Genomic DNA, 71741 nt, shown 5'->3' on the forward strand with positions numbered 1-71741 from the left:
GTCATTGTCAATGAATATAAGTTGAGTAACAGTAGCTTTTTTTTTTTTTTCTTACTAATCAAAGTCGGTTGCTTTGGTTAGGCGAAATTCACGGATTTGTTGTTCCCCTCTTTATTATTTATGAAGACGACATAAAGCTGCATATCATCATCTACCAAGCTGTTAAGAGAGAAGTTTGTATCTGTGCGTATTTATATCAAATTAATCAAGAAAAATAGTTTTGAGATTGAAGGTGACGTTTGCCTAACAATGTTTTTTACACATAACATTATTGTATTTCTTTCTTGTGGAAATAGGAGAGGGGGAAGGCAATTCCACAAGGGATACGTCTCCTTTGATGACCCTTTCCACTTGGCTTTTTGTGCCTTATTTATTGACTTAGCTGCTCCAATCAGAGTGATCACTCCTTCTTGTTTTTCTCTTTTTAATACACATCAAAAACTTTGTATCTAACAACTTTATGTTTAAGATATGTACATACTTCTTTTCTGTATGTACGCATTTATATAAACAAAATAAACAAACCAATACGCATACACATTGATATACTATGCGTGTTTGATTTGTCAATATCTTCTCATTGATAAGACCATTAAATTTTGACTAACAAAGTGTGTGTATGACAGCCAAACAAACTCTGGCTAATTAAGTAATTGACACATTGGATAATATATGCACCTTAACAAATATACGAGAATTTCACTCACATACATACAATAGACAATTAGTTTCATTGATGCAAAACATGAGTTTTTTTTTTAAAAAAAATTTTAAAGGACCCAAAATTATTTGTTATATTATTATAAGCAATTGTCGAAAATAATAATGTATGGTAATAATAATAATAATGGAAAATTGACGCGGATGCGTTGGTTCAAACTTCAAACCCACTTCATGTTCATGGGCCCTTGCCACGTAAACCACAAAACTAAAATGCAATCTGTGTCAAGTAAACAACCATACATGCCACATGGGTAGCCCCGCTCACTCTTGTATTTCGCTCTCTTGCACATAAAAAATCAAGCGGTGTTAAGATAACAACTACCAATAATCCCATCATTTACACTTTACTTTAAAAGTTAAAAAGCAAAACCAATTACCGCACAACTCAGATATACAAAAACACACGCACATTTCATTCGTTATCTTCACTGCACGTGCATCCTTTTACATACCAAACACACCCCGTTTCGTTAGTTAAAAATTTAATGTACGTTCTTTTAAATCTGCAACCCTTGTGAATCAAATTTAAAATAAAAGCAATACGGTAATTACTTAGAGTTTGATTGGGATTGAGGTTCTACATTTGTTGTGAAAAAAAAATTATAATTATAAAATAAAAGTTAATAGTATATGGTAAATATAATTTTTTAATAATAATTTTGATAAAAATATTAAAAATATAATATATTTTTCATTATACAAGTGAAAAATTATATTAAAATATCTTTTAAATTACAGTATTTAGTGGTTGCCAAATATTTTAATATTATACATTTTAAATTACAACTGTCCAATCTTAATCTCAAACATACTCTTATACCCAAATACGGCGAGATTACAAGTCAAATAGAGGGTGAGCGAAGGCGTTTTCCGTTACTTTTGTATGAATCTTTTGCTAAATCAGAATGTGCGTGCGTTTTGTGAGGTCGTAATTAGCAATTAACAACTTTCTCACCGTCCAATAATGCTTCACATGACCACACGTCTTTACACAAGTGAGGGACACGTGTCCGGACGGCACTGGCGGAGAGGCCGCCTCGGTTGATGAGGGGGATGGGATTATTATAAGTGGTTAGTGCACGCCAGAATCTTTTTTGTATAGTGGGAGTTGCTTGCTTGGTTTTGAAGTTTGTTTTATTTATTAATAAATACATATAAATATACTGTGTTTGTGTATGTTTACATATTTTTATGTGTTCAATTATGATTTATTATTTCCTTTTTAAGTCGATAAAGATGATGTTTGCACGTGGCCATGTTTTATGTTTTCTCATTTTTCAGATCAACCTTTAAACTATTTTCAAAAGCCCCTTTTTTTTCTTCTTCCGAACCCTCCTTAAAAGGCAATTTTCCAACTTCCCCTAGATATATTTACTCATTAATTTTGTGTTCTAAAACCCGTAGAGTTTTTTTAATTATTCACAAATACATGAATATGATTTTTTAAAAAACAAAAAATATGAATGAAAAATAATAAAATAATAAAATTTAATCAGCTGATATATTATTCATTGAATGACTATTAGTATAAACTAATAAAATCACTAGGGGCAATTTAACTTATAAAATATCTTGATGTGCAATTTAACTTATAAAATATTTGGAGGCATATTAACATCAATGATAAGAATTTGCACACGGTTTTAAACTATAATTAGAAAGTAAAAATATTAGTAATTCAAGTTACAAAGAAACTCATTAGACATGTTTATAGTTTCTCAACTTTTATAACATGTCTCATATATTTCTAAATAAAATATGTACGGGTGAAATTGCATATACACACAATAAAATTATATAGCCCGCTACAACATACATTCAAATGATAGTTAAGTTGATTGGTCTTTTATATAGAATAAAAAGGTCAATAATCTAAATTCAAGATGATATATTTATTTTAAAAGTGGAAAAGAGTAAGGTACAATGTAACGATTGAACAAAATAATAAATAAATATACCATTCTTACCTTTTTAAATACAAAGTATAACCCTTTAAATTGTAGCAATCTAAGTTTAGAATGAATTGAAGAACCAACAACTTGTTAGTAAGTTGAACAACAAAAAATACAATATCAATGAGGAAAAAAGTATAAATAAGAAAAATATAAGGGGCACGATTGCAAAAGTCAACATTAGTCTAATTACTGAGAAAATGAAATGAGAACAAACACCCAATTCAAAGACAGTCCACTCAAATTACTCATCACTTCGTAAATCCCAAAACTTTACCAAGATATAATCACCTAATAGGAAAATGATTACCCACTTGGTTTGCACACATGAATAAATCAAGACCATTGATTCATTTCTTCTGTCCACAAAACCATCCAAAAATATCATTAGTATTTAATTCACACCCATCCACTATCGAATTAATGCTAACAATTAAAAGCAAAATATATAATTAACAAGCATATGAATCATCGTCATCATTATCATCTTCTATTAAATTATCAATTTAATGGAAGCAAAAGCCGGCACAGATGGACATTCTCCCATGTGTACTGCTCTTTTTATTTGTGGGCTTAATCGATATTACAGCCAAGTGTAGAGGCGGCCGTAAACAAAATAATAAACAAATACCGGGAAAAAAAAAAAACGAAAGTAAGGGGGTGTTTTTTTTTTTAAAAAAAATATTGACACGCTCCTCCAGTAAGAGCTGCCCACGTTCTCCGACACGTGGCACGCTTACCTAGAGCGATGTCTTTGCAAACGTTTGTACACGTGTGCGTGCGTGTCGTTGTTCAGATTGAACATCGAAGTTTTCTTTCGATCACGTGCGCCGCACGAGCCACTCATTGGTTCCTTTGGTCTCCTCGACGACGCCGTCAAGTCATACACGCAAATCAGAACACCATGATCTAAAACAGTTGTTACCTTTGCGACATCTCAAAACTACCAGTAAAAATACGTTCTAAAAAGTGGAATAACGCGTCCCGGATTTGAACGTGGTTAATCCGCCTGTCTATTCAGAGCACCGGAATATCACGTTTCTTAAAATGTCTAAATATATTTTAAAGAAATATACCTTGTTAGAAACGATCAATTTCGACGGTCAATATATCAGGATAAGAATGGTTGCAATTTGGACCGTATGATGTGAATTTGGGAGAGACGTAAAGAGAGAAAAGTCGGTGGGACCACTACCAGCTCGACGGTTTGGAATCACGTCCGCCGAGGGGCTGACCCGCACACAAACAAACTATTACAACTAAATTTTGCTTTCTTTTTCTCTTATAAGATTTTAAATAATTATTTATTTTATTCAATTATCTTTAGTTGTTTGGTAATTGGTGTGGGATCCGATTGAACGAAGATAGTGGTCACTTTCATTATCGGATTCTTTTGACATACACAATCCAATAAAAAAAAAAAATGCTATTAATCGGTCACTAAATCTTGCAAGAGATAAATTAAATAAATCCAAACGTGATTTTTATATTTGACCCCGTCATTTTTTTCTTTTTTCCTTGCTCTGTCCAGTTGGGCCGTTCTTAAAAACGCGGCGTCGTCACGTCAAAAAAAAAAAAAAATGTTGCTGCCCCTACGAAATGTCGTTTTGTTACAATGTGATAAGGGTCGTCTTATCACATAATCACGTTCGAAATCAAGGTCAATGATTATGATTATCAGATATGACCACGCTAATTTGTAACTTTCAATTTTTGATATATATATTTTTTTAAAATAGAGAAAGTAAAGGGAGGTGGGCGGGACGTTATGATTATATTCAAGGTGATAGGCAAGAAAGTTATGAGGAGACCCCATTGAAGCCTATATATTATAGTATGCATAATTAAAAGTTGGAATGATTAGTGAGAATCTGGGCACAGTGAAAGGTTTATTAAATTTGCGCTGTTGATTGACAATTGTGAGTATGCCAAACGCAGAGCCAATTGTGCCAGCCAATGTTTGGTTATTTCTTTTCATTTGTAAAAGAATTTTATAATTTGTGGTTGTAGTCCAAGATAAATTTCATTACAAATCAAGGGGAACCTGGTAGACTTAAATTTATCAGTTATTGACCGGTCAAAAAATAACTACATGTCTGGTAATTATAATTATCATCATAATTATTGCTTTGATAAGAGCTAATTATCAATCGACTTGACAAGTCGAGGTTTGGATAATCAGAATAAAAGCCAACTAGATTCAATTACATCCCCCTTCCCGCGACGTGCAGGAGTGAAAACCCCGTCACCAGTACGACAAATTGACTAGACGATACGCTAAATTGCACCATCTCAAACCAAAATTTCCTACAAAAGAGAAGACGTGGCGGTAACGGAGTGCTCCCTCCTCCCGCTGGCCTCTGTAGAACGAACGGAAGAGAGAGAGAGAGAGAGAGAGAGAGAGAGTTTTATTCCCATTTGCCGTCCAGACAGTCAACACGTGTCTGAACCGGCAGTAACCAGTTCCTGGTTTCCAAAACGGCAAAAAACGACCTTCTTTGTTTTCCTGTGGGACCCGCCGCCACCACCCGTAAAATTAAATTTATTTAAAAGATCCAAACAAAACAAAATACACACACATTACCATATCTATCCGTCTACACATTAATAATATATATATATATATATATAAAATAATATTTGTATTTTTTTTTCATAAAATGAAATAAAAGAATAAATAGAATTTAAAAATAAAGGTTTAAGAGAAGTAAAGGGGGGCCAGAAAAGATTTTGCTCTTGAAAGCCAAAAAAATAAAAATAAAAATAAACCAGCAAAGAAGCTGCGCTCTGATTTGCAGAGAGAATCCACAGAGAGAACGCGAAGAACAAAAACAGTTAATATTTGTTGCATGAATGAATGAATGAATGAATAAAACGAGAGAGAGAGAGAGTTAAAATTTTAAAATTCCAATCAAGTCCTCATTTAGTTCTTATCCAATCCAAATCCAAATCCAATACTCGTAAGTAGTCTCTTTTGCATTACTATTGATCCCTCCCTCTTTTGTTTTTAATTTTTTGTTAAAACGTTTTCTTCTGTTTCATTTCATTTCTTATATTTTTGTTTTTCTCTTTTCATTTTTTATTTATTTCGGAAATGAGAAATTAAAGGATAAGTTTTCGGTTACGGGTATCAAATTGGAATCAGATCTCAATTAATTGGATTTCTGTTCATTTAAATCTTGTATTTCGACTCCTAAATTTGGTAATTTCTTAGACCTTGCTTGCGGAATTTTTATTTCTTATGTTCTTCTAATTTGAGTACAAAGATCTGGAGTTTATATTTTTTCAATTAAATTTGCCAGTTTTATAGTTAATTGTCATTAGCTAATTCGGAAATTTGAGCTTTGCTTTGGAAGATTTGTTTTTGGCGTTCAATCTGGATCGTTGGTTTACTGGAATTCAGATCAGTTAACATTTGAGATAAAGCTCAAAGCTTAGCCTGTTTTTATTCTTTTCCATTTGCGTTTATGGATTTTATATCAGTGATAAACAATTGAAACAGAAAAAATTTCGTTTAATTTTCTTTGACTAGGGTGATTCTTCATTGTCTCAACTGCAATTTTCGGGGACTCGACTTTACTGAGCGGCAACACTGGAGCTGAGGTGAGTTGTGTTGTTGCTGTTGTTATTTTGCTTTGGTGGTAATTGAAAAGATATGTTGGAAGGTCGATGCTTGCTGACATCAAGGGAAATAACTAGCTTGTGCCATCCAGAATCCAAGTGGTCTTACATGACCTGTATGATAGACCTAAATGGCAAGCGACCATTAGAAATTGATGGCGATGATGATTGTCATCACCAACGTAACAAATCCTTAAAGCTATCCAATTCTCGTAAAACAGCAGGAACTTCGCGGGAGCAATCTGATGATGATCAGGGATCTGATGATAACTTACAGTCTGAAGATAATCACCAGGCTGATGATCATCAGCAATCAAATGCCGGGCATTCTTCGGATTTGGACTCACTTATTCAACCTATTGGTCGGGACAACTCCATTAGTTGTCTTATTCGTTGCTCGAGGTCTGACTATGGTTCTATTGCGTCTCTGAATCAGAGTTTTCGGTCCTTGATTAGGAGTGGAGAGTTGTATAGGCTGAGGCGGCTGAATGGTGTGATTGAGCATTGGGTTTATTTTTCTTGTCACTTGCTTGAGTGGGAGGCATTTGATCCTATTCGTCGCCGGTGGATGCATTTGCCTAGGATGACTTCTAACGAGTGCTTTATGTGTTCTGATAAGGAGTCCTTGGCTGTGGGCACTGAGCTTCTTGTGTTTGGTAGGGAGTTAACAGCCCATCATATCTCTCATGTTATATATAGATATAGTATTTTGACAAACTCATGGTCATCTGGGATGAGGATGAATGCTCCAAGGTGTTTGTTTGGCTCTGCTAGTCTAGGAGAGATAGCAATTTTGGCCGGTGGTTCTGATTTGGAAGGAAATATTTTAAGTTCCGCAGAGATGTATAATTCAGAGACTCAAACTTGGAAGGTACTGCCAAGCATGAAAAACCCAAGGAAGATGTGTTCTGGGGTATTCATGGATGGGAAATTTTATGTTATTGGAGGAATAGGAGGGAGTGATTCCAAGGTTCTTACATGCGGTGAGGAGTATGATTTGGAGACAGAAACGTGGACTGAAATTCCTAACATGTCTCCTGCACGGGGTGGTGCGGCCAGGGGGACTGAGATGCCTGCATCTGCTGAGGCACCTCCTCTTGTAGCAGTGGTAAATAATGAACTGTATGCAGCTGATTATGCTGACATGGAGGTGAGGAAGTATGACAAGGAGAGGAGATTGTGGTTTACAATAGGAAGATTGCCTGAAAGGGCAAACTCCATGAATGGTTGGGGTTTGGCGTTTAGAGCTTGTGGTGATCGGCTTATTGTCATTGGTGGACCGAAGGCTTCTGGTGAAGGTTTTATTGAGCTCAACTCATGGGTTCCCAGTGAAGGTCCTCCTCAGTGGAACTTGCTTGCCAGAAAGCAGTCGGCTAATTTTGTCTATAATTGTGCTGTGATGGGTTGCTGAAGAGCTGGATATTGGTGGCACCATGCAGACTGTACAAGATTTCTTTCCTTCAACACAGGATTAAAACAGCTAATGGGTACTATTATTCCCCTTCTTTCTTTTTCTATCTTTCCCCTTTTGGGTGGGGGGAGGATGGGGAAGAGTTTCTGATTTTACTCAAGATTCAATGAAATGTTTTATTGGAAGGAGATCTTGAGTTTTTATTTCTTTTTCCAAACTTAATTCAAAATTTCTTCCATTAAATTTGTGTCTTCCCCCATTTTTAGTCACATGAAAACTTCCAAAAAGTTGGCATCATGTAGCACAGGAATAGGTTAATAATTTGAAGTACCATCTCATTGGTAGGTTGTCATTAGAGATTGCAGAAGCTTTTTTTTCAAGAACACAGAACTAAGAACTAGTAGTATATGGGTTTCATGATCCTCAATTTTCATGCCATTGTCTTCAAGGGAGGAAATAAGTTGTAGGTTGTTGTCTTGGATGCTGGCATATGTACTGATTACATTTATCCTTGCAATTGATGGGCTATATATTATGAGCATTTTATTCTGGATCTGTTTTGTATCTTTTTGGAGCCTTCAATTGATTTAGATATTTAAATATTTTTTGTTCTTACTGATTAACAATGTGCCATTGCATTCTGAATTGATAATATCAATTTGCAATGTCGTTTGCTTATGAATGATACCTTGAATGATATATCATTTGTTATATATTATTACCCTCTATTGATATGACTTCTAGACTTCTATAGTTTATCTTTTTTTTTTTTTTATTAACTTTTTCTCCTCTTCTATTTTTGTCGAGTTACAATGTAAGGCCGCACCACATTCCTTAAATATTTGGATTTCTCATTTATTTCAGCTACAATGGGAAACTTTTATATTCTTTTTAGTTTGTGAAACTCATCATAGTAAAGATACATTTGTTTCTGCTATGTTGTAAGACTATGCTGGGTGTGTATTAGGGATCTATCTATTTATTTGAAGGACCATATCTTCCAGGATTTATCTAGATACATGCATCATGCATGGTGTATGTGGGATGGGTAGCTTCGCTTGCCAGGTGATCTGTCAGTGAAAGAGCCTGAGAAATAAGATTCAAATCTGATAGTGAGGTTTTTGATAATCTTTATGGTCATCATTAATTTTAGTCTAGACTTATCCATAAGGTAGCACCGGTCCTTGCCCTTTTAGGAGAAATCCATTCCTATGAGTTCGTGAAAATATCACTTGTTCCCCTGTTGAAATATTATCTAGATTTAGTATATTACAATCACCAAGTAAACTTCATATCTTACATGGCATTAGCATCATCGTGTCAAACTTCCGAAACATCTGAGCTTCCCCCCCTAACACCCCCCCCCCCCCCCCCCCCCCCCAAAACACCCCAAAAAAAAGTTCTTTGAAGTAGAAAAACTAGTGCGGAAACCTACAGGTAAATCCAATAACTGAAACTAAAATTGACAAAAGCATATGGATCTGAAATTTGATTGATCAGCTGGTGGTGCTGTGATTTAAGCAGCCTTAAGTTATTTAAATCATCAGGTTATCAGAAAGAAACCCAGCAACCAGTTGTTTTGGTAGCCATGCAAAACCCTGAAACCAACACTTGCTATTCGAGCTTGACTCAAATGATCTCCGTTTTATGTGAAACTTGATTTTTTACATTTTATTTTCAAGCATTCGTCTCCTGTTCTGGAGCATGCATATATTGTTATTAATAATAACGTTTGCTCATGATCTTTGTGTCCTATTTATTATATGGAGATGTCAACTAGTTGCTGGTTGGCTGAAATTATAAATGAAAATAATAAATAAATAACAAAAATCTGTTTTCAATCATGGGCAATTTTCCAGTATATCTTATTAAATATACTTCTGAGATGATATTTCACCGGCCTCCATAAAATTCTTGTTTCACCAAGGACTTTTCTTTGTTTCTTAACAGTTCAGTTAAAATGTATTAATTTTTCAGCTACAGGATAATTTAATGTTAACAATTTAGTTATTAGTGAAATTACAGATCAAAAGGCCAAAGCTGCCCATCGTTCTGCGTAAAGTAAGCCATTCAAATTCTTGGTTCTGGAGGGGTCAGATTTCGGACTAAATTAATAAATCTCAATGAGTTGGATTATTGGCAGGGCACCTTTCCGATAAAATCCTCTCAAAAACCCGTCTTTTCAATCCTTATTCAACACTGTAAGCATCGTATCTTTTCAGAAACAAAAATTAAAAACAAAAATAACAAAACAAAGCCCTGCATTGTGTGATCATCATCTTTATCGATCAAGACAATTTTCCTTCTGTAATTTTACACATTCTTCTGTATTTTTACACATTCTTGGCACTTATGTAAAATTACAAAAAAGAAAAAATATCTAGAATATATAGTACCGAGTTTTATGTTGCAAATTAATTGGCTATAGAAATTAAAAAGCAAGCAGGAATTCAAATTGGAAAATGATATTAATGGTATTAAAGTTTCATATGTAGCTTTTGAGCATTTTTATTTAGTTGCCCATCTTTGTTGGAGTCCTAGAGAAAGTAGGGTTCAAAAAATTAATTTAGATTTTGTTCAAATGTAAAAAATTGAATTTAGATAGTTTTTGTTCCAGTGGGTTTATTGAGACTAGAGAAACGGGGTTTACTGGAATTTAAAATGGATATTGTGATACAACCCCAATATTACAGTTAGACAAGCCCAACTCAGCTAGCTCTATCAATAGCGAGGAAAAGGCCCAGGCAAACTCAAGTGAGGCTATCCAAAACCGACCCCAAGATAACATCAAGCCGAGTCGCGTAAGGAAGCCTCCCAAATGGTTCAAGGATTACACACACTGAGCATATATGAGCAGAGGATTCGGTTTCTAACGGCTTTAGCTATTTAGAGAATAATTTTTTTGTTATAGAGAGAGGTTGTTATTTAGTTTTGACAGCCGTGAGCATATTCTTGCTGCTATAAGTATTTCCATGGTTGTATTTGATGGATATATAAAATTATGGACTCAGTTTCTTCTTCTTCTCTGAATTTTTCTCTCTATTCTCTCTTGCCATTCACTCGTTTCTTTAAAATTCTGGGAGCTTGCACTTGCTTGAAAAGTGTGGAAACCTTGCTGTTCGGTGTGCTCACCAGCGGCATAACATATTGTTAAAAGTAGTGTAATTTACAAATATTTTATTTGGTATTTCCAGAAGAGGGGTTTTGCGAGCAGTTCAAAGGGTTGCTAAATTCTTCCATTCAATCTCAATTTCATTGGTTCCGAAAAAAAAAAAATTATGAAATTGGATAAGGGGCTGAGTGGCCTTTAGATGTCTGCAAATGGACGCTTCAGTTCTTGTTGGGCTTTTCTGATTCTTTATCGTCCATGTACTTTCCTCAAGTAAAACTATTTATATATTTAGTTTTACTTTTCATTTTTCTAGTTTATCACTTATGTTTTATTTTGATTGGTGCAATAACTTAATTTCATAATCCAAGCAACTGATATGAATAAAGTGAAATAAAGACTAGTATCCCCATACAACAATTTAGTTCTCCTGAAGTTTTAAAAATCTTATAATATATATCTATTGGTAATTATTTACAATCGAGATGTGAAAAGATAAATCAAGTTAAAATGAATAATACCACCAAACAAAAATCAAATATAGAACAAAAAATTAAAACCTCTATAAAATTTGCTCGGAGAAGAAATCATACAAAGTCAGTAGTTAGATTTTATCAATATGATAATTTTATATCATTTATTAATTATGGTACGTTAAGTACCTGTTGAGATGGAAATAAGACCCTCGATAAAATTGTGGCAAGAATTTTAGAAATCTATAAGAGAAGATTTCACTCACCATTCATCTTTTCAAACCAACTTTTTCTCCTCTTTTCCTTATCCTATAAGTACGCAATCGTTGCTCCATCTTGTTTTTTCGAAAAAAAAAAAAGATTGAAAAAAAATCATAGAATCTTCCTTTTAGGCACATCGATTCTTTTTTATCCTTTCCCCTTTATTTTTTTTTCCAAATTTTTTATCCTTTCATTACGTATGACGGCAGAGTTTTTCATAATTATAAGTCCATATTAGCTGTAGAGTTTTCCATATGGTTAATTTCGTATTTTTAACTATTTTCAAATCACCTCTTTTACTTTTGAAAACTTCAATTTACCCCTTATTTTTTAAAAGAAGATAAAAAAAATTCATCAACCTACCTTATTTTTTTTCTTATTTTTTACTTAAATATAGGGAGAACAATTTGAAAATAATCAATTCAAGAGGGAGGTAATCTGAAATTTATTCTTTTCCATAATTATAAATCCATATATCAGTTGATCTCCATCGAAATCTACATAAATATGGTTATAGTTGTTGTATTTTCTATATTTATATGCTATGATATGGTTTCTTAAGCTACAAAGCTTATAAAGCTCGATTACGAAGTGATTTTGTGCCGTATACGACTGATTTACATAAAAAAAAAAAAAAAATGTCACTTTATCATTCAGAACAGTAAAATATGCTGACGATTGCTCTTACTTTTTGTTTTGGATTTTGTCATTGTGAAAAAAGGATGAAATTTATCTTGATATGTGCTTGGTGGAATGAAATTCGAAAATGGTTTACAAACAAAACAAAAGAATTCATTAAAGGATGATCAATCATGTTAAGACTTGTCTATCTCCCTTCAAGGTTACGCACGCATGGTTCGTCCTGATGTGGATCGTGCGTTGGATCAAAAGCAATATAATCCGATACGATCCACAGCTGTGCGCGTCATTAATGATTTTACCGGTAATGTCAGTTAAGTGAAAGAGGACATTATTGTTGCAACATTGGCGTTGTTAGTGACAGTAAACTTAGCACTATATATATATATATGTGTGTGTGTGTGTGTGTGTGTGTGTGTGTGTGTGTAGAATGAGATAGACAAAGTTTCTGTGCTCATTTTATTGTCTTTTTCATCATATCTTTAAATTTGAGATGATTGACTTTTATATAAGTAACTTGAAATATGAGATGGAGGAGTTATCATGACATGTGGCCATTGTGATATATGTCCACAAAGTCCATGTGCGAGGACATTTATCAATATTTGGCAAGACTTATTCATGACAAGTTTTATAATGACACTTATCTTGATTTTGTGTCCTTGACCTTTAATGGGTTTGAACTTAAATTTGCCACTTATGTTGGTTCCTTGTAAAAAAAGAATGATTTTACAACATTTTGTCCGTAAATGAGTTTTTATAAAGTTTTGCCCATAAGTGCATTCTGTAAAATGCTTGCTATGCCGTAGACTCATTTCATAGAATGCTCGTTTGCCATAGACGCATTCTGTAAAATGTTTATCTGGTTCGTAAGCTCATTTCGTAAAATGTTTGTTGGCCCATATTTACTTGTAAGCATGTGCCTAGAATGTTTATTAGTGATCCGTGTAATGTTTGTTTGTCTATAGGCTCATTCTGTATAATACTTGTTTGCTCGTAGGAGCATTTTGTAGAATGTTTGTTTGCCTATAGGCTTTTACTTATAAATATTTTCCAAGTCCCTAGGTCATTCTTTGTAAAAAAAAAATAAACTTAGGTCATTTCATTTTGAAGAATGAATTTATGTCTTTTTTTTTTAATAAAATCACACTTTTGGTGTTTTGTTAAGGACTCGTTATTTGAATGTTTTACTTTGAAATATTTTCTAAGTGCCTAGGTCATCCTTTATAAAGAATGGACCTAGGTATTTCTTTATAGAATTATATTTTTGGTTCTTTGTCAAAAATTCACCACTTAAGTGTTTTACTTAGAAATATATTTCAAGTGCCTAAATCACTCTTTATAAATAATGAATGTTGGTATTTATTTGTAGGATTATACTTTTTAACGTTTTGTCATGTCTTACCTTCAAACACTTAGAATTTTAAATGCCTAAGCCATTCTTATACAACCCACTGGTCCGGTCGTCAATGTATACATTATGCACAATTTTTAAAATAAGCTCGACCCCCTATGTTAATGTATGTCTTGCAGAAGTAGATACATGAAATAGAAATGTATTCCTATAAGTTTCTGAAAAGAACTACAATTTTCTTTTATTCATTTATTTTCAAATAACAAACTCTCAAAGATTAAAAAAAAAAGTTACCAAAATCCTTCATCCAAACAAGAAAATTAGAATACTATAATATAAATTTAGCTAAAGTACTTGTGGTTTTGCTACAAAACTGAGAAATATGACAAATCTAAACTCATGCTGTAATCGAAATAAATGTTGAACATTTTCTATTAAATATTAGTCAAAATACATCAAAATTGGAGGCAACCTCTCGCACTTAATTTCTGAATTAAAATCACTACTAAATCATCTACTTTCTAAATGCTCAAACTCAAAAGAATCACCTTTTGGGGGGGGGGGGGGGGGGGGGGGGGGAGGAAAGGTTCAGAAGAATCAAATCAATCTGAAGGGAAAAAATCTAATCTACTTTACAAGCTGGTTTCATTATGGCTATTGCTTGATAATTCTAAATTCTTGGACGCATCTAATAGGATAGCCTCAATATAAGAATCGGAAAACCCACCACCTGGCCGAAAATAAAATTAGCTAAGCTTCCGCGTGGTTTCCACTATCTCCTATTAAATTAAACATGTGCTTTTGCACCCCCACCTTTTTCTTTTTCTTTTTCCTTTTCCTTTTCCCCAATCAAAAGTTCAAAACAAATCCAAGTGTCAAATTACTCGTTATTTGATATCTCGGGAAGATCTTGAGATTTCAGGTTTCTCCAATTCAGATATCCTCATTGACCGTAGCAAAGGCTTAGAAAGAAAGAAAAACAAAAGCACCAATTAATTCTAAGTGCACATATGCTTAGTGGCCCAAAAATACTCAGCCAGCTGACACCCTTAGTGGTGCTGAAGCTTAGTGGATTGAAATTCTCTTAGATTTCCAATCAAATCATAGTGGTTACGATGTTTAATTTTACTTCACTAATCCAATTGCAATGAAGAGGAAAGCGGGTGCCATATTTTCTTTGAATTTGATTGTCTCCCATGGAACCATCAAACTAATGCCATTTCATTTGTTTAGGGAAGGTGGGGAAATCACATGTTTTATGTCAAAATATGGTTATCCTAATCATTCTATACAATTGAGTTTTCGACATGTTATATTATTATTATCCCACTTTAGCACTTTTAATTCATTTTCTTCCTTTAAATGTGAGCAACCCACTTGGGGAACCCACATAATCTTTTCTAACGTAGGAAGGTGCCTATGATTATGATGGACTTCATTATAATGACAAAAAAATTTTAATTTGAATAAACAAATTGCCAGTTCTTAATTTGAATAATAAAAAAATCCCAGGCTTGCTTGTCTTTAATATTATTGTTAACTATTATTACCAATAACATAAGCTTTCAAGTCTATTTGTAATTTTTTATCTATTAGAGAAGTTTTATCTTTTTATCAACTTTGAGTTTGAACTCTCAAGTAGGGGTAGATAAATCATTTTTCGGTTCGGATTGTTCAGTTTCAGTTTAGATTACAACCCATTCGAGTTTTATCAACAAATCTAAATCGAACCAAATCGAAATTAATTTGCTTTGGATCAGTTCAAGTTTGCTATTTGATTTGGTTCACATTGAAAATTTGGGTTAACATTTTGGTTTGAATTGCTAATTTGATTTGGATTGCCAATTCAAATTGGGTTGCCAATTAACCACCACCAATCAAACACCCCTGGCCAAAAAATGAAGAAACAAAGTAGATCATTATGCAAAATAGCAACAACTGAGTTTGTCAGGAAATATACAACCAAACAACATAGATAATAATAATCAAAAGGGCTATTGTTTAAAAGAGAGAGAGAGAGAAAAAGATGCAAAAATAAAGTAAATTTATATATAATTATAATGTGAAGAAATTAACAATTGAAGATTTTGTTATTAGAAAGCATTCGTTATCATCATTTGTTTAGTTGCTGGCATCTCTCAGGAATGCCAAAATTGAAAACAATTGAAGATTACAACTTATGTGTTTCATTTATTGAACGGTATAATAATAATAATTTCTTTAATAATTAAATTTAACTAAGTATGAAATTTAACTTAATAAATGAATAATTTATATATTTGAGATATAAACTGGGATCCAAATATTAAGGTCCCTAGTACTATTGTTCATTATGGTAGAAACCATCTATTTTTCTACCTTCAATTTTTTTAATTAATTTTTATGGAAAGACCACAATATCTTCAACTCCATTACGTATATATTTCTCATTTCCTTTATTTTAACTTTTAATTGGCCTGCCCTTTTAAGATACTGTAACGATAAGCTCAGAGGATGCTTCTTCCTCTCGGCCAATAAATATGCACAAAATTTTTAGCCTTGTTAAATATTCAATAACTATAACATTATTCTCATAAAGAAAATCTTAAATATCGATTAAAGATAATCAGACTTTAAATACTCTAGACGTGACGGTAGAGAACATTCAACGAAAGAAAAAGTGGACACAGTGTAGTGATTAACTAAAATGGATTTGAGTGATTAATTAAAATGTTTCCAGAATGGTCAAGTTTGATTAACTTTTAATTATGATCATTATATCCCTTAAACATGTGGCATCTGGGGTCAATAGCTTAATTTTTCGCTTAACAATATTATGTCTGAAATTGAATTAATTATATATAGTGTTACATCAGTGACATATGCATATTATAAATTTTTAAGAAACTTTAGTTACTCTTCAGGGCATGCGGGCTGTTACCTGTTAATATCATTGATTTTGTAATCTTTGAAGATTAAGTATAATAGTATATGCCGTTGGGTAAGCAAATATTTAAATGTATAAAGTCATGAATGTTAGGCAATTGTTCATAATCAAATACTAATTAATTGGATGATGATGATGCTCTTATTTTGTAAATTAATTATTCTTAAATGCAAACACTCTCATTTTTTTTAATGTCCTTAATTACAGTGTGTGTCTACACACACACATGTATATATGACTTTCTTTTTGTATAATAATTTTTTAATTTTCTTACAGTCATCCTCTGTGTATGTGTTGCATCAGAGTTCATATCAGAAGGAATAAAATGAGATGTTTCTGAATCACCTACTTTTACTTTTTCACTTCTTGCAAAGTTAATGAAAAAGCATTATCGATAAAAAAAAAAAATCAACACTAATTTAAGGACTTCAAAATTTTTTCATAGAAAATTTGATCCCTCGATATCTAAACAGGTGAATTAATGCTAATTAACAAGTAGTGGAGAAGTTTATATCAAAATAATTTCATGTGAATTTATAAGATTAGGATCATCTCCCATCTAAATCATTCGGAGCTTTTAATAATCTTATGTCATGTAGTAATAATATATGAATATAATTTAATTTTTTTACATTTAAAATTTATTAACCACTAATTAATACCTTAATTTTTGTTCAGGAGAAGTTCAGATCTGGAGTGAGAGATTCTTAATCCAAATTCACATAAAAGTCCAATCATTAAAAAAAAAAAAAGAAGAACAAGAATTGATTAAGTTCATCGAGGTTTGAAATCGAATAATTTGAAATTAACAATCTTTGGGCTGTTGAATATTATTATTATTATTAAAACAAAAGCTGAACCCTAAAGGCAACGCAAAGCAACTGCCAACAAAAACTAGTACAAGATAGAATAAAATGGTCCATATGCCCAGTGGTTGAGGCACCAACCTAACCTAATGGAAACTTACAATCTAAATTTTCATGCCCTGGCATCGCCTATGTTTAACCTAATAATCACGATGTGGCCAGCTCGAAAAAAATAATGGGACAGTGAGTGCCCTAACCCTAATGAGACCTATTCATATTGCCGCAACTGGCCGTGCCCTTAAAACTAGGTCCACTCACCGCATCCACACGCACATGCTAAAGCACTTTTCATGTTCCCCACATCCACATGGGGTTTCCATCTCTTTATCTTTTTTATGCCACAACATTTTTGTTATTAATAGCAAATCCCATTATGGGATTTCGACGAAACAAGTACTTCGGAAAAGGCTTTTGGTCCAGGGATACCCACAAACGAAACTTTTTGGTCCTATCTCCAATAACACCGATGTTAATTTTCGGACTCTTTTCCAAGTCGTTTTTGTTCGATTGGGTAGAAAACACACCACAAAAAAAAAAAAAAAAAAAAAAAAAAAAAAAACGATGGGTGAAAAATGCTAAAATGACAAAGAAATGGTTAAATTTCATTTTACGACCTCAGACTTTCAGGAATTCTAAAGTACCTCCATGGAAATACAATCGTTCGCTGAGAATATGACATCGAGAATTTGTTTTACAATAATTATAGACTTGTTTGTTAGTACGTGTGTAACTTTTAATTAAAAAAATTAGGATAAACATAAATGGTTTAATTTCTTTATCGCTGTCATGATGACACACTCACTCCAATAAGATCGCTACATGTGTGTCACGTGGGGGTGCATATATGCTTAATCCACTCAAAAAATTAAGAGTAATGATACAGCCACAAACTCTGGTACAAACTTATTTTGTACAAACTGACGTGGCATTAATTCATTGGTTGAATGAAAATATAAATTAATAAAAATAAATCATGTGGGCCAAGTGATATTTAATTCAACCAATCTTATCATGCCACATCAATTTATACAAAATAAGTTTGTACAAGAGTTTGTGACTGTATCATTACTCAAAAATTAAATATAGATGCAAAATTTCTCTCGCTTCTCTCTTAAAAAATAAACAAATTTTCCAGTCAAACCTAAGGTGTAATAATAAAAAGACAGAAAAAAAGCAGCATAAATTCAGAGGTCAGACGGTTGAGTTCTCTCATTACTGAAGATTTGGTTGTTTCTTAGGACGCCATTCTTTTAATTGATTAAAATCAATTAATTAAGCTATGAGCGACAGCAAGCGATCTAGATCTCTAATTCCAACGAGCAACAACTAAGCAAATTGAGATATAACTTAATTTAATTATTATTTTTTTCTTTCTAATGGGTCAGTTGAGTTGATTGAATCTAAACGGCCCACGTGATTTGGATCATAATCCCATAATAAAAATAATTGTTGCAGCTTAACTCGTTGCAGTTGAAGTGCGTTTGGTCGTCTTTAATCTTGATTGTTAAATTGAGATTTTAAAAGACAAAAGTTGCACGATCCACATCAAATACAAGTGCAAATCTCCATAAGACACGCAATTAAAACGCCTCTGGGGTAGCATTTGCCCCCTTTTTTTTTAAAAAAAAAAAAAAAGAGCCGGAACTCAGAGCATAGGGAAATTAATTATTCAATGTGGTCAAACAAACTCACCTTTCGTTTTTATTGATAAGTTCTTAGGGAATTTTTTTTTTTATATATAATCTATTTCTTTTTTTTTCCTCATAAAAGAATTTCTTTCCTTAATATATTTCACCATCCTTTTTGGAAAGACACTCCTTACCTGTCCTTAGAGGGAGAAAAAAAAAAGAATCATTTTTTACAACTAATATGTATTTATAATACTTTTGTATATCCAAATTTTAGGTTATTCACATATCTTAGAATCGGCAAGTAGTGATTAGGATGCACAAGAGATAAGATTTATATGATAACATAATGCTTATAAAATTGATGTACAAATTCATATGACACATGATGTGATATTACTAAAAAATTTCATTTACCAAGGGATCAAACAAGTAAAAATTCATTTACTTATCATATTATGATGTTAGTATCTGTTTAGTCTCTATAATTTTTAAAAATACTTTAAAATATTCTTACCGTTAAACTATTGACACACCTTTTGTTACTTTTTATTATTTTTTACTTGCTTTTACAATACTATCCTCGTACAATAATTTTTTTAGACATTAATAAAAAGAAAAAAATTAAATTACCATTTTAACCCCAAAAAATAAAATAAAAACAAAAGGATATATATTATTTTTGTAAAAGCTCATGGATATCCAAAAAAAATTAATATCGAACAAAATTAAATTACCAATTTTTTGGACATTAATAAAAAATAATTATATTAACTCTTCGGTAGAATGTTCAATAAAATTAATATATATTATTTTTGTTTCTATTGGTAATTTAATTTTTTCTTTTTATTAATGTAAAAAAATTATTGTAATGTGGTAATATTATAAAAATAGGTCAAAATGAATAAAAAGTAATGGCAGGGGTGTCAATAATTTAATGACATGGATATTTTGAGTTATTATTAAAAAAAATATAGGGACTAATGACCAATAATCTTAAAAAATAAGGACTAAATGAACTTTTATCCGGTATTAAATTATCTTACTCTTTTACATCTACGTAATAAAGATTGATTTTATAACACTATAATTTAGTATTCCAACTTTATATCATATTATTACCAGTCTTGTTAAGTTAATAATATTCGCAACTTCCATCACCCACGTTTTTTTTTTTTTTTTAAATGACACTGTTTCTATTAGCCTAAGTTTCGGCTCATCCAATTGTAACTTAAGGAACGGCCTAATATATTACTCAAAATTTTAATAAGATTCGTGAGGGTGATTTTAAAGGAACGGCGTATGGTCTTTTTTCCTACAACTTTTTAGCAGGAAGGGGGGTAAAGAGTGAGCAAAAGTTTTTATATAGACGTATAGTTTAATAATAAAATGGGGGAGAATTATCCATTGTTGACAAAATTGGTTGTACCTTCTTTTTCTGTTACAAGTTTGTTATTAAGATGAAACCGCCAGTTATAACCAACTTTTTGGTAGCCTGATTAAACACTCACATCAAATTTGGGGACCAAATGAATTTTATCTTCGAATATTAACTTTAAATGGGTATATATATTAATATTCCACTATATTTTTCAATCTTTAATCTCTACCTTAATTGATTCTGTAAGAAGATTTGTACTCACAATATTTATGTAATTATTGGAGAAAAAAAGTATATAATAATAAAAACTGAAAGCCAAATTAAAAAGGGCTTTGGAATCGTATATTCTTTTGGTTTGGAAACTTTCAACTACTCTACGGCCAAGCGGTTGGTATCTCACTATCTCTTCCTTCAACAATGCAATCGTGTACATAGTTAGAAGTGGTAGCAAAAGTGTAAAACTCACTTTTATTAGTGCAAATTTTTGAATTATACTATATAGATCTTGTAAATTGTGCCCTAATTTTAATGAAATTAGACTTTTGCAAGCCTCCGATTATAGTTTAGTTAGGGAATCCGTTAACGACCTAAAGTTATTAGTTCAATTGTGCAAAGAGATTTTATTGGGTTTGAAAATAATTATATAGACTTATTATATTCATAAAAAAAAAAAAAAGGATCGCTATAACCAATAACACAAATTTCCATATTTAATCAAATTTTATTACAAAGCCCAGGAAGTATTTTATTTTTTTTTTCTTTTAAATTTTTAAGAAGAATATTTTTAGACCAGAATATGAGTACAGAGAGATACAGGTGATACCTTAAGGATGGCGATAGGGGGATTTCATCAAGTAACCATTTTTGGTTTCCACCTTGAGGCACGTGTGGTCCTTAATCCAAAGACGAAAGATAAGTTTTGAGCGCAAGGAAGGAACAATCGCATTTTCACAAGTTGAGGCCGCGGCTTCCATTTCGTACACACACTGTACAGTGTCTTTTTATGATACATAATTAGATAGATAGGGTAAAATTATATTGCATCAGTGGTATAGTATAATCAGTCATTAAATTTAATGGCTGAAAATAATAATTGTACCGTACTATTGTTGTAGGTGGACCCAATTACATATATTATATATCGACAGGCGAAAGTCCCATCAAACGTGACTGCAATTGTGGACTGGAGTTGGTGCAGCTGCACCTTCACCTCCTCAGCTCAGCTCAGCCCATCCGTCCATCACATGATCAGTCATCAATCGCCCCTTTCTCCCTCGTGTAGTCATGTGGTCTGTCACGTCCAAACCTTCCCTTAATCACCATTATACCCTTCATCTCGAAACTCTTAATAGGACTTGACTAGCTTACAGAATCTGTAAGCTACAGACTGCAGCATCAGCCGTTGGATGTGGTTAGATGTGGAGTGAGAAATTAAACAATAGAAAATCGGATGGTGGGATGACGGGAGATATTTGTTACAGAATCTGTACCATAGACAGGTCCCTCTTAATAACGCCTAGAGATATTAAACTAGGTCTCATCAGCCACGGACAACTTCACCTGCAAACCCATCTGGGCCGTCCGTAGAACTCTGTAAAGCTGATCGATTGAAGATACAATTCATAATTATTGATTGATATCTTGTCTGTGTTCAGAAACTTACCACTGCTGCTTCGTACATATTAAAACAAATTAATCAATTTTTTTTTTTTTAAAACTTTTTTAGACCACCGAGTAAAGATAAAGAGATTTTGCCACTTTTTGTGTTTCAAGTGTAACCCGCCTCGGTTTACGCATGTCTGGCTTTTCTTTGTTGATGTAATTACCTCTTCTGTCCACTTTTGTCATTACCTCAACTCTCTTTTGTCCGACACCCCTTCAATTATCACCCGTCCGATCTTCATCGGTATCCCAAATCTCCAAAGAAAGTTACATCCAACGGTTCATATCCAAGGAAGACCAACTCATGAGTGTGGCAATAATCTCTTCTTTCTTTTTTATTTGAGCATCTTTTTTTTCCCCTCTAATAAATAATAATAAAAAAGAAAAACACACAAACACACAACATATTAAATATTCTCGCTTTCTTGTTTAACTCGTTTTGACCGGAACTACACTTTGCTTCAATCTCTATATAAACCTTCGTATCCCCCCTTATCTCCCTCCTCATACTTGCATTTCATTCAAGTACCTTCCAACTTTTCTTTCAACGCTTCCCTTTAAACAAAGCTCTAGCTTTGTTTGTTTGTTAAATTTTTCTCCTCCATATCATGGCTGAGTCGACATTAAAACGCCAAAGAGAAGGGAAACAGATAGATGAATTAGTTGAAGTTGAAGAAACAAAGCGTCACAAGCCATCATCATACAACCACATACTGTCTTTGCTTGATGAAGCTGAAGAAGAAGAGCCAGCTCAAGACTTGTCTTCTTTAATGACAAGCTTGCAGCATGAGCTTTCTTCTCACGACTCTATCCCATGTCCAAACACTAACGATGACCAAGAATCCAGCGACCCCATTATCTCTTCTTCTTCTTCTTCTTCTTCTTCTTCTCATTCTTCAAACCAGGAAGATGAAGTTGATGATAAAGAGAGAGTCATGAGACATCTTCTTGAAGCCTCTGATGATGAGCTTGGGATTCCATCTATGGAAGCTTCTGGTGCTAATAACAGCAGTACTGATTCTGATGAAGTAGGGATTAGTAGTGCGGATTGTTTGGCTTTATGTGATGGCTTGTGGGATCTTGAGGATGAGGCTGCTAATTACTACACCTTGTTACAGTCTCAACTTTTCATGTAGCTTAGATGTTATAAGCTAAGAAGTTAAAAATTAGGATGAAAGTAATTAGTAGGGGTTCAAAATGAATTAGACAGGAGTGAGCGGGAGTGATTCGTAAAAATGGAGAAATTTCTAGGTTTCATTTTGGTCCCTCTCTTTTCTTTTGTGTAAAACAAAACTTAAAATTTATCCATATGTCGTCTCTTGTTTCTAGAATATAAAATTTTAGAAGAAGAAATATAAGTGAAAAAGTTTTCATTTTTTTTTATTTCAACTTTTTTTTTCTTTACAGAGTTTCCATGGGCACACCAGTCACTCCCGGTGGCACAGTCAAAAGACAAAATTGTCCCTTTATAGACAGTTACGGATGGGGGCACAAAAATGAAGTGCGGCCATATGGGAGGGGTGATGCTGCGATTACTCAAGATATTTGACGTGAATTGGAAAATAATATGTTGATAATTAATAATAAAATTAATTAATGAATATTAAATGATTCAATGACTAATGAATTTTTAATTAAGTAATTAATTTAACTAATCATAATATTTTTGTGGAAGGAAGAAAATGTCAATAATACCATCCGCTTTTACCGCGACCGTGCATTACACGCGCTTATGCTTTTGGTCTGAAGAAAAACTTGACATCGAAGGATGTACACACACACACACACATATATAATTTTTGTTTTTTTTGTAAGTGATAAAACATGGAAGATGCTTTACTGCTCAGTGCTCTCGATTATGTTTGGGATTAAAAGTACTTTATTTTTTTAAAGTTTTGACAAGAAAAAGTAGGTGATAAATCTGTTAAAATATGCTAATTTTGTAATTTTTTTTTTAATTTTTCGCGGCATTCAGTTTTGGAAAATATGTAAGAAATTGTTTTCTAAAAGTAATTTATTGAGCCATAAACGCTTTTAAAATTTCAATTACCACTTCATTATTTTGTCAAAAAATAATTGTCAGACTTTTTTCATAAACTTCACCCATCGAAGCCCTAGATTATAATATTATTAAAGAAATAGCAAATTCGAAAAATATAAGTTTAATGTGAAATACTCTTATTTTGTTTAAATTTATGTATTATCATATGAATTTAATTTGTTATATTTTATATGAAGTGACTATAAAATTCTTTGGAGTTTAATTAATTAAAAAAATGTGCATTGGTACTACTTTAATAAAAAAAAAATTATGAGAATAAAATAAAACAGGAATAGGCTCGTGACATGGTGATATGATGTGATGGATCGTACGTGCTGTCTTCGGTGGGGGGCCTGAATGATGATGATGATTAGAATAATCTAACGGCAACTAGACAATTATTGGGGACCACATATGAACTGGGAACAGGTGGTGGGGTCCGGCCGACATTATAGTGATTGTGACAAAAGGTAGCGATGGTATGTGTGTGTCTGCCATGTCCATTGTCCACATATGAATATGATGATGGGCATTGTTACACAATTCTAGTCGTTACATGCATCATCCTCTTTGATTGAGACGGCTACGTTTCAAGGCTTGCCCACTATAATTTTGCGGGTCCAAGGATGTGTAAATAACTTGATTCGATCTGAATTAAATATGCCAATGAACCCCTCAATTCGATTAGATAGGAATCCGTTCAATTTGATTGAATTAAATGTTGATTGGATTAAATTTCATGAATTTAAATTGAGTTTGGATTATTTTTTTCTCAAATCTAATTAATCTGAAATCTAATCAGACTGGTTGGGCTCTAAATTTACCCACCCTAACTTCAATAAGATGATGATAATATTATGGATTCACAATCATCAATGAGACACCAAACCCATAACCTTTCAATAGAAATTTTTCAACGAGATTTCGTACTTCATTGGAGTACGAACAAATTATTACATTGTATGACATAATAATGTAATATGCACTTTAATAAAATACATAAACCATTGCTAAATAAGCATTCGACCTCTAAGGAGTAAGGACTTGTGATCATTATTAATCCCTTGCTGGGAAGTGGGACTAAGGGATTAAGATTGTCGAAAGCCAAGATTTATTATAAATTTTTTTATTTTTTTAATTCATTTAATGATAAAAAATAATTATTTTTTAGTATCAAAGTAGTTGATCGATATAAACTTAAAAATAAAGATGGTGTAAAGTACATATTAAAATTTTATCATAATTAAATATACGTATGATAAAAAAAAAAGATAGTATAGTGTAGAGATAATTTTCGATTAAATTATTTTACCCACAGCGTTATTGATGTTTCCATAGGATTTTTGATGAATTCTAAAGGTATTTTTTCAAACAATGAAATTGAAAATTTCGTAGCTCGAATTGCAAAGACAAATACGTCGCTAATCACGGTGCTGCGTGACGTGTAATGTAGATAACCAAAAGAATACATGGTTTCTTTGATGGTTGGTTGTCCAGATGATCTGAGATTTTAGAACATATCTGTTTTTAACTTTTATGCATCTATCCATCATGTGTTATCTTCTTAATTAAGCCAAACTAACAACAGCCATCAATTTTCCAAAATAGCGTGTAATGATGTTTTGATAGACCGATTTTGTGTGCAATTAGAGGCAGTGGGTCCTAAAGGACTCCAAGTCCATTAACCCATAATTTATCTTCTATGATTGGAAACTGACAGGCATGATGTCAATTTGATGTGGTCGTTAACGGCCGTGCCGTACCCGTCACGATCCTTTTTGCTTGAATATTCTTGATTTTCCGGTTGATATTTTCATAACATCGACAAGAATCTCAGGACCTGATCATCATATTTCAAAAATATTAAATTCACTCTGACTTGCTCTCCCTCTCCAACGCCGCCTCTTCTGTAGAACTTCAATTTTCTCATCTTTTCTGTCTGCCGAAGACTAATCTATCTTCGGTATCCAGTATGTTGAATGAAGGCAGATTCCTCCATAATATGGAGTTGTTATTGATTTGTGACTCTATTTTATTCCATATATCATATTTAGATATGTGCTGAGTTTTGACTTTTGAGTGTAGGTGTTTAGTATAATTTCTTTCTAGATCCAAAACTTTCAAATTTCAAATTGGACATTTTCAAGGCATAGAGAGGATGAATCTTATAGAAATCCTATAATCATGTCAATTGAAAGTGTCAAATTAACTTGGGTGTTTGTGATGAGGGTTATTTGAATTTCTATTATTTGTAAGGGTAACATTAGAAATCTATACATATATATATATATCAGGAGGATTACTTTGCTCTATCCATATTACAGGAGAGGCCGATTAATGTAACTTGAATTTTATATGTGTACGTCATTTTTAATAGAGTTATCCTTGTGTAACTATTGTGTTCCATCAAATTAAAAGAAGTAATGTTTGTTTTAAAAAATAAAAGTTTTTTTTCCCCAATGGTAATGAACTAGCGATCTCATTTCACCGCAGTTGCGAATTAAAACACCAAGGCATCTAGATGCCTTCACCTTATATCTCTAATAATTTATCTTTGACATATCCAAAGGCAGCAAGCAATAATAATGGTAAATAAGTGAGAATTTTTAAAGAAGGGGGGAAAAAAAAAAGAAAAAACTTGAAAATAATTAATGCATCTTCTTGAAGTGTTCGCTGTAACCCATAGACAACTGAGTTTTATTCCTCAAACGTTATTTAAATAAAGAAACGGTGATGTAAATCTGGAACCAGAAGCAAGGAAAGACCAGGCGGATGGATAATGGAATTGAGAATCCTTGGGACAGTGTATTGGCAGACACGATCACGTACGTAGGTATAAAATTTCATCTCCAACTGGGTTCGTGCAGTACGAGTCCGAGTCACTTCGGTCAAGTTAAGGTTGTTCTTTCTCCAACTCCGTTTATTCCATTGTTGAATCTGTTCTTCATCTCTTTTGCCCTCCACTTTCTTTTTTCTTTTTCTTTTCATCTCTTGGTTCCTTTGATTGATCCCTACGAGATATTGGTAGGTTAGTTTTTTGGTTTCAACTTGAACAATAGAAAGAAATGGACATTCATATAATCATATCGTGGAGTGCATATGTATGTTGACTTTTTATTTGGCTGGGTTTTTGGAGTGCAAGTGTGTACTCATTCTTTCTTTATGAATACTTGCCGATGTTATTGCTCAACGTTTAGGTTCGCTTAAAATGTGGTGCGTCGATGTATTTTAGTGGGGTTAAGCTACGGTGCAACGGTGGTACCGTGACACCGCTGCATCCGGCCGTTGGATCCACCGTTGCACCATAGTTTTTTCTATTTTAGTGACATTAATTATCTTTGTGTTTGTGACACCATTGCGTTGTTGGTAACAGTGTGTTGTTGCCGACACTGCACTCGATTCTTCTTTTAATTGAAATGTAGTTTTAATTGTGTTTTATAGTTAGTCGTTGTCCTAATTTAAGCTTTAATCTTAAACATTATCTTAATTTACGATACTTAAGAAGCAGGAAATGACCTTGTGTTTACACCTATGCGATGATATATTATTGGCTATTCTTGACTCTTTTAATACGAAATATTATGCTGTTTTAATTGGAAAGAAACGATGCTAATAATAATAATAATAATAATATAAATAATGTAGCCACCACAGCTGATCGGATCTGTGAGCTCGAGAGAAGATTGATTGAGGGAAAACAGAAAGATGATTGGATCACAACAGCATGCAATGGGATTTAGGCATGAATTAGCCAATGACGTAATAACATTATTTGGCCACGGATCCAATAGCCAAACAGATGAAACTTGCAAGGAGAATGGTGGTTTGGGTGTCAACTTCAGATTCCAAATCCACAGAAGCAACTAGGCAAATTGAAATACGACACTTCAATTTTAGATCGGTGAGAGAAGGAAATGACATATAGGCACAGCCTGGTCCCTGATAGCTGTTTGTTCCTACTTTCCTTTACGAAATCGTCTTTCATTTCTGCTCCCAACAATTTTAGACACGCAGTAATAATAATAATAATAATAATAATACCCCATATGAAAATGAAACACAACAACCCCACCACTTGTAATTTTTGTCATCAATAAGTTTTAAATTATTCACCGTTGCTCTGCGAACTCCCATCAGATTGTAGTTGCCCTTTATTGCTCTGTGCGTATTAAACGGGAAATTCGACTTGTTTTACCCTTAACTGGACAGAGTTTGATGCTTTTAAAACTCTTTTTTATTATTGGGTTAGGTTCAGTTGGTACTTCTGTTTCTATTGCTTGGAGTGGAGAGGCAAATTTCTTTCTAATAATTTGACACATAATTCATGGCACAATTACAAATTCATGCAATAAGATCAATACATAATAATTTGATACGATAACTATTGGCTAAAAATAGAGTAAATTTACTTAATTGGGAAGAAAAAAAAAAAGATTCATAAAACTGGGGTTCCCTATTACTTTATTTATATATTTATTTATCTTTTCATTCCATCATTGTGTGAGAGAAGATAAACAGACTTCCTTTTGAAGGTAGAAATCTTCGTGAATAATCTATTAATTTGGGATGAACTTATGTTTTTAACTTATTGTGGTGGGGTATAATGACTTTTTTTTTTCTTTAATAGATCTACAAGTTTCATGCATCAAATAAGTGGGGATAACAAGCTATATATGTATAAAAAGAATTATATAAAAGAGCTCAAATAATACAAGTTCAATAGATTTGAACACATCATTTTTTGTTTCAATGAAAGTACTCTTTGGTATCTTAAGTGTATTTTTTTCTTCTTAATTGTCAATACATTCAACGATAATAGATGTTGAATGTATCGTGAAAGTATACCATTGTAATGTTGTTATGTTTTTTTAATGGGACTTATGTTTAGGTTAAAAAAAAAATGCTGTATCACATTTCACTATTTCATTATTCATGTAATACACTAGGATTTTTCCAAATATCAAATCCGGTAGTGTTTAAATTGAGATGCCAATAAAAAGGAGAGAAAACTTAATTAAAAAGAAATCCCCCACCCATCTAAGTTTACTTACCGCCAAACATACATAAAGACTTTGGAAAATTCATATGACTTAGCCCAAAAAATGGATGCATTTGCACGGTGTGATTATGAAGAAATAGACCATTTTCTCCACAATAATTAGGCAAAGCCAGTAATTGTGAAAAGCTGACATTCCATGACATCTTACACTGCTGATGTCAAGAGGATCATGACTGACTTTAAGCCTTAATTTTCTCAATTGATTGGACATTCGATCAAATCAGTATTTTAATAGGCAGATTGATAAAAGGCAGTGAACATGTTGAGATAAGCTTACAACATTCAGAAGCAGCCCATGTTTTCCATGTGATTTTTAGTAACCATGAGACAAGTTGGTAGCACGGTACGGTCTTTAAGGAAATAATGAATGGCTGACTGGTAGCATTACAGGGAAGAATGCCTTTCTCATTTGATGTAATAATTTATTTAGTTTTTATTTTTTAAATAATATTCTAAAATAGCCTTTCGTTAATTAACTGTTAGTATGGGTATTTTTTTTAATCTTTTAGTTTGTTTCTAACCTTAATGTGAATAGTGATACTTGATTGAAATATTATTATTATTATTTGTTCAAAATTTTTTTTGACTTCATTGAAAAAACACACATACCCATATATATTGCACACACTCACGCACAAATGTTACATATTCTTTAGTGTTATTTTTGTTTCGTTAAGTTATTCTTAAACTAATTTTAAATTTGTGTATAAAGTTAGATTTTATTTAATTGCCTTTTAGATTTTTTCTTTAAAATGATTTGAATTTATTCAATCTTATTTTGCGTTTAATGAATTACATATTAAATTAACTATAAAATCACAAAAGGATATGTTGAATTATTGTTTGAATAATATAAAAGAAATGAACTATTTTATCAAACCCGAGGGTAAAAAGGACTTTTTCCGACATTGTAATGTATTATATATTATCCTAATAGTAGCATTTAAAAAGTTGAATCAATAAGACTATTTTTAAATTTATAAATATAACTTTTAGGCTTGAAGTATTGTGCATCATACCAAGCCCTAATATAATAAAAGAGAGTCTTCTGATGTCCCCACATTTATTGAATACGGAAGCAACCTCAAGCTCTAACAGAACCAGGGTATGTTTGGGAATAAAATGCTGTAACTTTTAACATGCAGCTGATGTTGAGTAAAAATTATAGCTGTGGAGTAGAAGTTGGAAATTTTTTTTTGCTAAATTGCTAAAGCCCAACTACAAATATTACCAAACACTTCCAACGCTTAACTACCTCACCACACTCTCAAACAGACTACAAGTTAGATCAAATATTTGACAAAATTTAAAATAACAGCTTCTAACACTCCTTTAAAATTCTTATACAACCTCATTTTTCTATATTTTTTATTTCTTGGGCAAAATTACAAAAAAGAGCAAAAAATTACAATAGAAATTTAGTATATCTTACTATCATTTAGAATAATTAAATAATAGTAAACATACTGTTTCATTGTAAAATTTTTATTATTAAGTAATTTATTTCTCAATTACTCAAAATTTTAATTTTAATTTTATAAAAAATAACTATACATACATTAAGTTTTAGTTTAATTAAATTTATATTTGTACTTTGACGTAATTTTACAAACTGAGATTTTAAAAGAATATTAAGAGGTGAAAGGAACACATGCTTATGCTACGCTTTTCACACGTGTGTGCGAGCACCGCAAAATATTCTAATCTCGTGTGAACAGCCCACGTGAAGCCCAAGCACGAGTCGCACCCAATGAGAGAGCTGATTACAAACCCATCTAAAGCCCAAGCTTATTCTCGATAAATGAAACTCTCCAGGAGCAGAAACTACCTATCTATCTATCTATCTATATATATGCGATCTATCTATCTATCTATAGATATGCGACACAAAGCAAGCAAAACCTCCTATTATAGCAAGAAAATTCGCAAACAAAAACATAAAACTTAGAGAAGATAAGTCCACTTGCAAAGTTCAGCCAGAATTCCTACTGTAACCATAAAAAAACTATCTGTTCACACAGGTAATTTATTCTTCATCCTCTTCATCTCCATCTCCACCTGCGGCCTTCTTGGCAGCAGCCTTGATGTTCCTTCTCTTCACTCTTCCAGGGCGGCCACCTCCGAATGGACTTGTCAGTGAGAATTCAATGTGCTTCTGGGAATCAACCCTCACTACAAATGAGGGAATGTTGACAAGCTGCCTTCCAACCCTGATAATCAGAAATATAGATATTCATTAATATACAAAATAACCACACTTAAAGACCTCAAAACAATCTTACTAAAACATTAAGGTTAGAACATCAAAGCAACCCAGCTCAAATAAGCTTTGAGAAAAAAGAACATATCATTACTGTATACATTCACAGAGAAACAGTCGGCTAATTGACCAACAGAAAAAAAAAAAAGTTTTAACTTCCTTGTCACAAATTGAAAAAATAAGATCTTGACAAAGACAAAATCAAATAAGACGACTCAAAGGGACAGGGCCTAGCAACATTAAAGCAATCAAATAGATAAAAAAACGCAACAAATTTTATGAAAAAAACCAAAAGCAGTCCTGATGTCAGCAGTGACAGAATTTGAATACACCAATTAACAAAGCCAAAAGCATTTTGGGTAGTGCATGCACGGCATATTAATGCCCCAAGAATACAAAGGTAAACAATCAAACTTGCTAAACATTATAATATCCAAAAGATCATCCACAATACTGGTAAACCATACATGCTAGAATCATTACATATATTATGACACTACAATTATCAATTAGTGGGCAAGTTTCAAATATTATAATTATAACCTGAACGTGTATAAAAACACAATTCACAAACTCGAGATAATTTAACAAATTTTAAAGCCAAAAACCAAATGTCAGCTTAACAACCCAAAGGCAACTAGAAAATAATCAAATAATTAAAGATCAGTAAGTAATGGTTAAAACCAACAAACTCAGTAATAGGCATCCAGATGGAACAAGCAATTTAAATTCATGTTGGTCAAATGTTAGCATAATAGAAAAGAAACAAATGAGAAAAAGCATTTGAAGATTTTACAGACACTGAAAAAAGCAGATACGGACTAAAAGGAGACACAGTGCATAAATTATACCTAATGTGCCTCTGCCTGATGAGCACTCGAGCATGGTGAATTGACTTAGCCATGCCACTCTTGAACACAAGGGTCTGGAGACGACGCTCAAGAAAGTTCTCCACAGTGAGGGCCAACACATAATCAAGCTTGTTCTGGCTCTCTTCCAAGAAGCCGTACCTGTGCATCCTCCTGAGAAGAGCCTCACCCTCGAAAATACGGCGTGGGTTCTTCTCATCGAGAGTGAGAAGATCCCTCGCAGCATTTCGGATGCGGCTCAGTGCATATTGAACCCTCCAGAGTTCCCTCTTGCAGCGAAGCCCATACTCTCCCACAAGTCTCAACTCAGCATCCAATCGCTCCTTCTCATAGGGACGTCTTGGCTTCTTGAAGGTTTTCCCATCTGTTCACACATCGATTCATAATCAATCATAAGCTCAAATATCACAAGAACCGGTAACCATCAACAATTAATACGTCATAGAAGAGTACTATAATGAGCTTTAAACAATTCCCGACTTCATCTGCACACAAATATAATACCGGCTACCAAACATTCTACTGGCTAAACCTAAAAAAACAGATGCTCAATTACCGATATTTGGATCAGATAGTACATACAAAAAGCTCTCAAGTTTCCTTCACGTTCTTTGGATCCAAACAATAATATTACACAACACTGACAAACGAGATCGAGACGGTATCAAAGTGAAACAAGTATCATATACAAAGTATTTTATTATTATTTAACAAAGAGAACAATTATGAACAAAAGCACATACAGTTGCGGTAGAATGAAACGTGCACCATCTTTGCGCGCCGCTGGTGCTACCCTCACTCTCTCTCTGCGATCTTCGAAAAAGCCTAAGCAAATGGCGTAAAGAGGCCGTGTCTTCTTATAACGACTGCTATTATATACATATATATGATTTTGCAAAACCCTAACCCTAGTTGCTTGAGCTATTAATGTCAATGGGCTTTCGTGAAAAATCGCTGGCCCATTTCATAACATTTTAATGCGCCCGTTTGTAATATTTATTTATTTATTTATTTATTTTAGTGATATTATTAATAGATCATCACGAGCATGGCTATTACTTGTATGTTATATATGTTTAATTTCCTCCATAATCTCAAAATTAAATTTAGCGTTTGGAAGGTGATATTCAATAAGATAAGATTTTTTTTTTCTTTTCCTTTTTTTCTTTTAACTTTTTGTGCTGGGCTTTTATTCATTTCCTTTTTACTCTTATTTTTATATGCTAGAGATTCATTACTATAATATGTTACATGACTTGCACAAGAAATAACAACCAACAGTTCACACATTAAGCATGTAATGGAATATAACCAACAATTCATATTATTGTCGTTGTCGTTGCATTAAGCGCACTTAAATTGATTTTGGTTCAACAATTCATGTGTTTTGAGGATCAATAATTGTTATTTTTCAAAATAACAACTGGGTTTCTGATTTGCTAATACTTTCCAAGAAAGGACACAATTTGTCCATTTATATCAAATAGGTCTATATCCCTAATGAAATGAGTGGAATACCCTTTCATTCTTCAAAGTTATAGCTACATTCTAAGGGTACCTTTGATCAGCTTATGAGAATAGATCTACAAGTTTCATGCATCAAATAAGTGGGGATAACAAGCTATATATGTACAAAAAGAATTATATGAAAGAGCTCAAATAATACAGGTTCAATAGATGTGAACACATAATTTTTTTTTTAATACATGAAAGTATTCTTTACTATCTTAAGTGTATTTTTTTCTTCTTGATTGTCAATATGTTTAACGATAATAGATATTTATGTTTGTTTTCCTACGTTGAATGTATCATGACAATATACCATTGTAATGTTATGTTTTTTCAATGGGACTTATGTTTAGGTTAAAAAAAAATGTTGTATCACATTTCACTATTTCATTATTCATGTAATACATTAGGACTTTTCCAAATATCAAATCTGGTAGTGTTTAAATTGAGATGCCAATAAAAAGGGAACCAACAAGCAAAGGCGATTATAAAGCCCGTATGTATATCTAACTTTAGCTCACCATAGATCTCATAAGGCCTACAAGATACCTTCACACCAAATTGAAGGAGAGAAAACTTAATTAAAAAGAAATCCCCCACCCATCTAAGTTTACTTACCGCCAAACATACATAAAGACTTTGGAAAATTCATATGACTTAGCCCAAAAAATGGATGCATTGCACGGTGTGATTATGAAGAAATAGATCATTTTCGCCACAATAATTAGGCAAAGCCAGTAATTGTGAAGCTGACATTCCATGACATCTTACACTACTGATGTCAAGAGGATCATGACTGACTTTAAGCCTTAATTTTCTCGATTGATTGGACATTCGATCAGATCAGTATTTTTATAGGCAGATTGATAAAAGGCAGTGAACATGTTGAGATAAGCTTACAACATTCAGAAGCAGCCCCGTGTTTTCAATGTAATTTTTAGGTACGGTCTTTAAGGAAATAATGAATGGCCGACTGGGGGCTGCTATGGTGCATTGCAAGGAAGAATGCCTTTTTCACCATTAAGGTTTGATGTAATAATTTATCTGATTTTTATTTTTTAAATAATATTTTAAAAATGCCTTTCGTTAATTAACTGTTAGTATGGATACTTTTTTAAAAAATTTTTTAGTTTATTTCTAACCTTAATGTGAATAGTGATACTTGATTGAAATATTATTGTTATTATTTGTTCAAAAATTTATTTGACTTCATTGAAAAAACACACATACCCATATATATTGCACACACTCACACACAAATGTTGCATATTCTTTAGTGTTATTTTTGTTTCATTAAATTATTCTTAAACTAATTTTAGATCTATGTATAAAGTTAGATTTTATTTAATTACCTTTTATATTTTTATTTTAAAATAATTTGAATTTATTCAATCTTATTTTACGTTTAATGAATTATAAATTAAATTAACTATAAATTCACAAAAGGATATGTTGAATTATTGTTTGAATAATAGAAAAGAAATGAACTATTTTATCATACCCGAGGGTAAAACGGACTTTCTCCTACATTATAATTTTATAATGTATTATATATTATCCTAAGAGTAGCATTTAAAAAGTTGAATCAATAAAACTATTTTTAAAGTTATAAAAATAACTTTTAGGCTTTAAGTTTTGTGCATCATACCAAGCCCTAATATAATAAAAGCGAGTCTTCTGCCGCCCCCACATTTGTTGAATACGGAAGCAACCTCAAGTTCTAACAGAACAAGGTTATGTTTGGGAGTAAGATGCTGTAACTTTTAACCTGCAGTTGATGTGGAGTAACAATTATAACTGTGGAATAAGTTGGGAAAAAAAAATTGCTAAGCTGCTAAAGCCCAACTACAAGTATTACCAAACACTTTTAAAGTCTATCAACCTCACCACACTCCAAAACAGACTACAAGTTGGATCAAATATTTGACAAAATTTAAAATAATGAGCGGGGAGCTTCTAACACTCCTTTAAAATTCTTATAAAGAGCAAAAAATTTTCTTAGGTAAAATTACAAAAAAGAGCAAAAAATTACAATAGAAATTTAGTTAATCTTACTATCATTTAGAATAAATTAAACAATAGTAAACATACTGTTTCATGATAAAAAATTTTATTATTAAGTAATTTATTTCTTAATTATTCAAAATTTTTATATAAAGTAATTATATCATATATTAAGTTATATTAAGTTCTAGTTCAATTAAATTTATATTTATGCTTTGACATAATTTTACAAACTGAGATTTTAAAAGAATACTAATAATGTGTTTATTTGAGGGTTTAGGGAATGAGAATATAACTCATGTTTACTTGATAAAATGTAATTTGTGAATGTGAATAAAATATATGGGTCCCATATAATTTGAGATTATTGGGAATGAAAATGAGGGAATGAGAATGAAATATATGTTTACTTTTGTATCCCTCTAATTTTTTCATATTTTCCAAATTACCCTTATTCAAATCACAATTAATTTTATTATTTTAAATGTCATTAATAATAATAATATTAATTATTATTAATTATTGTTATTATTATTTTAATAATATTATCATTATTAACAATAAAAATAATGATAAAAATAATTAATTTATCATTATTAACAATATTATTATTATTTTAAAAAATAATAATAACAATAATTAATAATAACTAAAACAATAAAGTTAATAAAATTTAATAATAATAATGTAATTTTCATTATTTAGATACATGTATAAATATTATTATAAAATATAATTAATTAAAAAAATAAAATTAATAATAATAATAAATAATGTTAATAATGATAATATTAATAAAATTAATAATAACAATAATTAATAATAACAAAAATAATAAAGTTAATAAAATTTAATAATAATAATAAGAAATGTTAATAATGATAATATTAATAAAATTAATAATAACAATAATTAATAATAACTAAAATAATAAAGTTAATAAAATTTAATAACAATAATAATAATAAAAATAATAAAAATAATAATGATAATATTAACATTAAATTTTATTAACTTTATTATTTTAGTTATTATTAATTATTGTTAATAATAATAATAACAATAATAATATTATTAATAATGATAAATTAATTATTAATACTATAAATATTTTAATAAATTAATTTTCATTATCACCTCGTTCCCATTTATTTTGCTAAATAAACACATCATTCCAAAACATTCTCATTCTCATTTATTTTTGTCAAATAAACATTAAAATTTCATCTCTAATCCAGCTCATTCTCATTCTAATTTTCATTCTCATTTATTTTTATCAAATAAACATTAAAATTTCTTTCTCATTCCAACCTATTCTCATTCTAATTTCCATTGATTATGCTACTAATTTCCATTGATTATGCTACGCTTTTCACACGTGTGCGCGAGGACCGTCAACGATTCTAATCTTGTGTGAAAAAGCCCAAGCACAAGCCCAATGAGAGAGCTAATGACAAACCCATCTAAAGCCCAAGCCCAAGCTTATTCTTGATAGATGAAACTCTCCAGGAGCACAAATTTTTTGACACACATCACATCTATAACAAAAGCACGCTTCAATCGCATCGGTATGCCATTGCAGTAGCGACAATTTTCCATTAAATCTAATATATATATATGCGCACAAAAAAGCTAACTACACGGAGATTTAATTTAGGCATAAAAAAGCTTAAGGATCAAAGAGTACATCCCAAAAAACAAAAACAATTCTCTCAATGAGTAGTCTGTAAAGCACAAAGCAAGCAAAACCTCCTATTATAGCAAGAAAATTAGCAAAAACATAAAACTTAAGAGAAGATAAGTCGATTTGCAAAGTTCAGCCAGAGTTCCTACTGTAACCATAAAAAAACTATCTGCTCACACAAGGTAATTTATTCTTCATCCTCTTCATCTCCATCTCCACCTGCGGCCTTCTTGGCAGCAGCCTTAATGTTCCTTCTCTTCACTCTTCCGGGGCGCCCGCCTCCAAATGGACTTGTGAGTGAGAATTCAATGTGCTTCTGGGAATCAACCCTCACTACAAATGAGGGAATGTTGACAAGCTGCCTTCCAACCCTGATAATCAGAAATATAGATATTCCTTAATATACAAAATAACCACGCTTAAAGACCTCAAAACAATCTTACTAAAACATTAAGGTTAGAACATCAAAGCAACCCAGCTCGAATAAACCTTCTAAAACAAGAACAACGTATCATTACTTCATACATTCAAAGAGAAACAGTCGACTCAAAGGGACAGGGCATAGCAACGTTAAAGTAATCAAATAGATAAAAAAGCACAACACATTTTATGAAAAAAAACCAAAAGCAGTCCTGATGTTAGCTGTGACAGAATTTGAATACACCGATTAACAGAGCCAAAAGCATTTGCTGGGTAGTGCATGCAGGGCATATTAATGCCCCAAGAATACAAAGGTAAACTCAAGTACAATCAAACTTGCTAAACATTATAATATCCAAAAGATCGTCCACAATACTGGTAAACCATACATGCTAGAATCATTACATATATTATGACACTACAATTATCAATTAGTGGGCAAGTTTCAAATATTATAATTATAACCTGAACGTGTATAAAAACACAATTCACAAACTCAAGATAATTTTACAAAATTTAAAGCCAAAAGCAAATGTCAGCTAAACAACCCAAAGGCAAGTAGAAAATAATCAAATAATTAAAGATCAGTAAGTAATGGTTAAAACCAACAAACTCAGTAATAGACATCGAGATGGAACAAGCAATTTAAATTCATGTTGGTCAAATGTTAGAATAATAGAAAAGAAACAAATGTGAAAAAGCATTTGAAGATTTTACAGACACTGAAAAAAGCAGATATGAACTAAAAGGAAACACAGTGCATAAATTATACCTAATGTGCCTCTGCCTGATGAGCACTCGAGCATGGTGAATTGACTTAGCCATGCCACTCTTGAACACAAGGGTCTGAAGACGACGCTCAAGAAAGTTCTCCACAGTGAGGGCCAACACATAATCAAGCTTGTTCTGGCTCTCTTCCAAGAAGCCATACCTGTGCATCCTCCTGAAGAAGGGCCTCTACTATCAAAACTAACTTCTAGTTTTCTTCTCACCGAGATTGACAAGATCCCTCGCAGCATTTCGGATGCGGCTCAGTGCGTATTGAACCCTCCAGAGTTCCCTCTTGCAGCGAAGCCCATACTCTCCCACAAGTCTCAACTCAGCATCCAATCGCTCCTTCTCATAGGGACGTCTTGGCTTCTTGAAGGTTTTCCCATCTGTTCACACATCGATTCATACTCAATCATAAGCTCAAATATCACAAGAACCGGTAACCATCAACAATTAATACGTCATAGAAGAGTACTATAATGAGCTTTAAACAATTCCCGACTCCATCTGCACACAAATATAATACCGGCTACCAAACATTCTACTGGCTAAACCTAAAAAAAACAGATGCTCAGTTACCGATATTTGGATCAGATAACACATATAAAAAGGTCGCAAGTTTCCTACACTTTCTTTGGATTCAAACAATAATATTATACAACACCAACAAACGAGATCGAGACGGCATCAAAGTGAAAAAAGTATCATATACAAAGTATTTCATTATTATTTAAAAAAGAGAACAATAATGATCAAACAAAGATGAAGCATTTGTAGAAACAGAAGCACATACAGTTGCGGTAGAATGAAACGTGCACCATCTTTGCGCGCCGCTGGTGCTACCCTCACTCTCTCCCCCTGTGCGATCTTTGTAAAAGCCTAAGCAAACGGCGTGAAGAGGCCGCGTCTTCTTATAACGACTGCTTATATATATGTGTATGATTTTGCAAAACCCTAACCCTAGTTGCATGAGCTCTTAATGTCAATGGGCTTTCGTTAAAAAGCGCTGGCCCATTCCATAACATTTTAATGAGCCCGTTTGGGATATTTATTTATTTATTAAATATCCATCACGGAGAAAACACGCACGCTACTCGCAAACAATTTTGAGCTTGATTTATGATATGAATAAACTAATCCATAATTACTATTTTGTGATGTGATATAGAGAAAATTATAATTATCATCAAGACTATTCATTGAATTAAAATTATATATATATATATGATATTGAATGGATGGGGAGTGTGCAAGTGTTGTTACAACAATACGTATGTATGATTTGAGAGAGAATAATAATAATAAGTGAACGAAATTGCTAAAATGTTAAAATTTATCTCCGAAAATATCCAGTTCTTCAACGTTGATGATAAATACAATTTATGAGGAGGAGAGATCATGGAATAACGAATAAATCATGAACATTTTTAAATAAATAGATAAGCAAAAACAAAAAGGAATGTAATGATATTTCACCTCCATGTATCATCGTTTGTTGGATGCAAAGAAATGTGTTGATTATTACCTCAAATTCTCACTTCACTCCTCCGACTTTCCGTAGTTTTTATTTTGATATTCTTTGTTCTAATAATGCTTTAAATTTAATCTATCCAACTATTAATCAAATAACCAAATCTCACGCACATCCCTCCCGAAATCTCACACACATCTCTAACTCCCTCTTAACAAAAATCTAATATTTACTACCATTGCATTCTAAAGTAAAGATTGACGTGGTTTTTAATTTAACCCCGCAACTAACTCTTATCAATTAGTTCTCACGACACTATATTAATATCCAAAATTAATAATTAAAAAAAAGTTAGAAAACCTTGAAAAATCTAAGCTGATTTTTTCTTTTCTTTCTTTTTTTTGGACTTTGATTTATTCAAAGTATGTCATCAAATCAAAACGGATTATTTTTTTTTCAGAAAATTCTGACGGAAGGGGATAAAGACGAATGCCAAATCCAATCGGGCTCACAACCCAATCCAAATCCAATCGGGCTCGTGATCAAAAGCCGAAAGGCCTCAAGCTTCTTGGTTGGCACTGGTTGTCACCTCTTGAGAACAATGAGAAGTGTTTCAGCAAATTTCGTTTGTCAAGTCAGTCTCACTCGGTCGGTCTTCACTCTTCATCTCCAAAAACCCTAAAATAGAAATTTGAAAATACCCCAAAAAAGAAAAATGCAAGCCCTTCAACGGATAGTATCAAAAAAATCCATGACAAAAACAATCCGTTGTTATCCAATGACACCATCGATTCTGATAAGAGCCCTTTCGACGAAACCTCCCAAAGACGGGGACGAAGAATGGAACGACGCGTGGGAAACGGCCTGGCTGCCGGAAGACCTAACGCCAAAGAACCGAGCTTCGTGGGAAGAAGACGTGAATTTCGGGTCCGAAGAGATCGTTTTGTCGTCGGATGTCGATGCCGAGACGAAGGCGTTCGTGGAGGACATGAACGACAACTGGGACGAGAGGAGGAACAACAACAACAACAAAGGCAAAGACAAGCACCACGTCAACAGTAGTGTTGGTCTTGGTGCTGAGGGAAGTGGTGATAAGCTTTACAGCTTGGAGAGTATTAAAAAAGACTATAGATTGAAGAAACAGAGGATTCATGCTGCCTTGTGGTTGAAGGAGATTGAGAAACAAGAGGAAGCCAAGTTGGATACTCATGGCCCCCATCATCATCATCATGATATTGATCGATTGCTCGATACCTGCTCTGAGTAATGCTCTTTCTTCTTTATTCATGTCTATTATATATACGTATATTTAATTGTTGTTCTGTTGTTCAGGTAACAAATTATTCAAAGAAATCTAATGAGTAATTTCATAAGTTGTAGTTTAAGGTGTGCTGACCTAGTGGTTCCGAATTGATTGCTTTGGAGTGTTTTGATTTGATTTGGCAAAATCCAACGTGAAAAATATCAATTTGATCAACTTTTGGAATCTGCATGCGCGCACGTTCCTGATCCTCATCTTTCATTTAAGTTGGGATGGTACTATGAGCAATTGACTTTAGATGTATTTCCAGTTGATCTTATTCTCTATTCTAAAAGTAATACTCCCTCCATTTTAATTGTTTGGATTTTGTATGAAGCCACCTGTAAAGGCAGCAGCTGTTAGATAGCTAACTTCTTGTTGATTTAAAAAATGCAGGATTTTTGACTCCACCAATGATGATTTGGACAATGCAAAGATCCCAAGCTCTTCTGAGTTCAAAAATAAGCCTGACGGTTGGGAAACAACAGCAAAGGAACAAGACGGAAACGTATGGGAGATGTCACAAAGAGAAGAAGATATTCTCCTGCAAGAATTTGACCGTCGGATTGCATACTGCAAATTCCAGGTGTGTCAATCTTTATCCTAGACCCTACTCATACAGTGCTATTGGTGCTTGCAGTGTGGGTTGAAATTCTCAGTACTTTACTCTTGTAACCAGATTCTTCATTATTTGTCTTGCTATTGATTCTTATTTTTTGGTTCTATAAATTTGTTGTGCAGATAGCTAGTTTCATTAAGACTCACATATTTAGTCGTCGGAGACCGATCGATGGGTGGAAATACATGATAGAGGAGATTGGACCAAATGCCAGGAAAGGGAAGGGTAGTGTTTCAAGGTTACCGGGTCTATCTGATCCCTCGACTCAACCGTTTAAGGAAGACAGGACTCCGATTAGCGGCAGTCTCACTCCCTCGAGAGGGAGGTAATTTGTTTCCTGTCTATCCTGAACCCAATTTTGTCCGGGTTGGAGATACTGCAGTAACAGCATTGATAGCCTATCCACTCTGGCAGAATTGGTACATTGGAGTGTTTTAATGTATAATCCCATACAGACAATAGAAAAGATTTTATTTTCTGACAAAGCCTTAAAAGTCTGTTTGAAATCTGTCCTAAGTATGGGCTCTATTCCACGAATTAGAGCAGCAGATTTTATCAGCGTTTTAGGATATTTTGTGTTTTCACAAATGGGAAGAACTTGAGCCACGGAAGAATTCGATCGAAGGGAAATTACGGAGGGCACATCGAAGAACAGAAAATCATCTGAAATTGGGGTTTGAAAAATAAAAAAACGAAAACTTAATATTAACTAGATTTGCAAAAAGATAAATAAATAAATCTGCCAACAGTTTTCTCAGGATATTAACAATCCTCAAGTCAAAATGCACTATTTCGACCATGCCCTTTCCTACACTCTCTTCTTTATCTCTCAACCTATCTGCCAACTTGTGACCTACAACGAACGGTAAAAAGCTCCACTGAACGGCTCAGAAAAAAAATTTACAGCTTCGAATAGAGAGGAAGAAGGTCAGCATTGATGGTGTCAGTCAAGTCTGCCTTCTTACAGGAAAAATAAGGAAGCACCGGCCACTAATGTGAACTTCGGATGTTGTACCGCTCACATATTTTGGCTCCATTTTCACTCCACCACTTCTCTGCTTCTTGTTCTGTGAAATGCTTCCGACTGCGAAACAACATTTAAATGTCCATTAACATTGATGAGTAAGGCTAGTTCAGAGCAATAAGAACGTCAAATATAACTGAAAGCAATATTAAGGCGAGTATTAAACACATCAAGTCCTAAAATCTAAAAGATCATATGGCCTTTGATTTTCAATTAAGTACAATGTTTACTTTTCTTGATTTCATAAATCAAGGATGGCCATTAGGGTACCTGAAGCGAACGCGCTTGACTTCATTACCACCACCTGGCAAGGTAGATAAAGTGATGTACACCCCAGATTCAGCTTGCACCATCCGCTCTTTCCTTTCTGTTTGTACCTTGGTTCCATGAGATAAGTTCTGCTGAGCTGAATTGCTATTGGACTCACTTGCAGGAGCTGTTGTGTTTGTTTTCTGGCTCTCAGTTGAATATGTTGTTCGAACACCAGACGGGTGTCTGGCAGTAGAACCTGAAGTGAAGCTGGGACTCGCTCCTTCCAGTGATTTTTCAGCCATCTTTTTCAACTGTAATACATGAGATAAGTTCTGCTGAGCTGAATTGCTATTGGACTCACTTGCAGGAGCTGTTGTGTTTGTTTTCTGGCTCTCAGTTGAATATGTTGTTCGAACACCAGACGGGTGTCTGGCAGTAGAACCTGAAGTGAAGCTGGGACTCGCTCCTTCCGGTGATTTTTCAGCCATCTTTTTCAACTGTAATACATGAGATAAGTTCTGCTGAGCTGAATTGCTATTGGACTCACTTGCAGGAGCTGTTGTGTTTGTTTTCTGGCTCTCAGTTGAATATGTTGTTCGAACACCAGACGGGTGTCTGGCAGTAGAACCTGAAGTGAAGCTGGGACTCGCTCCTTCCGGTGATTTTTCAGCCATCTTTTTCAACTGTAATACATGAGATAAGTTCTGCTGAGCTGAATTGCTATTGGTCTCACTGGCAGGAGCTGTTGTGTTTGTTTTCTGGCTCTCAGTTGAATATGTTGTTCGAACACCAGACGGGTGTCTGGCAGTAGAACCTGAAGTGAAGCTGGGACTCGCTCCTTCCGGTGATTTTTCAGCCATCTTTTTCAACTGTAATACAAATCAACCATTCAAAATCAGAGAAAATAACCAATTGAAAGCAATATGAAGAATTGGATGTTGTAGTTTTGACACTCTTAGTTGTTTCATTTACTAGTCAGAGAACACAATCACATTCACTGCATAATTTCACTGGTATGGAAATGAACTACACATATTTGTACGCTAAGATTTGCAGAACATCCTTCTCTTGCAAATCCATTACATGTGTTGCCGAAGTAGAAATCCTCAGGGCTCAGGCACGCTCAACAGAACACTTCATGTAGCGACTATCAAAGTCCACTCCCACTTTTTGCTCACTAAAACCATATACTCGTGCATACTTGCTCATGAGGGTGTGTTTCATGCATTTGCATTGTTTTAAAAATGGAATTAGGTAGTAATTTCATTGTAAAGATCATTGCAATTGCATAGCCAATATGGACTGCACAAAATGGAAGCACACTAATAAACATACACAGGCTGTTTAACAGACAATAATTGCCAGTTTTAAAGCGGCCTCTCCCAGCTGTTCCCATAATAAAGCTTGTCTGTTCCTATCTTGATTGTTCCAAAGTCCAACCTTACTATTTAAACCCTGATTAAATCATTGCCAAAGACAACTTATTGAATAGAACTTCCTGTGCAGAACCTAACCGTTTCAAGTTCTTAAAAGAATAATGAATCCTACCTGAACAGTTAGGGACTTTATAACTTCATTCGCAGTTTTGCATTTTTCAGCTTCATCTTCTGCTATAGCAGTGACTGTCTTCAATTGCTTTGATGTTCTTTCAAGTTCAGCTTCAAGGTGCTCTGATTTGGAAGTAAGCTCTTCCACCTACACAGGATTTTTGATATCCATCAAACATAAGTAACCACTTAAATCAGTCACACTTTGCTAATGCAATTGGAACCTCTTACCCACTATCTGCAGACAAACTATAGCTCATGGAATATAGATAAACAATACAGAAAAATTACAAATATGAACTGCAAGCTCTTTTTGGGGATTTTTAATACTTAAAAGCTGTGAATTAGAGTTATTTCTTACAACAAATTGTCATAAATATTGCATGGGGGACATTCATGTAGTACTTGCATCTTTGAGAAGCAACTTCTATAACTTTCCAGTGGGCTCCACTAAGAACTTCCAAATTCTAATATGACAAATTCCCACATTAACAGAAAATTTAGTTTCCAACTACTTCTAATTAAAAAAATCAACATAAATATAAGAAAACTTGGAGTTGTTAAATGGAAGGTCAAAAAACATTTCATATATCTTGGTTGTCTTTCAAATGAGTCATGATCAGCATCCAAAATTAAATATAATGAAGAAAAAACCAAAGAACAAACTGGAAGTTTGGTGTCAAGCTAAACTGTGTGGTGTCAGTTTATGTTTGAATGAACAAAGATACAGGTAAACTGCTAGCTTGGTTACTCGAGGAATTCCATTGGTCGCTTAAAACAATGTTATGGCCCACAAGAGATCTATGGTTAGTTCTTTGAAAGGAAGATTTTCTAAAACTATAAAATAAATTCGAAGGAAAAGTGGATAAGCAGCAATAAGATCTTCATATTTCTTTGTAACAGAAACTGTCAGAAGATTACTTCATTTTCTGTTTTAGTTCACAAAGTTTTCATGAGGTAGAGATACCATTCCCAAAAATCTTCAAGACCTCTAAGACGGAGAATTTTTCTGTACTACAGTTAGAGTTTCGAGAAGAGAAAACATGTCATAAAGCATAAGGTGGAAGCAAACATTGAGCCTGAGAAATACTTGCTCAGAGATTTTTTTTCATGATAATAGAAAGAAAGCATATGAAAGGATAAGCTTAAGGCATAAATTTACAACAGGTACTTCTTTCTTATCAAAAGCAAAAAAGAAATAATAATAACAATGAACCTGCAGAACCATTTGAACAACTTACTCATCCAGGCATGAGATAGAAAAAGTAAGATTTAGATGGAAGCATGGACATGATTGCATAAGGAGAATAGAATATAGGCATTTAAGCATCTATGATAGTCCTACCTGTGCTCTTAACTTTATGATTTCTTGGTTTAGGCTATCATTCATTTGCTTTGAATCATCAATTGTTACCGCAGAAGACCGAGCTGAACTTGACTTGCCTGAAACAGGGGATGTTGCAAGGGAGCTCATTCTGGAACTAGAAGCAGAAGCAGAAAACTTTTTCTTAGATGATTTGGCTAGAAAAATTGATGATTTTGGTGAATATATTCTTCCCATCTGAAGATTTTTGTTAACTGGATAAACATGGTTATCTTGTAATTCTAGTTTCAAATTTTGCTTGGATAGCCTGCTTTCAGTTTGTTTGTTTGAATCAAAAGATGACAATATTGAAAGTTGATCCTGCAATCGGGGACCCTGAGCCTCCCTATCAGCCAACTCAGCAGTTTTGTGATTCACATTTCCAGTTCTGTTTCTAGGACTTTGCACAACAGAAGTATATCCGCTGGTCCTTTTAAGTTTAGTGTCAGTCTCTTTAAGTTTAGTAAAACAATCATCACACACCCGATATGCCTTGTTTATGCTTGGAGCCAGAGCAGCTTTCAGAGATTTCCTACTGCTGCAGGCTTTGCAAAAGACTAACCCGCAGTTGTAACAATTGTGACGTTTCCTTCTGAAACCAAATGGGTTATGACAACGGGAGCACACAGAGTGGTCAACACTAGATACCCACTTATGAAGACATATAATAGCTGTAAAGTTCAAGCCACACACTACACGCTTGACTTGCTTATCTTTCAGGAAATCAACTAGTGTAGGTGAATTTCTATTATCTTTGTCCCCATGGCCCAGTTGCCCATTTGCACCCTTTCCCCAAGTGTAGACCTTACTTGTGGAAGTCAGAGCAGCAACATGATAAGCACCACAGGCAACCTCTTCTACAAAACTTTCGGCTATTTCACCGTCAACACGAGTAGGAACCAACCCATCAGCAACGGGAACCCCTAGCTGTCCATAAGCTGTACTCCCCATTGTATATACATGTCCTGAGGTTGTCAGAGCAACAGAAAGATCATGTCCACAGGCTACTTGACAGATGTTTTCATCAATCAACGGAGCCACACATTCAGGAAATAGTCTAGGTTCTTTATCACCATGTCCAAGTCGGCCTTTATCTCCATCCCCCCAGGTGAACAGCTTTCCACAAGAAGTGCTCCCAGAAGGTGAAGAACTAGATGAATCAGTCGCCACTACAACCGCAGCAGTGTGCCAAACACCACAAGAAACTCTTGTTGTTCGTAGCCCTCTTAGTGTTTCCACTTCTCGAGGAATACTTGTGCTAATATGATCTCCATGGCCCAGGGCTCCAAAGGATCCATCTCCAAATGTAAACAAATGGCCAGCAGATGTCACCACTGCTGTGTGCCAAAGACCACAAGAGATATAAGATAAATGTATGCCATCCAGATTTCCACTCACTTTTCTCGGAATCCAGCAACTGACTTTGCTTCCATGTCCAAGTAGACCAGAATTATAAGTGCCATCCCCCCATGTATAAAGATCCCCAGAGCGTGTAACAGCACAGGTGTGATACTCTCCGCATGCTACTAATTCAACATTCACTCCACTGAGAATTTCAATGAGCTGTGGGTGAGAAACATCTGCTTCTCTGCCATGCCCAAGCCTCCCTCCTGATTCTTCCCCCCAACTAAAGATCTCCCCTTGTTTCGTAACTAACACGGCATGCCTGGCACCACAAGCAATATTATGAACATCCAAAGCCATCGTTGATTCCACTGCCTTAGGCAGAAGTGCATCTGTTTGGCGGCTAAAAGAGTACCCAACCCTATGCTCCCCACCACCCAAAAATCCATTAGCAATACCTTCTCCCCAAATGAAAACGTCACCTAAGGAATCAAAGTCCTCATGAGCAGAACCATGGCTTGACGAGCTTACAACACTAGATAAACTGATTCGAAATGTCTCAGCTGCAGAACTCCGGTCATTTGAGTTATCTGGAAATGCATTTGTCAATGGACTTGGAGAAAAGGAAACTGAATCTGCTCGACTGTTAGTATTGGCTGCTTCAGTATAAGATATTATGTCAGCAAATGCCTTCCCCAGTCCATTGTTTGAAACATTATCCAAAGGCACTTGCGTCCCTTGAATATCTCCAAAATCCTGAGGTAATACCAAAAGGTTAATCAATAGAAGGGAAAGAAAAAAAAAATGTCATTAGAAAACGAGAAGCCGATAGAAATCATTGCACACACAAATGGGGTAACGGTGGGAGAAGTTTTCCGAATACGAGCACGTGGACTGTCTGATGATGTGCTGCAATTTATCGTGCCAAGTTTCCACTTACTGTGGGTACCTCGTGTGATCAATGCCTTAAGACCAACCAACCAAACTTCAGCTTCATCCTTGTCTTTGCATATCTGTCCATGAGACAATAATTGTGTCAAAAGATAACACAAGTTATCAGATCTCTCTATCCACATACTAATAAATCAATCTCTGAATTTAAAACGATAACAGATAAAAGAAAGAACTTTCTGTAATTCACACTGATAGGTATGCAGTATTCTTATGCCAAAAGAAACCATCACATAGCCACACTCACCAAATCCAAGGACCTATCATTGTATATCAGAGAAAATGATTGATACTCCTTTTCTGGTCGAGGATAACGTTGAAATGTTGCCTGAAAGAAAAGTCATCATTATGTTTGTCAATGTTTTTAGAACTAAAAACTAAGTAGACATTAAGACTTATAGCAAATCTCCTAAAAGTAGTCCCATATGCACCTCCCCCTCAGAACATTCTTTCAAATGGAATGTCAAGGCTTCAAAAGTTTTCACAACATTTATTTTACATCTTGGTAGTGGTTTGAGGGGTTGAATCTTCTATATATTTTAACAAAGAAACTATCAACAAACTTACAGTGCGCTGTCCTGGAATAATCCTCGACACTTGATTCAGCTTAAGCTGTCTTTCTTCTTTGCCAGAGTACCATATCAACATAGACTCATCCTAGCGCAGAATAGCACTCTGATTAGCTAGACGAGTATTAAGAATTCAATTTCTACTATTATTCTCCACCATATTCAAATGCTAAAGGTTGCTTACCAAAGTTTGAAGCCCAAGCAACATAAATATTTTTCCACACAAAATGCAAATGCAAGTTATTTTGCCTTACAACTTTGTAAACTCCATATTCTTGTAAGAATGACAAAAGTAATGCATTGGACATCTTTATGTTTGAATTTGGAGGAAAATTCTTGGCCAAAAGAAAGCAAAGTATGAAAAATATGACGATTGAGTACCTATTTCCTTCTATTAAAAGCAAATAGAGATCTATCACTGCCTCTAGTATTGCTACTCCTTTATATCCCCTGCCTGAGTCATCTCTCTCCTCAAAGTTTTTTTTCTGAAAATAGTGATAATTTCTCTCTTCACCCGCCCAATTACACGCACAGGAAAATGGAAGAAAATAAACAGAGAGAAAAGGAAAAGGATTTTTCCATTTAAAGAAAAATGTTCCGGGTGGCCTAGGTCAGAACAATAGTGGGCAACTAAAAGAATAAAGGATGCAGTTATATTAGTTATTCATATAAAACAAAGGAGCAGTTCACTGGACCATTCATATAATCTCACAAAAGGGTGATTTTCCTGCACTATTTAAGGACTTCTGGAAGATCATTTTTTTCCTATCAGTGCCATAGTTTTTAACCCTAGTCAGTGGAAGGATTATCCAAACGGAGAAAACATACCAAGTAAACTTACATTTGAAAGATGGAATGGACAGAATTTTGGTTTTCCTCTGCGCCCATACTTCAGCAAATATGCACCTTTCTTAAGCAATGTAATGGCCTGTAAATAAAAAATCACTATGCAAAACAAAGGTGTTTCTTATAAAAGAATTTTATTAAAATGGTGAACAAATAGAGGAATGGTAAAATAAAGCTCATGAGTGAAGCTAAGACCCTCCTTGGATATGAATTTGCTGATCAACTGCTTAATTTGCCCCAGTTTAAAATTGCAAATACTTTAATACCACCAATAAATGATAACTAGGAAGTAACATATACAGACTCACAAATACACTTGGATAACCATTCTTTCCATAGAAGTAAGAATATGCACTTAGAGAAGAATACCGATGAACACGTTAAAAAACACCAGAGAATATAAGGATTAATAGTTAGTGCCCAGTGCAATCAAAACATGAAAATCAAATCATCATTCAGTAAACTACAAGGTATTTGTTTTGACATACGACTTCCAAAATAAGCATACAAGCATCCAACTGCTCCACAAATTGGCTACTCTATACCTTTAGTGATTTCTCATGAAGCAGGAATGCTAATGTAATTAGAACCTAGCATTGAGAAGCAAATTTCAGAACACCCACATTTCATAAATAGAAACAGCACATTGCCTTTTGTTTATAAACCGATGGAGCAAAATTACGAAGATTACTTAAAGCAAAGTTAAAACCTGCTCGATTTCCTTCTCGGCTAGACCACCTCTCTGGGTTTCAGCCATTCAAGGTGACGCCCATATGTAGAACCAATACCCATTTGAACAACCTCTGATTCTAATGTATAGCATATCATAAGCAGCCAATGTTTAATTCTTCATGACCCACAAAGTTACAGAAAAAAGGAACTCAGCCCAGCAAGCTTCTAAGCTAGACAGCTTAGAAATGCAAATGAATGAATGATAATTCCGTCATCTATCCCATAATAACTAAGGAGCCTCAAAATTCTAACTTTCAGCCAAAACCCTATCAATACAAGAATGCCGAACTAACAGAACCTCAAAAGGCTCGAGTCATCAATTTCCAGCTTGCGAACAGCTAAATCACTTCTTAATAAATGGAAGAACCCTAGAAATTTGTGAACACTTTTGAATTTGACAAAGAACACTTCAAATCTCGTACATTTAACATGATTCCAAGCGCGTTGACTATAACAACAATGGCGATTGAATTAACCTAAATTGCGAGCAGAATACACAAACCCGAGAATATTAATTGTCTTTTGTATACCAAATGACGCCGCTGAACTCGTAAAAAAAAAGGCGGGAGAATCTTGAATCTCGATTCAGAGAGGCGGAGGTGAATGCGCGCTTTGAAAATTGTGAACGAAAGAAGAAACGTAGCTGCAGGGCTTGTTAACGTGCGCCTCCCCCCTTGAATATATTTTCTGTTGTTACTATTATTTTCCTCTCTACGAGGGAGCTGTGTTTCAGCAAATTTCGTTATGTTTGAGTTGGTGAATGCCATGTCAGCAACCGAAATCTCCCGGATGGCGATTGTTGGAGAAAAGAATAAAAATAAGAAATTATAAAATTAAATTTGTTTGGAGACACGGGGTATCGATCCGGGTTCCTCTCGCATGCTTAGCGAGCCGCGAGCGCTCTACCACCAAAAGCACTTATAAGAAAAGCGTCGGTTAGAAGTTTTTTTGTATAATGGACTCAAATGCTTTTTCCTAATTCCTCCCAAGTATTCACACTTCTTTTGCCTCCAAAGAAATGTGTCCTCCGTTGGAAGTTCTGAATTCTGAAGCTCGCATATTGAGTGTGCTGATTATTTTTAGAAAACCAATATTGTCTATCTCAGGCGCAATTGCTTGAGGATTCTGAGTAAAAGCAATGCACAAGCTGTGCGTGAGAATGGGAAAGAATTAATCCTGGGACATGACAATTTATACGCTTGGGTTTAATTTTCTTCAATATCTCACCTCCAGTTTTCACTAAAATGACTTTCAACAATGTAAGAACAGCATGGTTCAAAAGAAAATGTGTATAGAACCATATGTGAGAGTTGGATGAGATTAACCCCATTTGCATTGCTTGATTCAACGGGTTGAATTTTCTCCAACAGCTCAATTATGGTTATCACGGGAGTAATTTTTTTGCTTCAGCTAAGCAATTCTCAAGATTATCAGATTCACGCATGCTTCATTTTATCAAACTTTGCCAATGGCCTAATTGGTTGCCAAGATGGGAGTTAATGTCTTTTCTGTTTTTATTCCTGCCATTGAACGTTTTTATATTAATATATTGTAGATAAGAGTAATGAATTCTTGCACCATTTTGCCTGAAAGAGGTACAATGCTAAGCAGAATCAAATTAGCAAGCCAAGCAGTGAGAAGAGACACTGTGTCCCAATAGCCAACGGTGACAGAGCATTTCGTTCTTGAAGATAGGTACTATCACTAAGGGTAGCATTTTCCATCGCAATACAACTGAAAACGTCAATGGATACAGAAGTTCAATATCTATAATCATCATCAAAGATCATGTAATTGTTGCTCTTCCTGGATCTTTCTTCTCTTTCAGTCTGCAAATAAAACAAATAATTATGATCCTGAAGTGTTAAATTTGGACAATATAACAGCCGGAATCAGAGCAATGGCTACCCTTCAACTTATTAGTCCTATAGACACTAGACTCATAAGACTGTCTCATATATTTTAGCCATTACCTTTGCAATAAGCCTTTCAAATGACTCAGTTCCATGCTCTTGCATGTACTTTTCGGCAGCAGTAAGAATGTCATCTTGTTGTCTGAAGATATTCTTCTTCCGCGGTACATACCATATTTTAGAGCTTGCACTTTGTGGGTTCATGTAGAAAGGTCTAACGAAGTGCCGATATACATATGCTGCCCCATTGAATTGTGGTAAAACCAGCCAGCACGAAAAAATCAGCTTAGCATAAGGCCATATGGTGATCCTGCAGACATTAAGAAGCCGGAAATTAAATAAACATATCTAAAAATTCTCTGTAGAGAAAATTACCACACATGTTTAGGGCTTAAATATGATTGCTCAAAAAAAAAAAAAACCAATACCAAGTTAATTATTCGGCAAATTTATCAAATGACAAGCACATATTTCAAGGAAAAAAAAAGGTTTCAGAACCATATAAAGCAGGCTTACAGTTCAAGGACTTTAGCGAAAGTGAGTTCAAAGAGTGTGATCATTGAATAAAGAACCCAATAAGTAAGCCATTGCTGGTCATCGGAAGCAGATCTTGCCTCTATAGCTTTAATAGAAGCATGTCTGTTAAAAATAACACAACCCATATAAAAGTTTGGCTTCAAATTCAATTACATCACATTATAGCTTAAGGTAGACAAAAAAATAACCAACTTACAGAGGATAAACAAGAGTAACCACAGGCCTGCAAACAAAAACCACGAATTTGACTTAGTGCAGAGCAAAACAAGCACAATAATTGAATTAACCATTAAGCGTAACATGTACATTATATATCTAATTTTTTAGACTAAATTCAATCAAGAACTGCTAAGACAGTAAAAAGAGACATACAACGCAAGAACATCGAAGTTATTAACAACAACTTGGAGAAAATTATTATTATTAGAACCACGAGCACCCATCAGTTGCTTCAAGTGTCTTCCTTTGTTTGTCTGGCTCTTTTGTGCGTAAAAACGTAAAAACTTAGATACCAACTCACTAAACAATTTAAAGTGCGAAAGGTGGGAACTTAAAAGCAGAGAAGGAAGGCAGAAAGCAGAATAGGAAAAGTAGATAAAGCGCTCTCTATATAACACTAATTGGAAACACAATTTGCGGAGAATCTAATGTTACGTTGCACAAGGACAGAGGCACCGAATTTTTTAATTTTATCTCGTACGCAGCTACCACAAGAGCTTCCACTCAAATGCATCAATCATTGCTTGCCACGTCAGGAATAGCACATACGATGGCGCTTGTGTTTGATGTGGCAAATAAATATATGTTAACCTTCTGAGTATTAGGTGCGATGGAGTTTACAGGACCAAGAGCCTCGAAGTGATTTTTCCTGGCAAGTTTGACGAAATTGAACAAGGGGACCCTGAGGCTCGATCCCCAAAAATCTGATTTCAGCCCAACTTTTTTCTTTGGCCCTGCGGATATGACATATGAGCCACTGTTCTCACCTCTTTTTGAGTTGTTTGTTGCTGTTATGATGATGCAGATGACACGGATTTAAAGCTACTACTGTTTGTGAAATTATTAAGAATTATTGCTTGTGGGTGGTGTCGAATGCTAATTCCTACTTTTTGGTTTATGTAACAAGCCAAAAAATCACAGCCTCCATCTATATATCTTGAATTGTTTATGTATGTATCAAACAAAACAAAACCAAACAAAGAGTCACACAGAATTCACTAATGTTCTGTTTTGACTAACGAAGGCCAGCCATACTAAGGTCCGCGCAATGCTACCACATACTTGCATTCGTTTCCGAGCCCTTAATATATGGATTCAGTGCAAGTAGTAACCAATGCAGCAATGTAGCACATGCAAAATTCTGCATGTTCGAAGAGCACACAATTTGATAGGAAAAAATAATGTAATTAATTTACAGAAAGCTTGATGCATCTCTCATGCATGAGTTAACTATACATATAATTGATGAGTATAGTTTACTAATATATGTTGTTCTTATTCTCTGACTGAGAGGAAGAAAAAAAAAAGAAAAAGAAAAGATAATGTGCATTTGTCCCTGCGAGTGTGCTTGACCGTTAAACAACGTTGAAGTTTACACAATTTGATAAGAAAAAAAAAATGTCATTAATTTACAGCAAACTTGATTAAAGCATATCTCAGGCATGAGTTAAAAGAATCTACATATACATATAATTATTGATGAGTGCAGTTTACTACTATATATTGTTCTTATATATTCTCTAATTAATTAGAGAATAAGAAAATGATAATGTGCATTTGTCCCTAGGAGCGGTTCGACCCTTACATAACTTAGGCGGTTGTCCAAAGCCCGCTATATATGAAGGTCCCACATTTATATTAAATTATTATTTTGTATAAAAAAATAAATTTGAATTATAAAATAATTATTATTTTTAATTATTTTTTCCTAAATAAATTATAAAATCCCTATAAAGTCTATTTAATGTAATACTTTATAGCCTTAATTTTCTACAAAACCATTAAAATTATTAGTTTCAATCCTACAATATGTCTATTTTATCATTAGAATTAATATTTTATAATTTAAAAATTATATATTCCTTTTAAGCCTCCATAAAAAGTCCCACATTTTGTAACTTATCCATTAAACTTTTTTTCTCCAACAAACCAAGAGACAATATGGTCTTGGTGCCTAAAAAAGAAAAAAACAGTTTCCTCTACTTTCTCCTTGAGAAGAAAAAAAATTCTAAAAGTTTTCTTTAATCTCCATGGTTATCTTTGTTTTCTATAGTTATTGGTCACTGCTCAAATTCCCAAATAAATAAAGATAAAGTTATTTTGTGATTTCATCGAAAGTTTTAAATTTTATCTTTTTATTTTTCTCTTAATTAATTTGTGTTATTTACCTGTTCTTATTTGTTTTTAAATTATTCTTATGTTAATCTACTACTACTACTACTACTACTATTATTATTATTATTATTATTATTTTGTGTGTACTTGCTTTATCTATAGTTTGTGTTATTTACCTGAAGTCTTCTATTCATTTATTCTATTTCCTCAGTCTTCTATTCATTTATAATATTCTATAGCTTGAAGAAGAATCATCAACAGAAACAAAGAAATGAAATGAACTTACCACATAAGGTGGGGTAGCATACAATTGGTCAGATTCAGGATTTGCGTCCATGTCAGTAGCTCATGGAAAAAAACCTTGCAGTTCAAGCTCCGGCTTCATAATTATTATTATAACTTCTTGCAATTCTATGTATGAACCTCATTTAGAACTTACAGTCACCTCATCATTGATGGCCATGCTTGTCTATACAATCAGAAATTAATTGACTCAAATCAAGAAGAGTAATGAGCAATGAATAAGCCTGTGCATGTGCAAGAATACAAATACCAATATGTACATGCCCCCGGCTGTATTCATAAAGGATAAAGCCGGCTGGCTAAGAAGCGCATAATGGCACCAGAACCCACTGTGTTTCTGTTGAGTTTGTGCAGTTATAAACCTTCTGATAAAGTTAATGAAATTAACGCAACGTACGTATTCACAATTTCATCTGCCTTATGAAGGGATTTGTAAATTCTTCATTTAGTGCACATGCACAAACAATCACAGAAAAAAGCCAAAAAAAAAAATGGTGAATCAGGTGCTACGGCTAGCATTTACAATGTTATTATACTTCTTTTCTTGATTTGAACTATACACACAAGTCAACAAAAAGAAATTCTGTTGAATTTCTCAAAATACAATTACTGAGTAGCGTACGGGATGAGAATTCAATTATAGTTCAGTGGCACATGGTATATGCAACCATTCTCTTCATGATCCTTTAATTATAACATTCCGATCAAATTTAAGTTAATTTGTTTTTCATGAACTAGATTTAATTATAACAATGTGAACAAAAGAGGAGCTAATAAGAACTGCAACTACTGTTAGGCGCAGAATGGTATACAGATTATAAATTTATAATAACATAGGACTAAAAACGCATGTCCTTGGCGATGAGTAATACTAAAACCCTACTTCACTTAGAAATTACCTCAACCATAATTGAATTACGCTAGCCCAAACATTACGATAAGCTAGTGAATTAACTCTTGGTAATTACTTATTACTATTATGATTTAATTTCCATTTGGATGTAAGTTATTGGCAAGGGAAGATAGCAATATATCAGAATTTGAGTGTATAAACCATAGACATATCAATCCGTATTAGTCCGTGCACTCAAATGCGCCATATATCATAAGCCATTTTCCCCCCAAGTAACATCTAGCTTTTGTTTGTTTTATTTCTAGCTACCCTGGCCCGATCAAACTACTCAATTAATATAAATCAATGAAAGGTGGATAGCAATCGAAAATACAAGATAAGTAAACACCGATCGAGGGAACAGACATACATCATAACATCTAGCATAAAAAGAGATTGCCACACTTTTGTTAACAAATTAGGGTTACATTACTCTATAAGGTTATAAATTTTCTAATGCAGAAAGCACGCCTTTGAAGGGAATTAAATTATTCAAGTTGGAAAGGCAGCCTTTTTTAAAAACTTTAATTAGTGAATTTATTCATGGAGAATTATATATACATATATAAATCATTCACTGGTGACCATAACAAAAAAGTAAGCCAACGACTGATATAATCTTAAACGTCCATGAAGTCCCACTACTCGGATTGCCTGTCACACACATTACACAAATTAAAGAAAGAGTTCGGACGATCCAACTAGAATGACCCACTTTAAATTGATGAACGGTTCAGAGATAATAAATAATAAATATTTTGGATACTGCAGGTATGTAAGTGTCTTTAATACCAAGTTACCAGCCATCGATAATCAATCTGTGTATAAATCGTCATATATAAGTAGATGAAAAGGCGGGGGACTGATCGTCTTGCTAGTCAGTGTGTTTACACATTAGTTCTTAGGCAATGCCAACCTGATCCTAGAGCAACCTGGAAGATTAAATGTGTGATTGTGTGTGGGCTCCTCCAACCTATTATTATTATGCATACATAGGCTGGAAAAAATCACAAAGATGCAGAAAGATCATAACGGAAGCTTTGTTTTGAGCCATAAACTGCGACAATGAGTTTGTTAAACCTAACAAGCATCTAAGGACAAGTTATTACAAGTAACAATGCAATAATATTGCATGCATATTAGTTTATATGTTTCTTGAAGCCAAAATTTTGTTATGGATAATCTTCAAATATTAACTAACTAATTGTGACAAAACACTGTTTAGTCACACCAGGATAAAAAAAATTGACTAATTAAAGTTCCTAGCAAAACCTGTCAATTTCGTGTGCTAGTATTCTCTTATCAAACCCTAAATTTTCATTTAATTAATATTCCTGACAACAAAATCAACTACCAAACTCAATCAAAGCAATCAAACTTGCTCTACACTGTTGCAAAATGCACATTAATTATGTATATGTAGCTAAAATAATTAAACAAAACACGAACGTGATTAAAGCAAGCCATACATCGATGAAACTAGGAATGGTGACTGGTTGAATCTTGGCCGTCATCTCCTCCTGCTCCGTGGTGTGGATGTGACGCGCATGCCGGAGACTCCGAAACGGCGGCACCCGAAATGTTCCTATACGCATTGAGCGCTGCAAGCATTCCTAAATGGCTATCAGTCCCACCACTAGAACCAATTCCCGAACCCAATTGCTGTCCCGGCAAAAGAGCCATCGGAGTTGGAAGGTTCACAAAATGCACCCCACCACTAGACATTGAACCCCTATACATATTACTGTTACTAACAGAAGGAAATGTCCACATGGACTCACCAGCTCCGCTCATAACTTGGTTATTACTAGGATTTGTCATCATCCAAAATGTCGCCGGAATCGTGCTGTGACTGGCCGGAATAGAGCCGGTGCTGGATTGAACCAGGTAACTCCCCATCTGATTATTTTGTGACAATTCTTGGTCTGGCCTTCGCTTTCTCCCCATACCAGTATCCGCCTCAGACACATCTAAGCTCGTTGTAGTAGTAGCTATCGTATTATTATCACGTAACTCTTGCTTATTACTTTGTAACATAGCATTCACATTACCACCAGTTAAAGGAAAGCTCAATGAGTTGCAGTTATTATCAATTAGAGTTCTCTCCCATTCACTTCTCATATTTCTCATCAATTGTTGGGAACCGAAATTTGGATTGAAATAAGTGTTCCTCAAATGAGTAGCCGACATACTTGAGCCTGAGCTCCTAAGAGATATATTAAGTGACGTGAAATTGGCAGGGATAGTACCTGTGCCAGTGGCGGCAATGACAGCTGGCTCGGCTTGTTGAAGCAACCATTCTATGGTTTCACCGTCAGATTTGTGACCAAGTTCTCGAGTCAACTGAAAAACCCTAGCTGCACAAGCTGCTGGCATGCGGATCCGGCGGCCGCGCCCTTCAACTTTCGTGTGCCTGTCTTTTGTTGATGTTCTTTTCGGAACAGGTTTCTTTGCTGCCGCTGCTGCGGATGACTCAGAGAAGCCTTTTGAGCTTTGTTCGTTGACGTTGTTGTCGTCATCGATGCCGCCGGCGATTCTTGTTGTTAAAGAAGGAAAGCCGGAGCTGGAGAAGGAGCATGAAGCTTCCTGTTGTTGGCTTTTCTCTAGAAGTTGTAAGGGGAAATTAGGCCTGCGGATCCCATTTTTATCATCCATATTGATCATGAATATACTTTTTTTTTTTGTATTTTAATTTTTTTTCACTAGTACATCTGCAAATTGACCTTCAGCTTAGGTCACTTGGTGGCCAGCCCAGTGGGTCTCTTTCTTTCTTTTTTTTTCCCCCTTTGTGTGAATGCTACTGTGACCATGAAAAATCAATTCCTGGCAGCTGAGTTTTTTTTTTTTTTTTTTCTATAATGAGAGAGAAAGGGATAAGGAGAAGAGGGAGGCCAAGAAGCTCTAAGCAACAATAAAAATGAGTGAGAATTATAAGGGGTGGGCTACGAAACTGATTAGTTTTTTCTTAGGGATTTGTTTGTAATTTTGTGCAAAATTATTTTTTGTTTTGGTGGAGTCTTCTCTTTTTATTATTGTGGTTGGACAGTCCCTTGATTCAGACTCCACGTGCGGTGCTCTTTATCATTCAATCCATAAAGACAGTGGTGGACCTGGTGTGGGGCCCAGCTTCCAAGTCAAAAAACTGAAAGAAAGAAAGAAAGAGAAAATATTATCAATCAAGTGGGTCCCATATCATTCATGTAATCATGCTCTTTTGCCTTTGCACTTGGCGCCTTTTCCTTTCTTCATACCATGGCTTTCACATTTTGCTAACCTCCTAAAATTTAGGGTTTGCCAATGTGTGTTCCTTGAAAATCTGAACTGGTGTTACATTAATGAAAGATGAACTCATGTTGGATCAATATTGCTAAAATTTAATTATTTTCAACTTTGACTTTATTTCAATTTGTGTTATTACATTACATTAGACTATTGAATTGGAGGGGCCAAATTTGATTTGCCTAAAAAATGGGCTTCCATTTGGATTTGTGATTTCTCTTTATTTAGTTTGTACATGTACTCATTTAATATGATATTGGTGACACTAAAATATATTTTTAGCCTTTTTTTGGGTTTTACCTAAACTGGAAAGGCAAAAAAAAAAACTAAATTTGAAAAGCCATTAACTAAAAAAAAAAAAATTGACGAAGTGTATTGCCCACGCCGTTCTCTTTGTGGCACCAAAAGCAAAAAGTATTTGTCCTTATAATTTTTTTACTGGCTATGTACTTTTATTAATATAGTGTATATTATAGTTCAGAGTTATTTATTTTTTACTACTTTAAAAATTATACTTACTATATAATAAATTATTATTACAAGAAGTATAGGTATCTAACATTTTATTACTACATCTTTACAAAACTTTATACTTTATTATATTTTGGTAAAATTTTATATTTTACTACATTTTGGATGATATAAGATGAGAGGAAAAATAGATAAAAATGAGCAAATCCGGTAAAGGATGTTACCCACACAATGATATTTATACGTATTTAACTGGTACATTACATGGATCTAATTATGACGATTTTAAACAACTTAGTATGAGTCGTCAATCAACTAATTGAGGTTTCATTAAATTCATTATGAAAATACCATATTTACCATCTCCCATATCATCAACTAGTTTCATTAGTTGCATATGCTGACATGCATGGTTCTTTAAGATCAACTGAGATGATGTTCGATTATTAATTACCCACAAATTTTTTTTAATGAATATTGGTATTTTATGAAAAAAAAAATTAAACACCGTGACTTGGATTTTGAAGAAGAGAATCATTAATTCTCTTTGACGGAATACTAAGGGTGTGTTTGGAATTGAGGTATTATAACTTTTAAGCTACAACTGCTGTGGAAAAAAAGTTGTAAGTATGAAACAAAAGTTAGTAATATATGGTAAATGTAAATTTTAAATAATAATTTTGATAAAATTATTAAAGATATAATAGATTTTTCATTATACAAGTGAAAAATCATATCAACATAACTTTTAAATTACAGCAGTTAGTGTTTAACAAACACTTTAATGTTGTAACTTTTAAGCTACAGTTGCCCAACCTCAATTCCAAATGCACCCTAAAGTGAGAATAGATCACACATATAGTTTATACATCAACAAATCTTTCTGAAGAATTTCGAGTCAATATACTCAACACTTTTTAGCCACACTGCACAAGATATGTCAATTCTGAAACCTGCATTTCAAACTTTTTCTGTTTTTTTTTACATTATTTTTAAATACCAATTTGTCATAGAAGGCTTATGACCCAACACATATTTATATCTTCGTCATATGTACATTCAAGTTATCAGTACTGTAAAAATAATCAATTGTGAAAAGAATCGGCTAAATATTTGGTAAAATTTATTTTTAAAGTTATTGGGAACATTAAAGGTAGACTTATGTGTTTGGTAAATCTTATTGTTGATTTGCTGTAAGAAAATGAATGACTAAATGGACACAATGTCAAATAAAATTTATTTACATATTAATAAACATGTGTATATAATATACTTCATTGTGTATATATAATAATTGATAACTAATTTTTTTTTGTTATCTCTATGTAATTGATAATAATATTTATCTCTTTAAATTTAATGATTTTATTTCCTAATTGAATAAGAATAATTTTTATTTTTAATAATAGATGTGAGGATATATATGCAATGAGAAATGTTCCAGTCCAGAATTTTAAAGTGTGGAAAAGTGCGGAAAACCTTTAAAACAGCATGGTTTTAAAGGCTTAAACTGTAAGCCTTTAAAGCCGTGCGGTTTTAAAGCTTTCCCGGATTTTCCCGTACTTTAAAATCCATGACCAGAAAACTACTATATATGCAATTATATTAAGTACAAAACTAATTTTTAAAATCAGATTTTGAAAAGTTATTCCTTCCCTTATTTTTAAAATTTACTGTAAGACGAGATGATTTTACCAAAAGTGACTTTTTAAAAAATTAACAAATACCGAAGTTAATTTTTAGCTTTTTTGAATCACTTTTGTGCTTCTCAAAAGCAATCCAAGACCCAAATGGACCTTTAATATAGTGGAAGATAATAATAGCTTTGTCAAATTCAGCCAGTAACAGTTTAATCATTTACCTAATCAAATGTTAATACAGAAGAGGATAAATTTCCCTTTTAATTTCTAAGATTAGACATCAATTTTCCGGTGATCTTTGTATTCAAACAAAGGACCTGAAACATCCATGAAGTTATTTTTTTAAGTAAAAACTTTTTCTTAACTACTCTTATGGGTCATCATAGACAATTAGATATTTACTGTTCCTTATGGATGGTAACTTTTTGGTCCCTCAAAAGTTACATTTTCATTTTTTAAAAGAAAAGTTTTTTGAGTTGTTTTCATAAGTAAGCGGACCAACTAGAAATTTATTGATAACCTTAACGACTAAAATTATATTTATCCATAACAAAACTAATCCAGCTTAATGCCACTTCATTTCTCTCTTACCCAAAATATCTTTATATAGTCAAAGCAACACAAGTGATCAATGGTGATGAAAAATTTTGCTCAGAAGATAATTTAGTGGAATGATCGATCGAGCCCCCACCACCCACATGAGAGAGAAAGCATGGCACGTCCTACCCATGTGCCAAACAACCCAAAGTGTAACTTAAAAGGGAACAAAAATAACACATTGTTATTGAATGGCAAAGCTTTCAAAAATATTTCAACAACCAGCACACCTACCTAATGATGTATTTGAACAATCAAATTCAAGTACCGTAATCATTTATTTTTATCCAAATGGTGCAATAATAGCTTGTTGATCTTGATAATGACCACTGCTAAGCTTGTCATCAACTGGTGATAGGGTTTGGACTTCGTACTAAGCTCGATTTAATATTTGACAGTTTGTCATGTCGTTTTTTCATATACATTAGCTGGTTAGCATGAAGATCACGTACTTCTCACCAGCCATATATATGAAACTGTTAACTCAACTACCTCAACTAGTTGTTGGTCCTCAATGACCCAGACGTACGATTCTTTTCAATCAGTAATTCATAAGAAGAAGAGGCCATGCGATAATAGCAGAGTTGTCTCATGTACTGTCACCAGAGCCAACCAACCTAATATGATCTAGTTGAACAAAATTTTATTTGAGATCATGGGATCTTGCTATTACATAAAGATAAACAATATTATGAAATAATTAACTACGGGAAATTGTATGCAGATTCTATCAATTCTACGATTATACTGTGAAAAGAAATCATCAACAAAGTCTTCATTTACACAACGATTGAAAATGATATGTAAAAAAGGAATTGATCGATGAAATTTGTTATGATCTTTATAAGCATTTGATTGGTTGACAAGAATTGAGTATTGATCAGTCCGTTAACTTTTGTAATTTAATATCTTTATTTCTGCGTTTGCTTTCATTTTTTCGTATATTACTAGCTAGAAAAACATAATCCCAATTCTAAGCAGTATGTTTACAAGATTGATCACTGCCCACGCGGGCGGGAACGAAGAAAATCAGGGTTTTAATTGAAAATTAGCTATAAAAAATAATTTTTTGACCCATCAAATAGAAAGTGTTTTATATTATGACATCTTCAAGTTTATTGTTTCTCTATTCTGGCTATGGTCCAGTGAGCCAGAATCTATTGATTCATTTCCAATACCTTTTATATCCATTAACATGAATTGTGCTTTTTCTTTGAAAAGATGACAAAAAAGTTGCTGCTGCTTGATGCTGATTTCTTCTTCTTATTATTTTTCTTTTATCAAGATGTATTCTTTTTAGTGGCGTCCCTTTCCAGTTGGGGGGTGTGTGTATATATATATATAGAATAGTTTTCCAATCAAGGATTCCTGACTTTAATAAAGTCAGGGATTAGCTAAAAGATAAAATAAACAGATACTCTAACGCACTGTATTTTATCATGTAGTGTGATAAAATCTAAATTTTTTTATCTTTTAGCTAATCCCTGACTTTATTAAAGTCAGTGATCCCTGATTGAAAAACTACTCGTATATATAATCAAGAGTGCTTTTATATAATCAATTTTCACGGAAATAGAAATGAAATAGCTGAGACCTCATTGATCTTAGCCTTAGCTAGCTAGCTAGAATCCATTAAGGTTCCACGGAATTGTATAACAAATTGTTGATAGGAAATCACGTGGCATGAGACCTAATGCCGGTGATGTAGATGGCTTACCATCCGTTTTGGCTAATCATTCAAATGAATTTGTCGGAATGTTGGTGGCTACTCAGCTAGAAATTAAGTCATTTTCCTCCTATTTTTGGTCAATCTGGTCGCCCAATTGAAAGTTACAAGGTCAATTACTATTTATCTTATTGCCTTTATACTACTGGATTAAATAATTATAAAATCTGATTATATATGATTTTGTTTGTATATTATATTTACTGTATTGTTTATATGTCAAGCTCTCTTGACAACTTTTTCCAAAAAAGTGTTAGCCAAGGATAAACTATAAAGCTATCGGCAATTCATGTTAATTTAATTTTAAAGACTGATGATGTAGACATAGATCATGTTATGTTTATTATTTAATTTGTCTGCTCTTAAGCTTGCTGTCAAGTGTCAGGTATACTTCTATATTTATAAGTTGGTTTGATCGAAAATAGATATGGCCTTAATTTTCAGATTGAGATATCTAAACTGAGTGGGGAAAATGAGCGAAACTCTGTTGTTTGCAGTATAAATCGAAATCCTTCTAATCTTTTAAAACACTTCTAAGTGTTTTTTTTTTGTGGTTTTGTGGTTAATTTTATAATTTTATGTTTGGTGGATATTTGATGTTGGAAATACGAATATCTTTAATTATTTAAGGGAAAATATCTATCGTCCACTCGTTTTTCCTAACTTTTCAAAAATACACAATTCTTTTTTTTTTTTGCTAGAATCCACCTAAAGTTATATTTTATTTCACTTTTTCACTTTTGTTTGGAATCCGTTAAGAAAACTAACGGAAACTTAAGAAAATGGCCATTTTACCCCCAAATCAAAAATTATAATTTCACCCTAAAAAAGCCAAAAATAATAAGATTTAATGATGTATATCATTGTTGGTACGTTAATGAAGTATAAAAAAATCTTAACTACTAGAGATTATAACTCAATGAATAATAAAATTGTACTTATCTTAAATTCAATTGATGGTTTGCAAGATTGGGCTATTTTTAATACTACTGTTATAATTTAACATTCTAATTACAGACATATTTATAAAAAAAAACCCTACATTTAATGGTTGTTGAATTAATTTCTTTATTGACCGATGAGGAAAATAATTAGATTTAATTTGATTATTTTTGGCAATTTTTAGTGTGAAATTATAATTTTCGTTTTGGGGGGTAAAATGATAATTTTTTTAAGTTTCCGTTAGTTTTCTTAACGGATTCCAAACGGAAGTGGAAAAGTGAAACAAAATGTAACTTTAGATGGATTTCAGCAAAAAAAAAAATGAATTGTGTATTTTTAAAAAAGTTAGAAAAACGGGTGGACAGTGGATATTTTCTCATTATTTAATTAATTGAATAATTTTTTAATCATAATTAATTAAAACATTATGAGAAAAAGTAAGGGAGTTGTCATAATTTTTCAATTAATTCTGAAAAAATCTCAAATGCGGATGCTAAAATGTGAATTTTGGGCAGATATAACTAAAAGATAAGAAAAACATAAATTTCAATACACTATTTTTTTTTTACTTTTAGTATTTAAGAGTCCGTGAATTTTAGTCTTCTAACTACGTCCACACGACCCTCATATTTTAGCATTAGTTATGGAAAATTTTTAAGAAGTAAAATGCAAAAATTTTCAGAATTAATTGAAAATTATGACAATTCCCTTAATCTTTTTCCATAATTTTTCAATTGATTATGATTAAAAAAAAGAATTCAATTAATTAAGTAACTAACGATATTCATGTTCTCAACATCATACAACTATTAAGGGTAAAATGGCAAGATTAGCAAAAAAAATTACTCTCAAGGAATTTCAGATATGTTTTAAAGCATCATGGAGGTTTTGATTAGTTTCGTTAAGCAACATGAGGATTTAGATCTTTTGCTCAAACATAATATTCTATGTTCTAAAAATTTGCAACCAGCATGTAGTGTTGTGATTTTGAATCCACATGCTCTAAAATAAAAGATCTAGTTATTCTTTATAAAAAAAATTGATAATGTCTAATAATGTTAATATAAATAATGAAGACAATATAAGTTTTTCATGAAACAATTATATATTTATAGAGTGAAAGTCTATTAACTTTCAGGCTACAAATTGAAGTATTTATTAAAACACCTAAAATATTGTGGTTTGTAAGCCACATCGATCTTTGCGAGATAAAGTAGTCGATATGTTAAAATGAAGCCAAGTGTAGAACAACCCATGTGCCAAAAAAAAAATAATAATAATAACTAGTCCTTTTTTGACAAAGAAATATGCAATCTCAAACAAAGAAACCCTGATCCTTACTAAGATTAGAAGAGTATATTTGAAAGAGGATAAAATGCAACTCCACAAAAAAGAAAGAAAATAAGAATCGAAGAATGACAGGTTGGCATGCAAAATTGAATTGAGTTCACAACTAAGAAAGAATGACAGATAATTAACAGGGCACTAAAAAGCTGATAACCCAATCAGAAAATCCGTCTCAATTTTCGTACCCTGCAAAAAAAGTAATGCATTAATTATGCATCGATCGGGTGGGTCACTCGTCTCTTTGTGACCTTACCTCGTAGTCCACTGTGATCTGTCCATTCACTTTCTTTCTTTCTTTCTTTCTTTCTTTCTTCTTCTTCACAAACGTCTTAGTTAATTCACTGTTCAATTCTCTCTACTTAATTGAAGCTGCACGGTAACTGATGTAAATAGTTTCTAGATGGTCATAATTACAAGGAAATGACGTTGGATTTGCGGTTTGTATAAATTGACAAGGTTCTGGTACAAACTACAAGTCTATGTACAAAGCAAATGTAATTTATCTCTTTTAAAATTGGCTCATTCCTTTTTCTTTTTTTTTTCTCTTTTCCTTTTCCATTATGTGGATGTCGGCAATTACTTTTTACTGTACATTGAGGAAGCTAGTTTCACTTTCAATCAAATTGAAAAATAAAAAATAAAGGCACAGGAGAAAAACAAGAAAAGCAACTTTGATCGCTTCTTTATTCTTGTTTGTTCTCTGGATCTATAGATATAGAGCATATGGCAAAGCACATACATCGTGCATGATGTGCAACCATAAGAAAGCAGCTATCCAGTTGGACTCGGGCAGTAAGTTACAGAGAGAGTGATAGAGACGAAACAAGAAGCAAGCTTATTATTATTATTATTATTATTAGTTACTTACTAAGGCGTGGAGCCTGGGGCTAGCTGGCAAACGGCTGATGATGGCAATGGCTCCATTAATAAATTTGGTTACAGTTCACTAAAAGACTCCCTGAGTCACTGCGTTTTATTACTTGCTAAGAATTGAATTAATCTGACGTACGCACTTCCAGCTCAGCTCTCACTTATTGACTTACTGGCTTGTCCTTCTCCACTCACTCACCCTGCCATAGTTGGTGGGTGACCTGACATGACACTGCCACGTCACTCTCTCCTCTCCGCCCTCGATAGTTGGAATCTTCATGCATCCCCACTTTGCCTCTAAATTAAACCACTAGTACGTAGTACGTCCGTTGATTTTGATTTACTCTCGCAAGTGATGCCGTTCTGCTTCGACACGTGGCATTGATTCCTCTTCTCCCACAAACTAGGGCTGATGTCATCATTCCACATAATGTCATAATGGAAGGAAGAGAAAGGGTAAAAAAAATATTAAAAAAAAAAAAAGGTTGTGAGTTGAGGCCACATCATCGTGCATGACTTTTCCACACTGCTTGCTTTTTCGGACACAAGGAGTGTGTCGGGCATATATTGGGCTGGGTCGGGTCGAGCCTAATGTCATTGTCACGTGATTCATACAAACAATTAATTATATTTATAACCTAATGAAGGTAATTTATCCATTAATTTTTTTTTTTAAAAAAAAAAGTTATAAAATTTTGTTTCAGTACATTATCATGAAGAAGAAGAGCGCGTCTGAGAATCTTTAAATTCGAAGTCATTATCAAGTACAATAATTTTAGATTATTGTTACGTGAATTGTCCAGCTGCAACGACTCAACAGCAGTCCACATCTAGTGTGAGCTATCTTGACGGCATATATTTAACACCTTTGGAGCCCACCTGATCGCTTAATTTCAAGATGGTTGCTTGTCACGTGATTGACTATTTGTGATTTTTTATTTCATTTTTGCTTGCTGTGTATGGGGAAAGCCATCCCATCGGAGAGACTCAACCCGATCCAAAAGCCTCCAATTTTGATTTTGTGTGTGTGTGCACATAAATTATTTTTGAAATTCGACGGAAACGAGCCCGCCTCTGTTCCTATGATAATGTCAAATTAGTTTTAAGCAATTATTTAGATTCTATCGGCATGATTGAAGCATCCACCTCCGAAAGATAAGAAAAGCTTGCCGCTTGCCAGTACCAAATTGCACATTTGAACGGATAGTAACGAGGATTTTGATTTGATTTGACAGGTCATCTTAAAGGCCTTTATTTTATTTTTTTTGATTAGATTTTTTTTTTTGAAAAAAAATTGGACGATTCTTTTGTAGTTACTTTATAAAAATGACTACATTTAAGAAGAGCCTTGTTGTCGCAATTTTATCGCCTGTTTTAATTTCAGCAAAACAATTCATCTATTATTGGATTTGAAGATTACCTTCTCACCTTTTCATGTGTATAAAGCTGCTTCTTACCTTACATAACAAAATAACAAAGATCATAGATTTGAAATCTAATGCTTGTTATTTATCTGCACTTTGTTACTTTACTATGTAACGTAACGTAAGCTTAGGTTACGCATAAAAATTTGGACTCCCCTTGGCATACATCGTCATACTATACACGAGTTAAAATTTTTAAAAGTCTACTGTGAATAGGTCTAGTTAAGAACTTGCGAAAAATGCTCAAGCTTTGTAATTTATATATTAAAAAAACTAATTTATAATTTGTAAGCATCATTTTTGTGGTTTATTATATTGTATTGTTAATATTTTGTAGGAATGGCAAAAATCCCCATGGGGACGGGTACCCTTGGGGATTTTTCCCATTCGGGGAGGGTACGAGGATAATTTTATACCTAATTTTTTATTCGGGGAGGGGACATGGAAAATTTTTTACCCAATTTTTTATTCGGGGAGGGGACGGGGATGAAGTGGAATCCCCATCCCCTACCCATTTTCCCATTTTCATTTTTAATTTTATTTTTATTTTTAAAATTACTAATAAATAAATAACAAAATTATAAATATTGTTAAAAATAATAAATATCAAAATATTTATATTATTAAATGCTAATAGGTATTCTACATTAGCTCGAATTGCTAGAGATATTTTGGCAATTCCAATTACAACAGTTGCTTCTGAATTAGCTTTTAGCACCGGTGGTAGAGTTGTGAGCCCACACCGTAACAAACTTCATCCAAGCACATTGGAGGCCTTAATGTGTTGTCAAAGTTGGTTACGAGCTTACAATAACAGTATGAGTTTATTTTACATTGTGATTATATTATACAGTTATTAATATTTGCACTTATAAGTTACTTTACTTATATTATTTTCATTGTTTTATAATTATTTTAATAATTTATATTTTGAATGTGACTTTGTAATGGATCAATATTAATGTAAAATATATTTTGAACTTTATTTTTATCTGAATTTTTTATTTTAATATGATTAATTTAAAATCGAAAATAAAAATAATGTATTAGACTATTAGTTATTCGGGGATCGGGGACCCTCGGGGATCCCCTGTTATTATTCGGGGAGCGGATGGGGATTCTCTAAAGTAATTCTGACGGGGACAGGGACATATGCAAAATATCGGGGATGGGTATTGGGAGATTGGTCTCCTCCCCTCCCCATTGCCATCCCTAATATTTTGTATATTGAACGATCAATTTATTTAAGGATGGTAATGGATCGAATCTGACCCAAATCCAATCCATCAATCAGATCGGATTTGGGTCAGACTAAAATTGATTTAGATTGGATTTAGATATCAATGCATGGATTTAAGGCGGATCTGGAGCAAGTCTGAATTTATCTTAATATCTATATCTAAATCCATATCTTTAAGTTTTTCACTCTACAATTTAGCCTATTTCTTTCTCTTTAGTCTACTCTCATTTATCCACTTCAATTGAATGCTTGGATCAGTCCTTTAATTGTTAGAAAAATCTCTAGACTTGATTTTTTTTTCATTTTCTCATAATCTTATTCATGTTGTATAATCACTAATCAGTAGTGGGTATCAACTATAAAATAATTATGTTAATCATATATTTAGTTAAATATGGTCAAAATAAAAATAATAAAGCACTGAATATAATAAATAATTTTTAACTTATATGTTATTGTTTAATTGTATAGGAACAATGATGGAGTGCAGTGTGTGGTGTGCTGTGGATATCAAGATGGTAAAGGAGACATTAAAATATTACAATGATCTTATTCCTGCAATTACTTTTGATAAATATTTTATTATCTTTTTTATTTGTTTGTTTCGGTGTAAAAGTAGAAGCTACAATACTTATTAGATTTTTACACAAATTATATAATTTAATTGTGACCAATGTAGTTTAGTATTTAATTTTATTTCTAAAAAAATATTGTTCTCTTATTATTGAGATTTAGAATTCATGAAGGATGTAAAGCAAATTTGAAATTTTCTTTTAGGATTTGGAGTAGATATAGATCTTTATTTTTTATTTCAAATCTGGATATGAAGTGAAAAATATAAATCCATAACGGATTTGAAGCAGTTACATATCTAAATTTTTATTATGAATCTGGATCTGGAGCAAAGTAGATCCAATCCATATCTACCTCATTGTCATCCATGTCTATTATATATTACATAATCATATTGAATTTATTTTTTTTTCTTTTAGTTTTATTCAAATTTTATTTTAAAAAATTAATGAAAGCTCAAGTTCGACCGAAGACTAAGGTGGCGTTTGTTTTTTAACTTAATGACTTAAAGTAACTTAACTTAATTAATTAAGTTAATTAGAGGTGTTTGTTTTTTATAACTTAATAAGACTTTTTAGATAATTTTGAGTTAATAAAATAAGCTATTTTTTGGGCTTTTTACTTAATGGAGAAATCTAAATTAAGTCAATTACTTGCTAATGTCAAAAATATCCTTGTTTTATAATTTATTTTTCATGTCTATCCCAAAACTCACCCATAGACATTTACCCCACATAAAAATATCCATATTTTTTCTTTCTTATATTATATACGATAAAATTTGAAATTTATGGCATTTCATATATTAAAATTCTAAAATAATTATATATTCACTTGAAATAGTTTTATTTATAAATGTTAAAATATTATGGTATTTAATATATGATTTATTTGACATTCAAATTTAATAAGGATACAAATGTAAAAGTACATATTTTCAGCTTTTTAAGTTGAAAAAAAACATATTATTTAGATTTAGATATCCAGATTTATTTAGAATTCAGACTAATTC

General features: G+C 33.3%; 8 protein-coding genes across 11 annotated transcripts; 3 read left to right on the top strand and 5 right to left on the bottom strand.

Annotated features, from left to right (window-relative positions):
- The first annotated feature begins 5354 nt into the window (after nt 1–5354).
- Nucleotides 5355–8425, top strand: LOC18044957 (F-box/kelch-repeat protein SKIP11). 3 transcript variants are annotated; one of them, XM_024185698.1, is made up of 3 exons: nt 5355–5635; nt 6208–6278; nt 6389–8425. In XM_024185698.1, the coding sequence occupies exon 3, from the start codon at nt 6406–6408 to the stop codon at nt 7705–7707; it is 1302 nt and encodes a 433-aa protein (XP_024041466.1). In that variant the 5' UTR covers nt 5355–5635; nt 6208–6278; nt 6389–6405; the 3' UTR covers nt 7708–8425. The 3 variants fall into 3 exon arrangements, with proteins under 3 accessions (XP_024041466.1, XP_006438659.1, XP_006438660.1); XM_006438596.2 differs by having other exon boundaries at nt 5356–5635; nt 6208–8425; XM_006438597.2 differs by lacking the exon at nt 5355–5635 and adding an exon at nt 5668–5877 and having other exon boundaries at nt 6208–8425.
- A 14062-nt stretch (nt 8426–22487) lies between these two features.
- Nucleotides 22488–23562, top strand: LOC18044958 (uncharacterized protein F37A4.2). The gene has a single exon (XM_006438598.2). The coding sequence runs from the start codon at nt 22615–22617 to the stop codon at nt 23140–23142; it is 528 nt and encodes a 175-aa protein (XP_006438661.1). The 5' UTR covers nt 22488–22614; the 3' UTR covers nt 23143–23562.
- A 7433-nt stretch (nt 23563–30995) lies between these two features.
- On the bottom strand, nt 30996–33095 carry LOC18044960 (40S ribosomal protein S9-2). Its single transcript, XM_006438600.2, has 3 exons — nt 32979–33095; nt 32218–32599; nt 30996–31316 (listed from the first exon to the last, which is right to left on the bottom strand). The coding sequence occupies exons 1-3, from the start codon at nt 33004–33006 to the stop codon at nt 31133–31135; spliced, it is 594 nt and encodes a 197-aa protein (XP_006438663.1). The 5' UTR covers nt 33007–33095; the 3' UTR covers nt 30996–31132.
- A 4286-nt stretch (nt 33096–37381) lies between these two features.
- LOC18044961 (40S ribosomal protein S9-2) lies at nt 37382–39535 on the bottom strand. Its single transcript, XM_024185622.1, is given in 3 exon segments — nt 37382–37803; nt 38625–39009; nt 39417–39535. Coding segments are annotated over 3 exon segments (597 nt in total). The 5' UTR covers nt 39445–39535; the 3' UTR covers nt 37382–37619.
- Nucleotides 39536–40621: 1086 nt separating this feature from the next.
- LOC18044962 lies at nt 40622–42594 on the top strand. Its single transcript, XM_006438602.2, has 3 exons — nt 40622–41357; nt 41791–41980; nt 42136–42594. The coding sequence occupies exons 1-3, from the start codon at nt 40810–40812 to the stop codon at nt 42340–42342; spliced, it is 945 nt and encodes a 314-aa protein (XP_006438665.1). The 5' UTR covers nt 40622–40809; the 3' UTR covers nt 42343–42594.
- An 87-nt stretch (nt 42595–42681) lies between these two features.
- LOC18043926 (PH, RCC1 and FYVE domains-containing protein 1) lies at nt 42682–51458 on the bottom strand. 2 transcript variants are annotated; one of them, XM_024185277.1, is made up of 9 exons: nt 50619–51458; nt 49905–49991; nt 49062–49151; nt 48742–48822; nt 48392–48556; nt 46182–48299; nt 44838–44984; nt 43308–44158; nt 42682–43097 (listed from the first exon to the last, which is right to left on the bottom strand). In XM_024185277.1, the coding sequence occupies exons 1-9, from the start codon at nt 50664–50666 to the stop codon at nt 43004–43006; spliced, it is 3681 nt and encodes a 1226-aa protein (XP_024041045.1). In that variant the 5' UTR covers nt 50667–51458; the 3' UTR covers nt 42682–43003. The 2 variants fall into 2 exon arrangements, with proteins under 2 accessions (XP_024041045.1, XP_024041046.1); XM_024185278.1 differs by lacking the exon at nt 49062–49151 and having other exon boundaries at nt 50619–51457.
- A 709-nt stretch (nt 51459–52167) lies between these two features.
- LOC18043927 (HVA22-like protein c) lies at nt 52168–53645 on the bottom strand. The gene is made up of 5 exons (XM_024186540.1): nt 53464–53645; nt 53288–53314; nt 53071–53193; nt 52615–52864; nt 52168–52470 (listed from the first exon to the last, which is right to left on the bottom strand). The coding sequence occupies exons 1-5, from the start codon at nt 53532–53534 to the stop codon at nt 52402–52404; spliced, it is 540 nt and encodes a 179-aa protein (XP_024042308.1). The 5' UTR covers nt 53535–53645; the 3' UTR covers nt 52168–52401.
- A 4196-nt stretch (nt 53646–57841) lies between these two features.
- LOC18043928 (transcription factor TCP15) lies at nt 57842–59585 on the bottom strand. Its single transcript, XM_006438606.2, has one exon. The coding sequence runs from the start codon at nt 59282–59284 to the stop codon at nt 58100–58102; it is 1185 nt and encodes a 394-aa protein (XP_006438669.1). The 5' UTR covers nt 59285–59585; the 3' UTR covers nt 57842–58099.
- Between the last annotated feature and the right edge of the window lie 12156 nt (nt 59586–71741).

Source organism: Citrus clementina, unplaced genomic scaffold, assembly GCF_000493195.1.
Source record: "Citrus clementina cultivar Clemenules unplaced genomic scaffold, Citrus_clementina_v1.0 scaffold_4, whole genome shotgun sequence".
Classification (NCBI taxonomy): Eukaryota; Viridiplantae; Streptophyta; class Magnoliopsida; order Sapindales; family Rutaceae; genus Citrus; species Citrus x clementina.

Excerpts from the sequence above, each read along its gene's own strand:
- LOC18044957 (XM_006438596.2), top strand. The coding sequence starts at position 6,331 with ATGTTGGAAGGTCGATGCTTGCTGACATCAAGGGAAATAACTAGCTTG.
- LOC18044958 (XM_006438598.2), top strand. The coding sequence starts at position 22,615 with ATGGCTGAGTCGACATTAAAACGCCAAAGAGAAGGGAAACAGATAGAT.
- LOC18044960 (XM_006438600.2), bottom strand. The coding sequence starts at position 33,006 with ATGGTGCACGTTTCATTCTACCGCAACT. Across the intron at positions 32,600-32,978 it reads CGTTTCATTCTACCGCAACT|ATGGGAAAACCTTCAAGAAG; the intron begins GTATGTGCTTTT and ends ATGTGTGAACAG. Across the intron at positions 31,317-32,217 it reads ATCAGGCAGAGGCACATTAG|GGTTGGAAGGCAGCTTGTCA; the intron begins GTATAATTTATG and ends TCTGATTATCAG.
- LOC18044962 (XM_006438602.2), top strand. The coding sequence starts at position 40,810 with ATGCAAGCCCTTCAACGGATAGTATCAAAAAAATCCATGACAAAAACA. Across the intron at positions 41,358-41,790 it reads TTGCTCGATACCTGCTCTGA|GATTTTTGACTCCACCAATG; the intron begins GTAATGCTCTTT and ends TAAAAAATGCAG. Across the intron at positions 41,981-42,135 it reads TTGCATACTGCAAATTCCAG|ATAGCTAGTTTCATTAAGAC; the intron begins GTGTGTCAATCT and ends TTTGTTGTGCAG.
- LOC18043926 (XM_024185277.1), bottom strand. The coding sequence starts at position 50,666 with ATGGCTGAAACCCAGAGAGGTGGTCTAGCCGAGAAGGAAATCGAGCAG. Across the intron at positions 48,300-48,391 it reads CTCCCACCGTTACCCCATTT|GATTTTGGAGATATTCAAGG; the intron begins GTGTGTGCAATG and ends GTATTACCTCAG. Across the intron at positions 44,159-44,837 it reads TAAAGTCCCTAACTGTTCAG|TTGAAAAAGATGGCTGAAAA; the intron begins GTAGGATTCATT and ends TTTGTATTACAG.
- LOC18043927 (XM_024186540.1), bottom strand. The coding sequence starts at position 53,534 with ATGGGTGCTCGTGGTTCTAATAATAATAATTTTCTCCAAGTTGTTGTT. Across the intron at positions 53,315-53,463 it reads AACTTCGATGTTCTTGCGTT|GCCTGTGGTTACTCTTGTTT; the intron begins GTATGTCTCTTT and ends TTTTGTTTGCAG. Across the intron at positions 53,194-53,287 it reads GTTACTCTTGTTTATCCTCT|ACATGCTTCTATTAAAGCTA; the intron begins GTAAGTTGGTTA and ends TATTTTTAACAG.
- LOC18043928 (XM_006438606.2), bottom strand. The coding sequence starts at position 59,284 with ATGATCAATATGGATGATAAAAATGGGATCCGCAGGCCTAATTTCCCC.